Below are 72,089 nucleotides of genomic sequence, written 5' to 3'. Positions count from 1 at the left end.
ATTTGCAGTTAACAATTTTCTTTTTTCTTTATTACAATATTTATGGCAAGACTAGGTTCATTGTGTAATAAATGTTTGCAATAACAGCAATACGTCGTATCTCTAACATTTAACTGTATAACTATCACAGTTAATGAGAGGGAATGGTGACAGACTGACGGACATAGAGACCAGATAAACGACCAGCGAAGTTGTCTAAGAGGGTCCCATTTTACTCCTAGTGTTCAGAACTAAAAATATGAAGAGAGAAAAATGATCGAATAATGGCCAATAAATTTAAATAAAACAAATCACTGAATAACAATCTTATTAAATTGTTACTGAGACACACTGTCCTTAGAATGCACCTAAATCCTTTTCCAGTGTAATTTATTTTCTGTTTTCTGTGTGACAGCGAACAAGATACATCTTGTACAATATTGGGCCTTTGCCAAAGGCTTTCGGTTTCGTGTCATTGTTACACAACAGCTAATGAAATAAATAAAATTTAATACTTGTCCTCACGTATGTTGGAAGTGAATTAAACAAGATTGAAGTTTGGAGGATTATTTACTTATTATTATCAAACATTGTGTATCAAACACATCTTTTTCAATTGTTTTAATTACGTTCGATTAAAATAGAGTCGTCTCGTAAAACCAGCTCAAGGTTAGGGCATAATGGGTTGAGCACTCTCATCCCATTCATTTTGCATATAAACTTGCTTGGAGGAACAACAAATGAGGTCTTGGCCAGAGACTACTATGACATGACTACGTACTATCTTGGCGGAGTAGTTGTAATTACTGATACGTTATTTAGTTTTAGATTTAAGCTTATAAAGCTGCTTACTGAAACTGTATGGAGAAGTTAATAAAGACCGTAAATTCAATATTACAGTTCCGTTATACTTCTGTTCATTCACTCAGTTCTATGGTGTTAAATGTTCTAAACAAATTAGGTCGTTGGTCACCAGTGTGTACCGATTTTTAAAATGATAATCTGTTGGTATTATGACAGTCGCAGCTATTTTAGTTTATTTATTCATACTGTGAGGCGGTACTTTTGCGAATACTAACTAAGCAATTGTTTTGTCAAACTCGTAAAATATTATCTGATTCGAGGACTTATTTATATTCATTGAGATATATGGATAATAGAAACGAGGAAGTGAATAATAGTTTTGTATTACTTAAACAGCATTTCTATATAAGATGGCAATGGGTGTGCTAAAAACGAATTACTAATATGTAGACGCCATTTGTCTATATTTTTTTCCATTTTGTTTTAACAACATTATGTTATCTATGGATAAAGGTATTATAATACTTTATAACTATAAAGATATTATAAGGTTACGATCTATTCTTTAATGGCCATTAAGTTCTTAATTAGTGTTCATGTTCTAAAAATTGGTATAATTGTAGTGTTTTTGTAATTATTTTTTATGAATGAGAATTTCAGTAATAATAAAATTCGTTTTTACGTTATAGTCTTATGTTGTACTGATTATTATGTATAATTTTGCAGTTAAACAATTCTAACTACCGCAATAAGTAGTAGTAATAAGTTTTAACTCTACTAAAACAACGGGTACAAAATAATCTTAGCAAATAAAGTACCTTGATTTGCAATTACAAAGGAGTTTATCAAAGGAACTTGAATGGCACGTAAGCATTAAATCAGGTTTATCGCAGTACGGTAGGCGTATAAACCAGACCAATTCATTCAGTTTTTATAACCATCGCATTTATTATCTTAGTAAGTATTTATCGTAGGGTGTGGACTACACTATACAGAGATCTTCAATTATTCAGATCTAGACATGCATTTTTGCCTGATTCTTTTCATAATATATTTATTGTGGTGAAAATGATAGATCAGTTAGTGTACAGTAAGTGGAAAATGTCGAAACTATGTAATTAGATAAGCTTTTTTATGTAAAAGCGTACAACGAGATGGTGGTTCGCCTGATGGTAGGGCTCTGTAAATGCATTGCCCGATTACAAGGAATTATTATATAGGAAATGATTGTGGACGGGAACAAAGGAATGTAAAAGGAAACTGATATCGACTTCCCCACTTATCACACAAAACACAGTAACATTTGCATATATCACGCCAAAACAGCAATTCAAACAACCCTACGGGTAACTTTCTTCACTTTAAATCCCAAATCACATTTGAAATATTCCGGGTTATAGGATATTCGCAATCCGCTACAATTAAATTGTTTTATAGTGACGGAGGATTGTCTTTCGAATTATTGTGCGCCGATTTTTATTATTATCCCGTCTGAAAGGAACAGATCCGATTTATTTCTGCCTTCGCTGTTGACTGCTTAATGGTTCGATTTAACTTGTTCATTGCTTACGTTTTAGAGTATACTATTTGTCTAAACTTTAATTCTGCTCTTGGAGTTGATTTATTGTAAGGGACATTAAAATTATTTGTGTGTATTGAGGATTTTTTAGCAGATATCATTTCTTATATTTTTTATTCGATAAAACTGGAACGTAGTCGACTTTAAGTGTAGGTAGTTTACGTTAGTACATAGGTATAGTAAAAGTATAGGCTTTTATAAATACGAGTAAAAAGATCGCAAATACGAAAATCTTCCATAGTTAACATTTCGACACATTTCTATACCTTAAACATATTCCCTTATAAAAGCCAAAGGTTTAACAACATTAAAACAATACTGTATAGAGACTGTACTGTGTACAAAGACAGAACAGAAAATGAAGCGGCTTATCTCACGAAAACATTTACTCATCGTTATTTCACTGAAATAATACCATTTTCATTGTCATACATGAAACAGCCCCAGGTTTCTCAACAACACTTTGACACCCCGTGCAGGAATTTAATATTATTTTTAGCTCTCACAACGGCATAATTCATTATTTCAAACTTTTTTTGGAATTTTAAACATGTATGATAAACAAAGTTTTGCATTTATGAAAAAAAAAAATAATTACGTTCTTTATTTTATCTGTGATGACCGAATATGTTAACAATATATTTTAATCGTTAGGTTATTTACCGTATGACAGTTCTCAGATAACTACCAACGTTAAATTTAGTACGAAGTTGAAATGGAAATATCATTTTGCGACCAGAAATGTTATTATAATTCCCATTTTTTGTTAAACAATTTTGTTTACTAACGCACGTGCTTTAGATAACAATTAAACCATAAACAAGATTAAATGGTGACAGAATTTTCTGCACACTCACTCGGGTTAACTAAAACACGGAAAATTTAATGATGACATTAAGTTTTTGGTATATTTCGCGTTTGTCTTCCGTATTGTGTTTTATTATAAACAGCGGTGATTATGTGCAGATGTGGATTCTTAAGGAAATAAGCTCATATTTTTGCGTATAATATTGTGTTCTTAATACATATAAGAGAACATCGTAAGGGGCGAATGATTTATATCTGCTCGTATTTTTAGAACGTTCCATTGTACTCATAAGAGCATGGGAATGGATGTTACAATTCGTGTATCAATTCGTCAAAATGATTTTGTATGATTTTAAGGTAGGCATATTTGTACGTAACACTTTATAAGAAGATTGATGGGTTAAATGAAGGCTTGTACTCCTAGGGTAAATGAGTAAAATATCGATAATACTAAACACGAATTTCTGATATCAGTATTTTTCTTTGAGGCTCTCTTCATTTATTAATTGTGCCACATTATTTTGGTTGAATAATGGAAAGAATATAGGCATATTTTTCTTATTAAACGACGAACAGAAACTCGTTAAGCCGAACTTTAGGGAGAGCTAGTAGGTATTGTCCGAAAGTAATATTTAATTAAGAGCAAAAACAAATTAGAATAATATTATGGTATATTTAAATAGTGGATCAAACAAAATTTTCTCTTCTATTTGTGCACTCCCACACAGCTACACCCACACACATAATATTCCACTGGAATGTAATAAACATTCTAAATACAAAACCATGTCGTTATTACGAACCATATTTATGTATAATAAAATTTGATGGTATCCTGGGTACAATTTCTATTGTACTTCTATAAAATGTGTGTATATATATATAGTATTGTAATTTCTAAAATACTTCCATACATAAAACCATACCTGTTTTAAATTTAAAGTTATAGAGTATGCAAAAATTCTTTCATGCATCATTTTGATTATGCAGTGTGGGTTGGTAACCAATTTGTAGTTTGGCTAGCAGCCTGCATTTTAGGCGAACTTTTAATCTGCAATTATAAAACCTGTATCTAGGTTATTGGCTGCAAAAGTAGGGGTTAAAAAACTGCTAAAGAAAAGCGATATTTTAAGTAGGACTGTTATTTCATGATTTATTTATTTATTTATCTGAGATGTGATGCAATTGCGTCGGTCAGAATAGATTTCTTTGTAATAACATACCATAATATCCGAGCATTTATTTCCAACCAAACTTGTAGCTTTTCGTATTTCTATATACTATCTATATCGTATAAATTACGATGTTAATTAACGAAATGTTTGTTGCTACCTTGCCACTTATGGATTAAATGTAACCATTTCGTTCATACAAAGCTTTTGGAATGAAGATTTAAGAATCAAATATTGTTAAGTCTGTGCTTGTAATTAGATACGTAAATACTAATGAATGTATGAGTGTTTTAGTTTCAATAGTTTTAAAGAAAGGTATCTAGTTGGTAAGCCTTTTTTAAATAAATAAATCATACAGATAGTGTTATCAATTAATAGAGTAACGTTAGTTTCCATAACAATGTATTATTAGTTTGACATGTCTGTCTTTATATAGCTAATTGGATATATGGAATATGGGGTATTAAAGGTAATGAAATATAATATAAAATTTACTAGTTTCAAATGATTCTTGTACCAAATTTTATTCAAATCGCTTGCATGCTTTAGGCGTGAAGAAGAAAAAGATAGGCAAATAGAAGTACTTTTAGGCAATTAATTACTTACAGATAGTTTTGAATACTTGCATATATAATATGATATATAGCACAGTAATATGTGAAGTGTAGTACATTTAAGACAACAAAAATCATTAAAGTCAGTTCAGCCGTTCTTGACTTACAAGTGGGGATATATGGTCATTGTGATCACAAATACATCTATATACCCCATTTGCAAATAAAAAACGGGTAAACTGTTAATGATTTTTCGCTAGTTGGATTTGATAATAACTGATAAAAATTTAAGAAAACCGAAGACCATTCGGGCGTATACGAGGCGAGCAGTTAGCTCCTGGCTAAAGAGATAAAATATACCTACTGTAGGTAAAATATATTGTGGTATATTTTACCCAAGCATAGCAACATCCTATTGAACTTTTAACACTATTTATATAAACTATAGGCTGTATAAATTATCTAGATCGCTGAGTCGGCATTCTGAGCGGTGTCGGAGCGTTATCGTGAGCTAAATTAATCTACAACCAGTCCTTGGGTAAGCTTGACAATTAATGGTTTGCGGATAAACCCGCAAGACCCGTATTGTGTTTCATACTAATTTGTAATCTCATGAAAATCTTTTAGGAGAGAATCTACTATGGATGTTCCTAAGAAAAAGAAATTATTTTTCTGGAAAGTAAAAGGATACTACATGGTTACACTGGCACAATCCTGTATGCATACAAATTACCATATCTTACGTACCACAAAGAAATTCATTTAATGGTCAGAGATGAATATTATACAAGTACGTAGTTATACTAAGAATTTCATTACTTGTCAAAGGCCTTTTTTGTTATGTACCTTATTATTGAATAATAACGCAATAGCCGATTAAAGAGAATAGAGGGTAAAGTGAATCAATAAGATTTGCAAATTATTTTTCAATTGCACAGTTTTTATGGCGATAAGGTCGCCTAATGTCTATATTAAATAGTTTATAGTATATTTGCAACATTTTTATTTTAGTGTGGTACATTAAATTATAAATACATTAATATATGTTTTATAATCCTACAGAATAAGTATCGCTTTAGCTTATTATTGCCTTTGGGACGATTAAGACCGATCAGACCCACTCTCGAGGTTCGATGGTAATCCCCATGTTGTGTGTATTATGTTGTCAGATACGCTAGGCAGTAATGGAATTTGATGTGATCTGACCCTTGCGTCGGTTCAGGAACAATTTCATGTAAAATATTGTCACAAGGTTTTTTTTTTATATCTAGCTTTGCTTGCCCACGGCTTCGCCAGTGTAGACGAAAGAAATTCTTATTGGAATGAGATGTTCCACCGCTATAAATAGCTTTACGGCGTTTGTTCATTACAAAGTTAGTTTTTAGATCTAAATTGATTTTAAGTTTTGCCTTGTTTAGTAAAATAGACAAAATATCATTAAAAAAATTATTATGTAGAGTTAAAATTCACATTTCATTAAACAATAATTGTATGTAACTTGTTCTGCTTTCGCGGTTTGTTGGGTTCTAATAAAATAAGGAACAATATTCGAGTAAATTTATGTAAAATTTTTAATTCGACGACCGATGGCACTAAATTAACAACGCCGAAGTTTCTTTTAATATGTTTTCTAATTTTATTTGAATAGTATGTTCGGTAATAAATTTAAAAGCGTGTAGTAGCTGATTTATACTCCTACGCCAGTTTTTATAAATTTATCATTGAGAGTATTAACAGCTACCACTAACAACCTATATCTAATCTCCTTATTTCTGTAATTTTTAGATTTTTTACATTATTGTTAAACTTATTTAATTATAATTTATACTAAGTAGCAGCTCTGAAAGTAATGTTCCACTTTGATTATTAATTATTACGAAACGATTATAATACAATAAATATTTAACACGTTATTACATTAGCGCTTAATCCATCACAGGGCGAACCTGAGGTTATAGTTTTAATTAACGGACGGTATTTTTGATTAATTAATCTCTTCACGCTAGGCAGACATTTACCTCGCTACAAGCATAAATTACACGAGCATTATATAGTTTTATGTGACGTTTATTATGAAATTAGATTCAATTAAATTTCTACGCCGCTATCCTCACGGTTTCAATTATTTTACTAAGAATTAAAGATATAAATGTGACTCTGTTGGTTTAACACATTTGTTTTAAAGTTATTATGTGTTTACACGGAAGATAAATGGTTTAAAACTTCGCTGTAAGCACAAACGGTATTCTTTATGACCGTAGCGTCACGTTGAATCTAAAATATTTATTAAATTCTTCCAGAAATTCTACCCAAAAATTAATTGTATACAATATGCTTTATTTTTACAAAAGCGCTTTTGTATTCTTTTTTAGCCTAATTTCGAACTTTAAAGGGGTTGTTATTACTTGAATTAATCATTACTGCAATTGAATATCTTACCATTTCTTTGTTATCAGGATGTTTATATTAAAATCTAGTATCTAAGCTCAGTCTAGGGATTTTCTTATTCGCAAACAATAAATCACGAGTAAGGGTGCATTTGAAGTTATTTCAACGATCAACAACGGCTAAGACCCGAAGATTGAAGGCAATTGAAAATATTGACTTTATTTCCAAGAAATACGGGATCGTTCTAAAGCCTAATATACGATAAAAAAAGGTTGAATAATACTATGTGTATAATATATTTGAAACTAATTGCAAGAAAGGTACCAATAATTTATATCGGTATTCGGTTGCAAAGCGTGATCAAACTATTATGTTTATTATGTAAAAACTTTTTCAAGTACCAAGATTTGCCAATTCGTAAAGAGAATTAGTGAAAAAGTACACAATGGCTATCTCAAAAGTTTAATCTCACAAAGAAAAACTTGTGCAACGACTCTTTCTTAGAGTTTGCGAAGTTACCTTATCTGCTTGGATTGAATAAAGAAAATTATCTTCAATGTGATTGGAAATTCGAAAGTCTATTCAGTGACCGCATTATACTTTCAAAAGAAAAGATTTATGTAAATTTTGTATTTGTTCGCTTTATTAACACGTAGGTGCCATAAGTAGGTATTTTTATACAACTTAGCGCTGTGGAAATTTCAGTTTTATGTAATTTTAAGTGAATAATAAGATTGTATTCCTTGGATCTTGTAACCATTTTAGAAATGATAAGTTTTAAATTAAATGGCGGTTCCTGCAAATGCTTCATTCGTATTATGAAAAGAACTAAAACGATTTTAAATACCAAGTTGAATAATTGTTTACACGTAACATTTTTACAGTAAAATAATGTAAGATATAATGGAGTGGTTCTTTTTATGAAACAACACAACACATTTAATTCGTTGGAAAACGGCTACGTTTTTGAATGAATTCTAGCTAGCGAAGCGCTCCGGCCAATTTGTGGCGAACATTGAAAATAGCGCCCCACTGAGTCCAGCCAGGGATGAACTAAACAATATTGGAGGTACAAACATTTTAAGTTGATATAAAAATATCTTTAATTTATTGCTATACACGTTACACACTACAATTTACGCCTATACTTTATAACACACTCTATGCATCTATGTACACTGCTCAAAAACTGTTTTTATTTATATCTTGTTACACGAATAATAAATATTAATTTATTTCCATATCAACTTAGAAAAAACGCAAAATGATTAAAAATTACTTATCGTATTGATTATTGACAGAAGCCGATGATATAGAGGCGTTAAGGTATCCGCATTGTAACATATCATTCCTTTGACTACGTGGTCAAAGGTCGTGTTGGTGGATATGAAATTCACAAAAAAGTTCCCTCCCTTTTTGTCGATTTCATAATTTACAACGCTACTTAATACGAATGATTAAAAAAAACACGATTATATTCTTTAGATAATACTTTCACTATTCTAATTATCTAAAAAATATTATTGAAATAAATATACTTACTTTATGCAAATAATATAACTTTCGCAAATCAACAAAAACGGTTACAAAAGCGTTTTAAAATTTCTCAAACTGCCTGCTTGACTAATGACCTAAAAATTCACTGCTTTCCTATTAACTTTAACTTCTTTTAACACTTCCAGGCCCCTTATTCGAAATAATAAGTACATTTAACAATTGAGCGCCACTACGTGAGAGTTAAGAGAGAATGGGATAACTGGCAAATCCATTCGATTTGGCAATCGGTTCTTGCGATTATTGGTTTTAAATTTCACTGCTTTTTTAATTTCACTTCTATTAACCGCCTTTTATCCGTAATGCATTGCCTACAATGGCGAAGTTTTCAACCTATTAAGGCTTGCCTAATGGGTTTTTTTTTTCTATTATTATTTGGGCTATATAGGGATTGTTCTTCATCGAATGTAAATGTTTAAAGTTGTTATTGGTAAAACTAATTTTGAAAGTCATAGCGCTAAATGTACAATGTAATGTTCAACCGTTTTATGAAGAAATCGTAAAGTCATTTGACGTATAATAAATATATATACCTATCTATTAAAAAAGTTATTATAGTGTTAAATTTTCTTTACAAGATAAGGTGTAACCGGGTAGTTTACTTCCCGTTCTATATTCCACAAACAATTCTTCTTTGAAATATATAGTCGTAATCAAAAGATAAGATTATAAAATGTAAAATGTAATAAATGTAGCATATCGAGCTAGATATATAGCTTGTAGCGTGAATAGCTGCGTAACATATCTATTCATTTACCTGTCCGTAGCACTAAACGTTAGTTGTTTTAATGCCCATTGTTGTATGGCAAGTGGTAATAGAACATAAAACTAATAGCTAATGTTTTGTTTCTGTTGTAATGTACAACTGGTACATTACAACAGAAACATTGTATTGTTGTGAATAAAGCAGAGCCTATTCCAGTCAACTTTAGCCAGCTTCGCTGACCATGTATTGTCCAACTAAGTAATTGGTTACATATGAGTTCTCAAAGGTAGATGAATCGAGTGAAGAGCAGGCTACTGCATTTTTTATTAGTGGTGCTTGCAGATTCTGTAAATAATTACATGATGAAGATGTACGAGTAAATTATAATTCCTTTAAGATTATAACATAATAGAAAGCTATTACGGATGACGCATAATTTTAGGTACCAATTATATTTGGGTAATATAATATACGTCGTATATACGTCATATCATAGCTCGAAAGATATGAGTAAAATCTATCTCATGTGGTCATGTTACTTTTTTATAATTATGAAATAAATAAAACCCAAAAGTTCAGATTAATTAGTCATAATTATTATTACTACTGTGGTATGTTGTTCCGCTAATCAAAATATTACAACACGCTTCGGCACGAATCGGGCCAGCTCGCACCGGGGAAATACCACACCCCCACAGAAGACCGGCGTGAAATAATAGCATGCTATTGTATTTCGTACGGTGAGTGGGGGAGCCGGAGGCCCATATCCTTTTCCTTACCCTTCCCAGTCCTTTCAAATCAAATCAAATCAATCCTTTCCTAATCCCTTCCCAATTGAAGTCGGCAATTCATTTGTAGAGGCGAAAGGCGGTAGCGCTTACCATCAGGAGACCCACCAGTTCATTTGCCGACAATGACATAAAAAAATACTTAATAAATAAAGAGTGTGTTAAGGTGTGATTATACATACTTCATTGATCCCATTCATCAGACCTACATATTTCTTGTCCTATATGATTTCTAATTTCTGGGAATCAAGCCCAATGTTTAATTTATTCTCAATTTAATAATTCACAACTTAATAATCGTATTGTAAACTTGCTACAAGTTGATTGAACTATTTACAAATAGCTCACTTCCTTAATTGTCTAACTTTGACCACAAGTTTCGTCATTATCTTAACTTCTAAATCTTCTCACCTTCTAAAGTACAGTTTAGAGTGTATTACTCTTCTTAGCGACTGTTAAAATGTCCCCACTATCACCTATGAAATAATTAGTTGATTTTCAACTTTCCTTCCTGTTGGATGTAACTATCTAACGTCGGTTTATCTTTTGGGTAAAATATCGAATATCGATATCTTTATATTCTTTATAATACACTATGCCATCGACATTATATTAGATAAGCACAAAACTAAGACAATATTTTAACGACACCAGTCTAATTGGTTCTACAAGGCATAGATACACGTGTTAAAAAAGGTTAAAAGCAGGGAAGCCTCTCCAGTCTTATGTCCCAGCTGTTATTGTACCTTCTAAATTATAATTTTCTTTCAGCATCACGTATATTTAAAAGGAAGCTTAACAATATTGTTTTGTGGCTATAAAATGTTGAATATTACAATAATTTTGATAAGTACTTTAACTTATTCGCACGAATAAATATCAATTTGCGGAATCTTGATTTTTCAACGTTTTGCGTTAATGGAGTTAGAGTGATTGAAGATCTAGTAACAGGCGGAAACATAAATTTTCTGAGGCAGAAATCTGTATTATTTGCATGAAAAATAAATTTATAAATCTGTACCTAAATGCTCGTATTTGAAATGTAATTCAGTGTTCAATTTGAATCAATTTACATTCATTTTTAACCTTGATGGACAGATCGTTTCGTAAAATGGATACAAAACATTAAGGCTTGTCGTATTCTAAAGGAATTGGGAGAAAATCCTCTCGCGATTTATTTATATCTTACCATTTTCAGTTTATAAATAAGTGCCTTGTCTCGTTGTTAACGTTGATATAAACTATCCGTTGTTCTCTAACTAGAGTGCTCATTGTATAGAGATTTTTTAAGAGCTTCAAATACCTATTGTGACAAACTAAGGAAAAATATGTATAATTATATTATTATTTTAATAAACGAAAAGGTGACTGACTGATTTATCAACATACAGCCTAAACTACTGGGACGATCGGAGTACAGTTGAACATGTATCTGCTGATTAATCTGAATTTTAACTTATAGCATTTGTAATCAGTATACTGTGCTATTTATTGATGAAATATACAAATCGTAGGTCGTAGGAAAAGTGTACTTACTAAATATTATTTAACATTACATTTGTATTCTGCGTGTGTTCGATCATCTATTATATGCGGAAAGTAATAAATAAAAATACAATATAGGAAAAATACTTTATACAAACTTACAACCCATTTAGATACAATTAAGTAATTGGAAATAACTAAATCATTAACATTTTCAATATACCAATCTATATGTTTAGATTTCAGAGGAAAAATTTAAATTTGCCATACATTTATTAGAGACTGATAATTTGAATGAATTTTCAAACATAAAGTATGAAAACACGTAGGTATACATTTAAATCAATAAATAAACATATTGATCTATTGAAACATTCAAGTACTCTAATAGGACGTTTTATTTAGCTAATTTTAGAAAAATCTACACATATAATATGAAGTTACATACATTGAATTCTCTTGCAAATATTTCGATAAAGAACTCATCTAGGGAACTTGATACATATCCATTTTTTCTGAACATATATGCGCCAACATAGCAATAAGGCGAGACGGTATTAAGTCTGATAGGGATACATAAAAGAGATTAATAGCCCAAATACGAACCCATAGATGATAGTATGGGTGCTTTTATATTATTTTTAAATTTAAACTCAAGTTCTTGAAGATTTCGTAAAGAACGTTGAGTAAATTGCGTTAACGTACAAGCATAATATAAGAGTGTGGTAGAGATCACATTTGTTGGGGGATGCATTTTCATGCTTAGGTATTTTTTCCGAAAATATCCCGGACACAATATTTATACTTAATATCATTAATTCAGTCCCTAAAATAATCTAGGGGAACAGCCAATGGAGCAGAAAGTGTGAAAAATGTTTTAATTCTCTCAATCAAATAGTAGGATGAACAAAATTTCTGATCAATTTTAATATCTAATTAGTTTCGGTATAAGATTAGTCTTACCGAGAAATAAAAGTATGCTGTGTTTCCAAACGCTTAAGAAAATATTCTTGAGACAGAAAGAAAGCAAACAGTAAAGAAGCAATGTTATTTATTACCTACAAAGAAATCTCTCCAAAAACTATTGAAAAACAGTACTTTTTACGTTCCATTTTCATCTCCTGATTATACACATCAAGATACTGAGCGCACTTAATCTACATAGTATACATTTTTAAAATATTTATACAAAACACCGATAAAAAGGAAGCATTTATACTATGTAATTATATATACACGGCTAATTAGTAAATCACAGCTCCTGATTGAAAGTTGAAATGTACAACGTGAATTTGACTAGAAAAGTTATATAATATTACATCAATATTCTAAATACGTTATAATAATTCAAAAGCAATCGTACGCAAGAGCACATATCCCTTCCAACGATAGAAACAATCGTACTGCTGTTTCCTGGTTTTAATATAATTAATAACCTTACCATTATTTAGACTACTACATTTACTAAAAGATGTCGACTTAGATTCAATTTCCGTATCATACATTATTTGAAATTCCGAAACAACAATTATTTATGTTATATAATATCTTATGACTTTCTTTTCGTACGATCACTTGAAAATTGCACAATTACATCTAACATTTAACTCGAGATTTCAGCTTTTGCATACGTCACGTGCTTGCTCAGTTTCCTTTTAAGGGACTGGTTGCGGCTTTCACTATCAAGGCTCACTTCACTCACAGATTCGGAGTCCGGGTAGAGTTTGTCCACGTATTGTATTGGGTCGAAGTTGGCGTGGTCTGATCTATGGTAGTTAGGTCGATCGCCGTTCCGTCGGATGGAGCGGCGGTCCCTGCATCAGGAGCACCTGGTCCGTGGTCGACAGGTGCCCGTCCGGGCTTGCTGTCACAATCGACACATCTCGTGCTGCGATACAGACGAATACATCATTGTCGTCACTGGGTACTGTAACGAAAACTGATTGTTAGAATAAAACTTTGCCGTATTTGGTTTAAAAATTTTGAGCGTTCTTTCGGTTGTTACATTTTTCAAATTTCAGGATTTAGACTGGCAGTATAATAAATGAAAAGTCCACCATCCAAGAATATTCAATCGATCAAATAATATTTGAAGCAAGGTAAGTATAGAAGGATTAGAATGTAAATAATTGATTTAAAGATGATACAATGGTATACAACTGTAAGCAAGAGATGTTTTTTTTTACAAAAATTAAATGTATTAGTAAAACTCAAATATAAAATTTATACATTGGTTGGTTAAGTGAACACATGGTATACAGTAATACAATTTACCATACCTAGTGTAAAGTAATTGTTTTGCGTAATGTTTACCCTAAGTTTATACGTATGTCTACATAGATTTGTACCTGTGACACGTAATAATATTCATTATTTTTATTTGAAAATTAATAACGCTATAAATATCGTTCTAGCGGTCAGGCTGCGTCCAACCGCTTTATATTGGCCGTATTAAACCAATTAAATACACGTTAAATAATGTCAAATTTAATACACAATCTCATCAAGCGTAATCAATGCAATTATTTTATATATCGTTATTACACATTAAGAATTCTGATTATGAATGTGAAAGAATAAAAAATTATCACGTTCAAGACCACATCACACAATGCGAACACTGTATCGATCGCATAATAAAGCATTATACAGTAATTTGCACAACCTTCAGCTTCTATACAACTCTATTTTCAAGTCTTCGTTGAATCTGCAAACTTAATTTTAAAATCACGTACATCCATTCTAAATGACGTCGATGCCGAGGCTGGGGACACGTGAATGTCTCATGAAAATTCAGCGTAATAGAAAAATTGTTGGTGCACGCCCTAGAATATATTAAACTTGGAATAGTGCGATAAGTTCGGTATATTGCTGGAAAATTGTTGAAACTTTTCATATGGATAAAGTTTTAAAAACATCCTTATTTTATTGAGCAGGTACGTTTGCAATTGTAAATAAACAGTACAAACCATATTATCAACAAACAGTTTTGAGACGTTTTTAAGTACCATTTTTTTATTACATTTTAGTATATATTTTCATCCTGATTTATATGTTTAAGTATATGTTTTCGAATTTTTACGAACAAAATAAAGAGATCCGAAAAAATCGAATTTGGTTTACATATTTTGAATAGTTAAGCACAGATTCCGTGTTGACAATATCGCAAGAACAAAATGCAAGTGATGTTAGAACAGGTACAAGGGGGAACATATAGTGCACTTTATGAAACGAGGTTTTAGTATAACATTTACAATGCAATGTGGCCGGTCATGCAAATGGCAAATAGGATTTTACAAATGCTGTTCACACGACACACAAGTTACCAATCGGGAACCATGCAATTTGAAATTTTATAGTTTCATCGGAGCATAGATCGAGAAGACCACATAATAGATGGCAAAGCAAAGGGTACACACATACCTCGATCGAATTAATTATAGATTATATCCTTCGGGCTTTAAAAATGTACGGAAAAAACTGCGTTGAAAATTGTTTTCCAGAAAAGGCACTTGTAAGAGATAGCATCGTAGCGCTATATATAAGTTTGTTCGCAGGAATTTTGTCTGATCGCTTGGAGTTCGCCCGAGGAGTAATAACGTCTAGTCGTGCGCCACTGAAAGTAGAATACAACCTAAATAATGATGAAAAAATGTGGCTCCTTCAAAATATTTGATGCGGCGAACTTTACTGTTTCTTTATGTTGTAGACAAAGTTCTACGTTAATTAATTTACCCTATTTTATGTTGAAGGATGTATTCTGTGTAAGAAATGTAAATAAAATATTAATTATGACTTTGAGATGACATGCTTTTATTATCTCTTTTAACGCTTGCTTAGAATATTTTTCTTATCGTCCATAACTAGAACTCGATCCATTAAAATCGAGCATAAAAATAATAATAATTATATAAACGAGATAAAAAAAGATGTCTAACATTTCTAGAGGCATTTTTTAATTCACCTGAGATTGCTTGAAGCGTAATTGTGGCTGATATTTTCTCCTCAGCTTCCGTGGGCAGCACACGCAGAGTATTCTTAGGAACGCCCTGTAACGAAGTTAATTATGATTTATACGGTTTCTTTTGTGGTTGGTATAGTAGGGATTAATATTTGAAGAACATTGTGTACACAAAGTCGAATTGAAATAGCTTAATTAACGGATTAATTTACGAGTGCCATTCATCCACCTTTCGTAGTAATATAATTGTGTGCTTGGATATGGACATGATAAATTTCTAGTCACCTACATCTAGTTGTAATCGATTACAATTTACATATGTGCGGTAATTAATACACTTCAAAGATAGTAGCATAATAAATAGGATACAAATGCTATATTCAATAAATTGTGAAAATCTTAAAGAAATGTAATACGGAGATTATTAAAAATTCTGAATCTATATAGTATTCATATGTTTTTTCAACGTAGGCACTGCTTTCACGGGCACTTGTTCAACAACAATTTTCAGAAATTTGAATAATGATCTCAAAAGATTTATATAGTTTATTTTCCAAGTATTCGATAGGGATAATAATTAAAGGAGATCTAAACAATCGAGGCGTCTGTCTCCTGCGGGATTAATCAGAACTTCACTCTGGTAACTTTGCCGATTGACGGCGGGGATTTCACATGCGGCTTCTAATTTCCTCTAAGACTACTGTCTACTATTATGTCTTACTCATTATGTATCTCGTATTTTGTGTTCTTATTGCTTTTGTATTGTGAAAGTGAAGTTTTGCAGGGTACTATAATGGTCTTAGAATGTCATTGTTTAGAATCAAATGTTACAGATAAATTATGAGTGGGTAAATCAAAGGTTGTTTTTTTGTATTGTATATTAATCTGAATATGAAGGTATATTCACTGAAACTTCATTTGTAATTAAAAAGAATTTCATGAGCCACGCAAAAAATCGCGAACCTTTATAAAGAATCTTGATTGTCCATTTCAGCTACTAGGTGATGATATCAAAAATTCTTTTTTTAAATTACATCATGTAAAATTCATAATTTCGTCAGCGTTGTTTGAAGTTTCATGCATGTATATACACTATTTGCTACTTGACCTAGTATCGGTTGTAACATTGACACAAAAAAAGTGTGCGCTTACACGAGTACATTTTAGACTATACTATAGATATTCGATTTTAAGGTTAATATTACAATTATAATTATTTACGATACGGTGATAAATAGTACTGTAATAAAGAAAATATACATTCACTATATAACAGAAATTATGTATTTAACCGTAATACCATTGTACCTAATTTGCATTTTCAATGGACTCGAGAAAATTCGATTAAGGTTTAATTATGTGGATAAAAAGGACCAAGGGGCTGCTAGTTGTTTAGGAAAGAAATTCGTTTATTTCTTTCCAAGCTCGTTTCAATTTAAATGGGTGGGTGATAGTATCATTTTCTTAACAATATTATAGATCCGAAGATAGCGGAGACTATGTCTGGGTTTTAACTTTCTATTCTTCATTTCCTTGTACAAGTTCTCGTTAATGAAACCCAAATTTATTTAGATAATATCTCACTTACTTGAGAATATTATTATAAACGTGATTTAATATACACAATAGACCCAAATCTGGTACTAGAGAACCTTTTTAAGCGTTAGCGTCAATATAATTTATTTTGATTACGCCCTAGAATTCTAAGCGACGTGTTTTTAACCGCAAACGAAGAATAATAATGAATTTCATTGACCGAAGTTCTTTTTGGACAAACAATGGAAAGCCGTTTAACACGCACATTTAGAATTTCATTCAATTACTTCTTTAATAAAAATAAAAATATTCCGCGCCTTCGTCGGCTTTGGTATATTCATTGTTTTTATGATATGAATGTTATGGACGTGAAACATGATGACCCTTTTTACATATTATTTTTTTTTTAGATTTATATAGGTATACCAAATAACAAAAGATGCGAATGTACCAAAATAATTATTGTACAGTACGGATTAATAAAATTATCTCCCGAGTTTAATAGATCTATATTACCCATACATACGTATTTATTTTACATACAAAAAACATCAGTTTTTCCCGGAACATATTTTTTATAGAAACATTTTATTCGATGGGAGGTGCGACATGTTTACCGTAGCTTTAATTTTCTACTTACTTGCGTGTTTAAGTGGGTAATGCGGCTGAAGGGATTTTAACATAAATTACATTTAAAATTAAAGCATTAACATAGATTTTAAGCCTTGTTTATTTTTGAAAATCGTATACAAATTGACTGTCTATATCTGTAAGAGTATCGTAGTTGAGAGGATAAATTCATTCTTATGTCTGGTATAAGCTTCATACGAAAAGTTGTTATAGTATAACGGAGGTTTATCTTTAATTTTCATCGAATACTCTTCAATCATGCTTGTGGTTGTCGTAGGCGACAGGTTGACATTTTTATCGGTTGTTTAATAATAGTTTGGTATTTTTAATAAAATGTTTATCAAGCTATCAACTTTTATTTTGTGTTGTGTGACATATTGTGTATTTTACATCGAATATTTTAAGAGGATTTTAAGGGCATAGGTTACGTACGAGACACATTTATTGTAATTTCACATTATTCAAGAAGTAGTGGTTAATTTGATGCTTTATAGGAGACACTTCTATTGTAACTCTATCCTCAAATATTTTCAAACGACGTCGAAGGCGACGGTTCGTCTATTAAGGACAGACTATAAAAGACCATTTGTATTTGCCACAATAAAGGCGAAAGTACAATCTTGTTTAGTTCAATTCCAACATAAGAATGTCTAGAAGTTTATGAGGGTTCTGCTGATATTGTGGGTGAAAAAGACCAGATAATAAAATGTGGAGAAAGACGTGCTTATATAGAGTTTTTATTAACTTTTTTATTTAGCTTAGTAAACTCGAAGTCAATTTCAAGAGAAGAGCTGAAGAGCAGAGATTGTTTGTATAAAATTCTATGCGCTGGAAATCTGTCTCGAGACGGAGGCCGTGGTCCGTGGTACAAGTAATGTCTTAATTTGGTAAATACTTTTTCAGGCGAAGCGCCCGTTTTGTTGATAAAAAGAGGAGACATCTGTGCGCCTCGACAGGGATTTCTGTTGACATTCTCATTCATTACGCTTCTTAGTATGTAACTATAATGCCTTTATTTAGAAATTGTTTAACACTGCGTTAGAACATTGCTGCTATTGTTAGAACATTGCTAGTAAAAAGATATTTATGATACACTAGAAAACCCGGCGAACTCCGTTTCGCCACCAGATGGCTGTATGTGAAAAATTATTTTCCCGCTTTTTTGTTCAAATTTTTCCTGAATTTTCTTTGCTATAAACCTCACGGAGCCCAAGATCTTTCCAACGAATGAAAAACCGTGGAAATTGGTTCGTGCGTTCTGGAGTTATAGCGTCAGGAAGGAAAACCCGAATTATTTTTATATAGTAGATTAAATTGGGAAAGTAGTATTACTAATTCAAATGAATCTTGAAATTTGAATTTATAGTTGAACATACTTTTAAAACGGTAAAACTATATCTATTAATCACACACAGACAGTTTATAAATTGCTGTAAACTTTGCGTTTGACAACATCTATCGTATATCAAAGTTTAATTACTTCGGCCAATCAAATCTGTGCGATTTAATGATTCGAAGTAATGGCGCGAACGTGCCGCCGAGAAAATTCCAGAATTGATGCAATGATACTAATTTAATTTTAGGTTAGGTTAGTAGTACTTAACGTTACGTATATATTTATATAATTAGCTATTAAACATAGCATTAGCATTTAGTAATGCTACTTAAAGAATATGTTTACGTTAAATTGTAGTGGCGAAAGTATACAATAAATTAAAGGGGTAATAATTTAAACTCTCTTCAACCTGACAGTTTTTATGAGTTTCTTTTTAATATTAGACATAACATTTCGCATAATTAAATTGCATTTGACGTCTTGCAATACTAAAACAATATTTAATTTAAGTATATAATTTAACAATCCCACAAAATTCCCTAATTAATATATCAGAGTTAGCAACACGATATATAAATACGAGTATACCCACTCAGCTCTTAACGCAGGTTAAAAAGGAATGAGACTGCATGTTTCCTGATAAGAAAATGTGAACGCGTTGTAAAAGCACTTTGAGAATTTCAATTGTTACAGTCAGGTACTTGGAGTTTATACGATTTCTCTACTTCGCGAATAATAAAAATACTTGAGCAGGAATAAGCATGCGACTTAATCTGGAATCATGTTGAGGTCCACAAGAGCCTTAGTAAGATTTTTTTAACAATAAGAAAAGAGAAGTAATCAGTTCATTTACCTATACTACAAGTATAACATTATGTTATCTGTGCGCATATTGTAGTAATCTAAAAATCTCGTTCAAAAAAAAGTTTCATTATGTTTGTCGAATAAAATTAATTCTCGGTGCGACCGTTTCAAAATGAATGCATAAATGTAAGAGTGAATGAGAACAGAAATTTATTTGAATGCTTCACCGCAAATAATTGACGTTTAAAGTTTTATGACTGCGTTGTAAACCTACTTTATTTCATGAGATCTGATTTACAGTTGTAGAATTAATTAGTAATATGACAAATTACATGTAATATATCTAAGTACCTTTAGCTGCTACATTGGCTGTATTTTGGTATAATATACTAAGGTAGAGATTTTAGTCATAGTCTTGCCCAAAATTTGTTACCATTTATATAGTTAAATTTAAAGATATTATTTAATATTTATATTATCTAATCCAATTGTATTTTTTTGCTGTTAAACCTAATAATTAATTTCTTAATCTCCATAATAAAAAAAATGCGAAAGCGCCTGTCTTTCTGTCTGTCAGTCCGTCTGTCCATCTGTCTGTCCGTCTGTCTGTCCGTCCGTCTTTTTATCTGTCTGTTTGTTTGCCTAAATGTCTTTTTGAAGGCGTAGCCACGGGTGGACAGAAAGCTAGAAATGGATTATTATTATTTTATATTTATTTGTATAGAATTATGTAAAATAACTATTAATATAAAACGATATCATGTTGCCCTCTACGTATCTTTACCTAGCTATACGAAGCAATTTGATGTTTAACTAAAATCAGGGAACGCATTTTATATGTTGTGTAATTTCCGCTCGGGATTCAGGTTTCTCTTTTATATAGACGTTTAAGGAACACCTTTTTATCTCGGAAACTTATCGCTTTAGGCAGGAAAAATGTTGCGTTTCGTGTTCTTGATTGTCTCATTCAAACTAAATAGAGGTTCTTGACGCTCTCTAAAATACTTATTTATCTAGGATGTGTGCTCGCGCTAAAAATGTATATGTGAAAGTGATTTTAGGTCAAGTATGTCTTACATGCGTTTACAACAATTTTTTGGGGACCCGCGGCTCAAAGTAAACAGATTTAGTTCAAATATTTCATGCTCTTTCCCGAACAGCCATCCAGAATAAAGGATATAATGCCTGTTTCTTTTTGTCACCCTTCTGAGTCCATTCTTTCTGTACAGTCGTGAATCTTTTCCTTACCCTTACCCTTATCCCCAAGAACGCTTTCTTGGGAATAAGACATAGGCACTGCCTTCGCGAATGTTCATAGATGGTGACCGCTTACCATCAGGTGAATCACCAGCTTAGTTACTCTCTCTGATATAAATATAAAAAAAGAACTTAAGCATAATTCGTTTCATAATATCAATAAGTATATAGAGTTTTCGATTGTAATAAAATTTTGCAATTTTTGTCTTTTGAGTGACATACCTACTAACAGAAGAAAACTGTTTTAGAGATGCTAAATTTACCCTGTATCGTTTGTTTCAGATATTTGATATCATGGTGATCATAAGGCAAATTCAAAGCATTTATCAAAATCATAATATTTTTGTTCGCAACGGAAATAAAATCTGTCATAATATGCGGTCTTGAGTGACGTGGAGAGGCTGTGGGTTTGTATTATTATACTCTTCTCTTAAATATACACATAAAAATTCGCATTTGAGACCACGTTGTTTATTGTGTATTTTAATCATCAAAAAAGTGTTACACATTTAACACCTTTTGGTGTACGTGTGTTTGTGTTGGTATAATTGTAAATTACTTTAAGATATTGTCATATTGAGTATCATATATAACAAGGTAGCCATTGAAATGTTTTAAAATACCAATTTTCCGTCACGTTGTCTTATAAAACTCATTATCTTGTTGACATCATTGAAAAAATGACGATAAACTTAATATTTAACAAAATATTTACTAATTTGATTAGATTAATTTAATTTGATTACATTTATTTATTTTTCACTGCGGCTAAAAACAATGTGAAACAATTTTTTGGCAAGTTATTGTGTCAGAGAAACGCGGGTAAGTAGCCCCAACACATGCTATGAATATTCAATTATGCCTCGCAGGGTGGTCTTACCATGTCACAGTCTAATAAAGCCTTCAAAGTACAAAGATATATCAAAACTACAAGAGATATGCAACTACAACTCCGAGTTCCCACGTAAGTTTCCAACGTTTGAGTTATTTATGGAGTAAGGTATTGCATACTTAATATTTATGTTCCGCTATGAAATAATTTCACGCTTGAAACTATTTTATATTACTGTATTGTAAATACCCATTGTTAGCAACAAGCAACCGTTGGAATATCAAGCTCTTTATTTCAAATGTACAGAAAATTTGTTTGATAAGATCGTTCGGTGGTTCGCCATTTTACGGCAAAACAAAACTGTTAAACTGTGTGTGTAACTGTTATTGAACTTAATAATATAAAGATGAAGAATTTGTTTGTTTGAATTTGCTAATCTCAGGAATTGCATATTGGAATTTAAATATTATATTTGTATAGAGTAGTCCATTTATTCGACCAGGCGACGTAGATGAAATCGCGGGACACAGCTAGTAATTTTTATGGAATTGTGTGAATAAGCAAATAATTGATTCTAATTTATCATTGATTTATTAAAGTTTAGGTATTAGATTCAACTTTACTTCGTGCTATTATTCTGTAGGAAATTGTGTAAATTAAATTCAAGCGTAGTAATAAATAACTTCTTATACCCTGTATTATGGATACAGTTTTGAAAATGCTTCCGTAGAAACTCTGCCTGAATTTTAATGTGAAACATATTCTAATGCACTTAAAACTTTGTCGATACAGTGAACGTGCGCAGCGATCAAGGTTGGTACAAGTTAAATGATTGTTTTATCAAATTTACCCTCTGAAGGCTGGTTGTTGGTATTATATATTCAATATTCGGGTATTTAAATGAGTATTTCCTCGAGTAATATGACACGCGTAAGTATGAAACGCTATAAAGTTATAATGATCGAGAGGCAGGTAACTTTTAAATGAATAGTGATTATTTCAAATATGGCTAGCCAAGGAAAAACTGAGGGGGTTTAGTTATCAAATGCTCAATCAGTTATTTAACTATGAATTACAGTCTGAGTAAAGAAATTGTCTTTCCTTAGAACAATTACAAATATTTCTTGAATATATTGTTATGATTATAATTATATGTTTGTGATTCTAATATCGCTGTAATGAGATTTTTACTGCGTTTTTTTAATCTATAAGTTAACATATTGTTTCATAAGAGATATATTTTGTTTTCTTTTACTTTATAACGTAGCTGTTTTCATTATAATCGATACTTTGTAGCGACCATGATACTGATCTCTGTATCGGGTACTTGAAGATTATTCAACGCTTTATAATCTTAATATACGTAAATTACGAGTCACATTGTTCGTCCGCGATGGATTTCTAAACTACTCAACTTTTATTAATCAAACGTGCACACTGTGCAGTTCGATCCAACTTATAAGATATAGTAGATTATATTATTTCAAATACGAGAATTGACTACCCGACCGGAGCCGGGGTGTGCAGCTAGTTATATATAAGTTTTACAAGTTCATTGTGAATAAATAAAGTTATTTGAAAGGACTAGGATTCTCGTTGTACTAAAGGCAATCCGCAATAGAGCCTTCCTACACAAAGTTATTAAATGAATTCAAAACTCGGACGGAAGCACCCCTGGCTGTATAACTTGTTGGTTTCCTGTCACCTTGCGGAAACGGATATTTAGAGAAGTAGATGTTGTGTTCATAAAGGTAACGTACGTGGTTCATTTGTACATTTTATTTATTACGCATTACGCTATAAGCAAACATAAATTATGCAATTTTAACTAAAAACAGTTATTGCTCTTTAAATCGTCCAAAACCTCTAAATTAAGCTTTTTAATGCTCAAAGATAACTTCGTAAATATATAATATATATGTATGAAATTCAATTAAATGTAGAGTACATTTCACGGTAAGACACTTTGGCCAAAAGTTGAAATTGGAAGTTGTTTTAAAATATATTTTGTAGAAATAAGCTTACAGAATAAGTCCGAAGGGGAAGCGTAAAAGACATTACACGGAAAACTAACGACTTTTTCTGTGTTGCAAGAAATATTTGCGACGTAGACCTTCGGTATGTAGGCTAATGGATTTTAAATAACAATGGTCTACGCCTCCAACGCGTTTCGTCAACGACACATGGCATATGTCTCATAAATAAAACACTACGACTCTGTGAAAATCATAGGCAAATATCACTGGAAAAATCACGAAATTTGCTAGCGAGTGTATTTTTTTCAATATAGACGTTCCTTTTATATATTTAACGACGTCTTTTATATTTATTTGCAGAAAATTAATCAAGTTACCTTATATAAAGCTGCTTTAATAGAATTGCCCTTATAAGCACTATTTTGAGATGAAGCCGTGTTGTACAGACCAATTTGGGATTTAATAACCAGAGAAATAGATTGGACTGAAATATACTGAAGAGGTTTAATAAAGTGATTCTTCCACTTAATGGTTTTATGTGATATACAAACCTTTGTATAACCGAGATATAAACCTTTTCTTTCTTGCATTTATAGGATTTACAATAAACATAAATAAAATTGACGCAATCTTTATGATATCTCCAGAGAGTAGCCGCGATAATTTTGAGATTTTGTTTTTTATATAAATTATTGTGATAACATATAGTCTACACTCAATTTCTTTCTTTCTTGATTGGATTCCCATGGAAAACGGTCACACCATTATCGGTATCAGACATGAAGACTACGATGGCCTTCTCTCTTCTACCTCGAATATAAATATGTAAAAAATACAATCCATTTATAAATCAAATACGAAATTTAAAAAGACATAGAATATTGCACCTTGTTTAATTATGTATTAATTAATTTTGATGATACATATAGAGCAGTTTTAAGTTTTTTAAATTTAAGAATTGATTCAATAATTCAAGGAACATATTTGAAATTGATACCAAGATCGGGAACATTGAAAACTTTAGAAAATGATAAGCTATTTCTAACCGTGACAAAACTATGAATGGATAATAAATACGCAAAGACTAGTGAGCTTAAAAAATCTAAAGATACATTAATTGAATTAATAGAACGAATGAATATTAACGTCTATTTAATTGTATTGATGGATAGATGTACGTAGGCGAAGATATCGTTTTCCGATTGGGACTATTAATGAAATCTATTAGTTAATGATATAGAACTTAGTTTCCCATTAAAGTATTGGGTTTCAGGCAATCGTATTGTATATGTATGTATCAAATATATTTTTGCTAAAATAGATAATAAATTTCAAACATTTTCTATGGCGTACAGGCCGTAATATTGATTTATGTACGATGTGCTAAACTTAGGTAAAGTGACTACAATGCACTATGCTCCTCACCGATAACAAATTAACTGTATATTATGATATACCTACTTACCATCTGACAGGCCTATATCATGATACGCATATAAGTAGATCACGTCATTTTACATGTGCATAATATAAGAATAAACTGAGTGTAAAATACTTACACAATATACATGTATATAAATATAATTTTTACTAGAAAACTTTTCTTAAAACAAACTTTGAGACATAAAATGCTAATAGGATTTACAACGACTAAATTGTGCGTTATTAAATTCATATGCACCAATGATAGTATAGCCACAGAATAATAAGAAGTAGCATTACCACAGCCTCACTGAACTATAATATGTACGACATAAGTACTTGCGTTGCATAATCAACTCATTGTTGATTATGCAGGTTTTGAGCGATCGTTTTCAAGAAATAGCGATCGAAAGCATCTTAACACCATGAACGCTTTGGACAAATGCCAAGTGGACGGATGCTTATGTGAAGTTTCAAGCTCGTTCTGGCTTTAGCGCTATTAAGAAATGTGTAAATTAAATTACAAAAAAATCATAATGAACCCCCGACCGTATTATAAATTATCATAAATTGATAATATTAGCACGTATGAAGCACTTAATAGAGTAAATAATCTTTATCTTTATGTAATCTTTTGCATAACATCTTCTATCTGTAAAGTGTTTGATACACTTAAAGTGCTGACCCGATATCAACCAATCATAGCTAACTAAGAACCACTGCAAGTAAACTAGTTTTCAAATGAAAAACCCGCACCCAACCTTTTAAGAGCTTATGATTTGTATTCTTGAGATAAATGTTTAAACATTTATCATCATTTGATTAGAGCTGTCTACGCCAGATAGAAGAGAGAGAAATGGGGAAGAGTTTTGATATGCAGTAATAATAATAAAAAAGCTAAAAAAAATTATACCGTTTACATTATGGACATTTATCTCATATCGTAGTCACTATGAGTCTGTCTTTTCTCTAAAGATTAAACAAGTGAAGAATATACCAGGTTAGTTTAAAAAAGCAGATCTTCTTAATGTACTTAGAGTTAATCGTTAGGAATTAGCCAGACTCGCCGTTGTATAAAGTTTAGGTGGGGAAGTTCTCTGCAGTGAATTTGCGAATATATTCAGAGACAAATCTAAAACTTACGAAGTCAAACTTATCTCGGAAAATTCTATTTTAAAGCAACCAGCAAGATGTTTTAGATATTTAATTTTATGATAGAAAATGTTTTACTTCAAATTATTATACAAAATTCGTTAAAATATGAATTCACGTCAGCGCATAGAAAACTGCCACTTATTTTATGTAATACTTCTTTTAATTGATAGAAATTATCTTTTTTTAAAAGGGAAAATATAAGATATTAATAATATACGTTTTTTCCATACAAACATGAATGCATTTTACTTAATTATTACACTCAAAGCGTCGAAGTGTATTAAGTAGTACAAAGTCAATACCAAGTGTATGTGAAAGCCTGGGGCAGAAGGCACACTAACGTCGCAAAGAGTAAACGTTTAAACTAAACTCTCTTTGTGTACTTAACTGCCTTTGATTTATGGTAAGAAGTCTTTAGAACTTTTGTCTTTTAATTTATAAAAATTACATATTTTCAATAAAATAATAAAAATTGTCAATTGCTACAAATATAGAAAAATAGATTCCAGAATGTCAAGATGAGAAATTAAATAAAAAATAAACATCAATATTTTGTCTGGCTTTTATGATGTAACTCTGTATTTGTATTTTAATAATGTATTAATTAAACAGGTATCTAAATTTATTCGAGGCTCCTGGCTTCTCGAAGGCACTATGCAATTTTCTTAATTATACGTACGCAAGTTAATATCCGTAATTTGTTAGGTTTGAATAAATTATCGATGTATTAGTATCCTTCTGTTATAAAATATATTATATCTATAAATGAACAACAAGTCAAACGCCTACGGTTATGTACCACGTGCATGCGATAATTTGATCTGTTTGTTTTAAAGTATTGAAACTCGAACTTTCCTTCCCCTCAGGATACGTTAATACCAAAATTTTTTGATATTAATTATAGTGTATATTATACAGAAAATACGTCTTTCCAGTAGTGTAAAAAACTTTTAAACCAAAAAAGTATTAAGAATAAACAAAGTTAAAATTAAAATCAATTACCTTCAATATATTTTTCGATGTTTGTCCAAGATTCGAACAAGCACATGTATGCTTAATATCCGAAGTGCTTGAAAAATGTAATTATCGTACTTCCTAGAAGGATCGTTTCATTTTGGGGACCAACCTAAATACGGAAAATCGAATCTTTGATTCCATCCGACGGCGAGCCGGAGGCCTGATTATTTGTGGTGTGTTACCCGGCCCAAAACCTTTGCATATAAATAAATCAGTCTCGGCTTATAAATAAAATTTACATAATCCGTGCGAGATTTTCTCAATGTTGATGAAATCACCATTTTAATTACGGAATATCTTTATTAGAAATTTAATTGGATCTTCGTGTAAATAAAACACGGGTTAAACGTATTTGTATCTAAATATTTGCGCACATTAACAGACACAGACAGATATTATAGATCTACGTAAATATATAATATTGTACCTACACCGAAAGGAATTAATATATACTCCTGTCACTCACATTATCATACAGATGAAAGGGACAACCTGATAGCTAAAGCTTTAACAAATAACATAGTTAATAGTATACGTAATGCCTTGTTTATTTTGATCCGTATGTCAAAGCGATATAAAATACTTGGAGCTAAGTCTCGTCGTTGTTATTCAAAAGAATATGTATATGAAATGTAAATTAAATACTGAAAAAATATACATTGTGTTATGGTCTAGACTTTTTTGTTTTTTTAATTATATTATCTACGTTTATATATTAGTATTTGTATTAGGAAAGAATTTATATAATACCTAAATTACTATTTGTTAAAAGATCAAAATCTTACAGTAACTTGGTAATTATGTGTCAAGTCACGTTAATACGCAAGTCATAATATGAACAGTATCTAACAAAATTTCTGGTAACAATGGAAGCTTATTTATTCGGGCTTCATCAATATCCTATTAAGGTATTCTATGAGGGTTTAGAACGTGTTTTAGCTATGAACTTCTATGTGTGCCTATTGAATTATATATAAAAATAACATAATACAAAGAAAATTTTAGATTATTATAAATTTAAGATAAGAAAATGGTAAAAAATCTTATACAATTCGATTATAAAATTCTATTTGCCATGTAACATAGGCTCAATTATTAATTCAGGTCAACCCATGAAACACCGAACCAAGCGGCTACTTTGTAATATATTATAATATCAATCAGTTTTTGCAGGCGGAAAGAAAAAAATTCTTGGGTTTTCTTCCTTAAGAATGCTCATAATCTTCATTTTACATGAGTACAGTTTATAGTGACTTGTATAATTTGTAGATATACTGTAATATACTAATGAATTGCAATATTTTTTTATTCACAATTCTAGTCAGTATTTTTGGCTAGACCTTTCATATACACAGTAAAAAATCTGTTGTTTTTAACATTGCAGTATTAGTTATTTACGTAAGACTCGAGTATACAAAATGTTATAATTCATAGTGGTTAGTATCGAAATATTAGCACTAAACTATGCGAATACAGAAGTAGAGATTTTTAACAAATTCGTTATAGCACAGAAGAGACATATCGATTTAAATTTGTACCATCTCCCCGTAGTAGTCATAAAGCCTGGAGTTAACAACGTAAAATATAAGTTTATAAGGTTATATAGGAGAGCGAGCAAACCCCCACAATTTGTGGCATTGTCGGTTGACAAAAAGGCGCCGTTTCGTCCCAGAGCTCTCCATTAGCCGACCCTGGGACGTAAGACGTGTTCTAACGGATTACCATATAAAATGTAAAGTGATTTTCCCGGTTTTTGCTTGTAAGTAAAATGAGACAACCTACTGAACGATATATTGATGGTTTTAAGCCAGATAGCGTCTCAAGCGTTGTGTAGGAAACATGACAAATCTGAATTGATATATTTACGCAATGGCATTGATTTTATCGTATATATTTTATGATTACTTATAATTATGTTCATTCTATTTTTTAATAGTTTAAAAGCTTAAAATGAGGTAGATTCATACATTTTTGTATTAGTATAGTTGTGAGTCATATTAAATATATCTACACAGCTTAATACTTCTCTCAAAGAACTATATATCATCACTCTTTAAAAAAAGATAACACTTACACATCTTAATTACTTTTCAGCGAAAATTTTGTTGCGAGAGTGTACAAAAATCGCGTTACCCTCGGTTTGTCGTAGCTTTTTTAATTTAGTGGAAGCTGCCACGGGGTTACAGATAATTTTCCATTCCACTTGCCGCTGTAATTGCGTCGTTCGTTTTACTAATCGTGCCCAGATGTAAGTGATATTCGTTCTTTTTCGTCCACTTCTGTTGCTGGCCAATGACTGTTTAGTTTTATGTTGATACTTACATCGTAAACGTAAATGTTGATAAGCAGATGTGGAAAAATATGAGAGTATGTTTGTATTGCTCTTTCAACCGATGATCCCAATAAACGAAGGGGGTGTAGCGACACGTACCTCTAAATCGCGCTAGCGAAATGTTTTCACTACAGAGCTTAAATACAACATTCCAACATTATTTTGTTGAGGGCCTTACCGGCCGGCCAGTCCCAGTCGTGTAAATTTTATTACTTACTAGCTGCGCCCCGCGGTTTCACCCGCGTAAGTCAGTATCCCCTAGGAACATCGGGATAAAAAGTAGCCTATATGTTATGCCAGTTGTCCAGCTGTCTACGTACCAAATTTCATTGCAATCGGTTGAGCAGTCTTTGAGTGAAAGAGCAACAAACACACACACATCCTTACAAACTTTCGCATTTATAATATTAGTAGGAAGAAGGATGAATTCTTTTCGTGCTTGATAGAAAATTGTTGTCATTTGAACCCATTTTAAAAACTGGCAACGTTGGTAACTATTTTTTGATAGGAAAAAAATATCATATTAATGAAGCTAACAAAAGACTTTGTGATACAAATACAAATGCATTTAGTTATATAGTCGAGTGTTATCAATTTGTTACACAACTCCATGATAAAATTTATCATCAAATAAAAGAAAGATTGTACGAGAAAAATGTATTAGCTAAATCAAACTTGCGAGATATAAATCAAACGTAAACTTTAGCAAATGTAGCAGCTCCAGAAAATGGCCTTTGCTAAAATTAATTATATATACGGAGAGAAAGAATAATTTTCCAAAATATTATATTGAAACCTACTAGTCTAGAAATGTTATGGAAGCAAAAAAAAAGTAAAACAAAATTTTGATGATACAAATGATAGCCTACTGAAAATACATTTCATAATATTTACTCGTATATTTTGACAGAATATTCGTAAATAGGTGCATATTTTTATTGCAGTAGTATACGGCTACTACACAACTTGCGAAGCATGTTATACAAACACAACTCCAAACAAACAAAACGTAACGGGAAGTTTGAAGTTTGCATATGTCTATATTTGAATTTATATATGCTGCATTCAGTTGTTTACACCAGGGGATCTCAAAGTTATTTCATTTATCACGCTCTTTCAAAATCTATTATTTTAACACATTTTTTGTTATCGTACCGCATTTTTTGTATTTATCTCACATCGTTAGTTCTTGTTTGTTACAATTAAATGAATTGCAATTGTTACTAGTTACTCTTTCAATGTTTATCTTTTTCATCATCATCATCATCATCAGCCCATATATGTTCCCACTGCTGGGACACAGGCCTCCTATGAGGGTTCAGGCCATAATCCACCACGCTGGCCAAGTGCGGGTTGGCAGATGTCACATGTCGTCGAACTTTTAATTCTATGACATGCCGGTTTCCTCACGATGTTTTACTTCACCGTTTAAGCAGTGGTGATGTTATCCACATGCGCAGATAAATTGAAAAATCAATTTATTTCCTGCACGCTCGCCCGGTCTCGAACCCCGACTTATCGATTTTGAAGTCCGAGGTTCTCACCACTGAGCCACCACTGCTTTTCTTTTTAATCTAATTAAAACATTTGTTTATCTTTTTAATGTAATTAAAATATTGCTTCCAAAATAGTTTCAATTATTTATACAAAGTAGTGAGTTTTAACGTCCTACTTTATCTCTAATGTAGGCATCAACAACCGCATTAGGAAATACTGATATAATAAACTGAATACGACACGATCTAAACTTTAAGATTCATAAATGCATAACAATTGAATTCGTCCCACAAATACCTAGCTTTAAGCTAGGGAGCCATTAATGCGTAATGAAAATTATATCGATTTAGATGCAATTCAATTAGTAATAGTTTTATTAGTAAGAATACGAAAATTTAGGATAGCTCAATATTTTCGTCATGTACCAATTTCAGGAATTTTGGTTATCCATAGTTACAATAACTATATAAATATTTTACATAACTATTTTATTTTACTAGCCTTTCTGTATTTTTATTTTCGTCACAAATAAAGGCATGTCTATGTCTAAAATGTGTAAAATATAGGATTTAATCGCTACTTATATTACCGTATTACCGTAAATAAATTATCTTAATATGTTAATAAGTTGATTAAATTACCATAGACTTCAAAAGATTTACAATTGGTTGGAATGAAAGTTCTGAAAGTCTTAATATATTCCTAATAAGCAACAAAACTCCAGTCAATCCTTTCTAATACCATTAACCCGTAAGCACTGCGGGGTATTTAATATTTACTCGATTCGTTCTTTGCGAAGTAAATCTAATAACTTCAGATGCGAACTAAGATGAGCGCGTCCGACCAACTTTAAATGGATTATTGGAGACGTTGAAAATCGCTTGAGGCCTTCGTTTCGACAAGATTATGATTAATAGAATTTGCCTGTTTAATTAATCAAGAAAACATTGTCACCTCGGCACGGAGTTTGTGCGTCTTGTGCTCTGACAGCGAAGCATTGAACTTTATTGTTAACGTCAAATATTGTCTTTAGCGCTCGTTATCTGTACCGACTATTGTTTAAGTCATACCGTTTCTGTTTAAGATGAGTTTTCTTGGTAATACTAAAACGATTATGCTAATGTCGATGTAAAATTTGTAGGTCATTTAAGATTAAAATTATTTATGTGGATATAAATTGATTTTTGGATGAATTTAAGTTAATCGAGTTATTAAATTATGCAATTGAATTCTAGAAAAGTAAAATAGATTTCTCAAATTATCCTATTTGTTGTCGTATGCTATTATATCCTTTAATTATATCTTTTTTTATATATTTTAAAGAATGTCAAAAATCGATAATAGGCTGACACAAATTAATAATTCTCGTATATTTATAAACATTAGCTTCGCTGCTCACACCTACCTATAGCAATAATAAATGTAGGATGTTATACGTAAATGTTAAATTGAGGCATAATATTAACTATTACAAAAGAACCGCTATTCTTTATTTTTGCGTTCCGCCGAAATGTGTTGGACTGTACGTTTTGATAAGACACCATCCACAGCAGCGGCTACGTCCCTTCGTTCAGTCCATCAGATGACCCGTAATAGCCACATAAAAACCCTCATTTCTACTAAATGCAGCTCCATTAATGTCGGTGTTGAGATGTAGACATGTGTTTTTGAAAAGGAATTATGTCACTTCTAGCGTATCAAGTAGTATTTAGTTTTCTGTGGTATTATAAATGAGCAACTTATCACAGCACATAAATCTTACTACGTTGTAACGATATTGTAGATGCAAATGTGTAAGTAGAGATGGGGAATGGACGGTTGTAGACGACTGATCTAAAATAAAAAGGTTAAATTTTGTCAGTCTAGTTAAATACATCTTTGATGTGTGCGTTTCGAGTAAACAGACTCTTACTTCTATAGAAAAGCAGTCGGTACCTACTTGTAACTGTTCTCTATAGGCTGATTAATTTATTGAATAGGCTGATTGCACTAGAATGCAAAACCGTAGGCTACGTTAACAATGATGTTTTCATGACTTACACGATATTTTTTAATCACAAGGGTGGTTAATATTTATTAAAACCTAAAGTTGGGAACCTTTTAAAATTCTCCATTATTGTAATGTTATGGTTAAAATATAATGAATTATTTTAATTCTTTGTTTTTATATATAAATTATTTTAACTGTCGAGATATTATTGAACCAATTATAATAGCGCACATTATGGTGGTGATTTAAAAAGTTTCTCATATCTTATAATGTAATTAATTCTAAAATCAACAGCTATATTATAGTATTACTTACAATACACGTGGGCTCATAATAATTTTTATGATCATTGTAAATACCATGTTTTCTTAAATTGAATATATTATTATTATTAAAAACATTCATGCAATTTAAAGTTAGTTATGAAGTCGTGTATTGGATATCCATATCGCTTAATCAAATGTATTGCAGACATTAAGGCTTTAATTACTATATTAAAGCTATACGAGTGTATGAGCGATAAATTTTATCGCGTCAAGTCGCGGCGTGTATTTTATTTAGGGTTACCGCACTTTGCCGTAAATTAATTTGAATGTACGCAAAGTACAATTTAGGTGCCTACTGAACGCAAGCGCTTCATGGTAATTTCGTTTTCGCCTTCTAATACAATAAACTTTGAAGGAGGTACGTCTCCGCGCCCTGTGAAAATCTAAACAATCTCATTATTGCTTTGCGTTGGATATTTCTGTTTTATGTGACGATTTCAAGTGTGTAATAAAACCGAGTAAATTATACAAAAATGTAGTTTATTCGCTTTTTTCATAAGCTAACTAGCTGTCTTTAGCTTGCATCTTATGTAGTAATGTTTCTTCATGTAATTCCTGAAATTTGCATCCTGGTTAGTGTTGATGAGATGTCACTATGCAGTATATTTAAACATAACTCACTAGAACACTCGTAAACACGATTTTATGTCGCTTATTTATTCTCAACTTATAAAATATGTTCATATTGACAGAGAAAACTAAATTTCACACTTGGATATTGCCACACATTTTAGAAACTTAGTAGTTTGAAAATAGAACACACATGATAAAACTCGAAATTGTATTACATGTTTGATATATTGACATGAATCCTGCTTCGTATCAATTACAAGTTACAGGCGAAAATAAACGATCTGTGAAGAAAATTTGACATCTCCACTGACACGCCTAAGCCTGTGATTCGTTGCCTGTGACATTATTGAGTAATGCTTCATAGAAAGTTAACGAAGGTTAAAAAATTGCCCCTTTTATATTAATGGTACATTTATTCGATGTTTGAAATTGTCAAGTCTTAAATCTCAAGAGGTGAACAAATGGTCCAACAACAGTTTGCCAGCACGAAACCAGTTGCAACGCTTCGAAGTTATCAGCTTGAAACTTTAGAAAATCTATCTAACCTACTTTTGAATGCTCCGTTAAGGAAATATGAAAACATTTTTGGCACATATCCTAGACCTTTCAATGTGTACAAATAATTAGTATATTATTCTGATAAATTTTGTAGGGTTCAGCCTGCGTTTGCAATGTAAGCGAAAAAAAATTTAATTAACGACGTGATGTCGTTAATTAAATTTTTTAGAAACCTCAAAAAACAACAGCATTTCTCCACTATCTAATGGATGTTATCATACATACATAAACCTTCCTCTTAAATCACTCTATTAAAAAAAAACCGCATCAAAATTCGTAGCGTAGTTTTAAAGATTTAAGCATATAAAGGGACATAGAGAAAGAGAAAGCGACTTTGTTTTATACTATGTAGTGATTTTAATGTCTCGAAATAGTCATATTAGAATTGGCTGAAAATGTTTAAATACCATTTCATTTCAAATCGTGAATCTTTCTAACTGACATCCGGCATTGACCATAAATCGCGGACAATTTGTCATTTATAATGGACTTTATTGATTATTAATCACTTTTTGCCACAACACGTAAATAACCTAATGTTGAAATTGCAAGTTCATCGAACGAACAACTTGTAAAGGTATTTTATTATTCTCGTAATGTAGGAAGGGAAGTGTTTGACAAATATCCTTATTTATCCGACGCTCTGTTGAGATGTTTAAGGAAAATAAGCGAACCTCACAATGGGCCATAACATTGTTACAGTTGCTATTTCTTACTGCGATAAATCGGTTGGGAAAACTTTGTTGGTATAATGTCATCGGAAGCCTAGATAATCATCAGGTCGACATGTGTTTTCCGTTATCTTGCCTTCTGTGACTTCAGTGAAGTTTTTATTAATTTAATATATAGAATTTGTTAAATTTAATAAAGGCACATACTTATGAACATCAAGATGGTGTTGAACACTTTTAATAAAAAATAATTATAAGTATTATAATACCAATTGTAAACAAAAGACACGTGAATTAGATTTCGATTAACAGACACTTGCTCAGATAGTCCGTATTATTATATTTTGTATTTTGTAACAATTGGAAATATTATACATAATAATAATAGAAAAAGGTATAGGCAATATTAATAAGATAACACAAGATTTGATATTTCTAAGAATCAAAATAACCTACCTCCTACGTTATAGAAATATCTTCGACCAAGTATTTTCTTTTTGTATTCTCTGAGAATATTTAGCATTGTCAGTGTTATTTGATTGGACAACATATAACTTTAATTTACTAGGGTCACTTTATTATTTTGGATAAAAAATATATAACAAATGCCTAGCATCGAAATTGCAGATCGAATTCAGTATGAGGTCCGTTCCAGCTAAATTATATCTAGACTTAATTAAAATTCTTCGATTGAAAGACAATATAATCCATATTAAAAGGCTCTTTCGGTTTTTTCTAGGGAATGCTTATTGGTCTAATATCTTATTTTATCGCAATGATTTGTTTTATGTGTTTTTATTATGATAATATAAGTATATCGTATTAAAAACATTTTATTTCATTTATTTATCATGATATTATCAGTTTGGGTATGGATAGAAATTTATATTTTATCATTTTCTTTGGAAGTATGTTTATATAACAATAGTTCTATAAATTTAAGATTGAAGACAAATAAATCATATTCAAATCAGAACAGTCATGGCTACTGAACCATGACTAAACTACTGGGTTGAAGTCCCATCTTTCGTCAAAATCTAGAGAGTTGAAGACCTGAGACGTAAATTAATATAAGCATTCAAAGCATGCTTTTTATCTAAGCTAGTTTCAATGAAACATCAACCAAACATCAAAGCTATTAGGTTGGCAATAGCTTTATAGTTGATTTTATAAAGTATTTCCTTCTCTTTCCCTAATCCTCTTAATATCGCAAACCCAAAACACAATATAACAAAATAAAATACAAAAGAAAAACGAAGTACACATTCGAAACAAACTATTTTGTCTACGCAGCCGTCTGTGTACACAACATTTTGTATCATGAAACGAAATTGAAGAATACACATAAAAGAAATAAGAAAATAAAATAAAACTACAATTAAAATCGCAGAATGGTACAATCCAAACTTTTCAAATCAATTGAAGTAATATCGTCCAGTAAAGTTTTTATAGCTCAAAATTTCGAATTTGCATAAAAATTGCAATCGTTGTAATCTGTAGCTGGTAACGGTCGAAGTGACTAAGTTTCAGTTAACTGGGTCGCCGGAACAATATATAACGCTAATGTCTCTCCATAGTTGGATCCATCAATCAATCAATCAGTTCGTTGAAATGTTGATAATTGAACGTATATTATTAATTCAGTTAGACTTTCGTGGGAGGTTAACATTGTTGTAGAGTTTGTTGAGATGAAGATAAGAATTTCTTTATATTTAGTCGTTAATATAGTTATTCTCTGTGCAAAGGAAAATTCAATCAATGTAGAAATAATCTAGTCTGTTACATTCATTTATATTGTAATTTACTTGAGAAAGGTGATAAGTGAAAAGTGGTAAGAAGCTGACGTTTACTATTGTACATTTATTACTACTATACTATACTATTATGTTATCTGTGCTATTAATACCTACTGGAGTTATAATATTATAATTATATATTTTAATATGGATTGTTATTGAACTCGAAATGATGTTGAACTCTTTATTAATATGTCAAAACATAAATATATTCTTACGAAACACACTGAATATTATGAACTGAAACTATCTATGTAGAAAATTCATCATCATCAGCCCATATATGTTCCCACTGCTGGGACACAGGCCTCGTATGAAGGTTTAGGCCATAATCCACCACGCTGGCTAAGTGCGGGTTGGCAGATGTCACATGTCGTCGAACTTTTGATTCTTGGACATGCCGCTTTCCTCACGATGTTTTCCTTCACCGTCGCTCGCCTGGTTTTGAACCCCGACTTATCGATTATCGAAGTCCAAGGTTCTCACTACTTAACCACCGCTGCTCTTTGTAGTAAATTATTTGTATTTTACTGTCTGGAGTCTGAGTTAATTATAGGAATAACATAAAATACAAATTGTGTTGAACAGCGCGTTACGGAATTATACACAAGATATTATCACGCATTTTAGAATCCTGAATAAACATCTTGTGTTTTAAGAGCTATGAAATTCCTTTATTAAAATGCAAATGTGACTTTGCCATGCCACAGATTATGCATAATGTAGACTTGTTGTTAAAATATTATATGGTTAATACAGCAATATATTGTAGTAGAAAACTTGGTAACACCGTACTTTAACATCGTTATAAACTGTTAATATTCCTTAACCTGGTTTTCATGTGGTACTTTCACGTGTAATTCAATGACACTAATTAGTTTTATAGGCTCGTAATGTAGGTAACAGTAAAGCTAATTCTAAATGCTAAATCAGAAACACAGTAAGGCAACTTGACTTATTTATTTCTTTACATATTTGAGTGCATTTGTGTGTTACAAACTAATTTATTGAATACTAGCTGTGCTCCGCGGTTTCACCCACGACGGACATGTTATGTAGGCTACATAGTGTTACTCAATGAATTGACTATTTAACACAAAATTATTGGTTTCGTAGATTAGCGCATTCAAACAAAGTGTTCAGCTTTATATTATAAGTATAGAAGTAAATATTTTATAAATTTTTCTGCATAATTATTATCATTGATGTGACGATGTGACAACTCAAACATTCAAAAAGTTGAAGACAGGAAATTATAAAAAAAATTACATTATTATTTATATTAAGTATGAATAAAATTCTGTGTTCGTTCAGGAAGGTAGCCGTATTATGTCAAAGTAAAATATAAATCCATAGAAATCAACTCATATTGTCATCTTTACTGACATGTTTTAGGATCTGCTTCATATCTGGATTTCGTGAGCTGGTTCACGGAATTATGAATCGACTTAAGCGCGATTAAGGGACGTGACTCCACACTTTTTTTCAGCAGTGATAGAGCTTTCATTTCTTCTTTATTAAAATGTACATATGTTTTCAAAATTTGCTTATTATTATTTATCATATTTGCATGCTGATTGTCGTAAGTTTTAATGAGTCGTATTGTAAACATATAATCCATATTTTATTGAATTATAATAGATGGAGACAAATTGTCTTGTCCTTAATGTAAATGTTATAGTATGTTAACTACCGATTTGAGAACAATTGTTTTCATTTTATATTTAATACTACCATATAGATTTAACTGGATAGCCTAGTTTATACAATTCATTTGGGAAAGACAATATTGTGGCTATTTTAATTTTTTATCCAACAGTGGGTGTAATTTTGATGGTTGATTATAGGTATTATTAGACTTAACGTTGTAAGCTGTAGTTTTCCAATCTACTTTATTTGTTAGCTCGTAGCAGTTTCTTATTTATTCATACGGTATTTCAATATTGAATAAAGTAAAAACAAACTTATCATATTCTTTATCCGTATCTCATATATATCGTATGTTGCACTTCGCGTGTGCAAAGTAAACAGCAATCAGTCAGCTGAAAGTTACAAAGTTTAGACAGGGGACCGAGATCGGGCCATTTTTTATTCTCTGACGAGTGAACAGTTATGAAATGGTTTCATGAATTTTGAGGTTTGAAAATTGTTACCTCTGTGAAGTTAGGGACTATTATGGCATGAACTTTGATTTGATAAATTGACTTGGTTGCTGATTTTCTTGCTTCCTTCTTGTTTATGAAACGTGTTTATGGCCAAAACATAGAGAAAACGTTTGATGAAAGCATCCGTAGCATCATAAATAAACCAACAGTAACTAATACTTATATTCCCAAGTGAAACGTTCTCTAGAACGATTTATGCTAATAAGCATTTGTTAATTTTTATGTTAGCTATACTGATTTGTTTAGGGTAATTAATTTAAATAACCACGAACAACCCAAACTCACATTAGCTTTCGTCGGTCAATGGCCTCTATTTATTCAGTAGGTAATATTAAATCACATCGCATCACGTCCGATATAAACGGATTAAAAATGTCCCAAATATTTTTCCGTTAAATGATTCAGTGGGAGCTTTTACGTAGAATAATAAAGATAATATGATTTACGAGGCTTTGGTCACGAATCCATACGATAAATCGTGTAAGTCTTAGTAATTGACGGATTTCAGTCGCAGCGACTTTCTATCATGGAGATTTGGGGATTGCAGCGATTGGAAAGAGTTATTCATTTGAAAATTATACGCGGACTATTGAAAATACCGTAGATATAATATGGAATACCGTATTGTTTTTGGAGTTTGTTCAACATTTATCCGTATTAATTGAAGATTACTGTCATATATTAGTATATGTAGATATTACATATCTATACTTTTACTTAAATTTAACTTTAGAATTTAGTATACCTTATATTTAGCGATATACAGTTTATTTAGTTAGATTTTTTATGAAATATAATTATAAAAACATATATTTTTAAGAAGCACGGTGTATCTGTATTGTATATTTATAAACATACTGCTTATTGTAAAAATGTATGAATGACAAAAAAAACCTTGTTATCAGCACACCAATTCCAACGCTTGACTTTTATTCAATAAAGTCGAGTGACGATGCATTTTATTCGGCGTTGTTTGTTTTTGTAAACCTCGTGCTAAAATAGTAGTTTGAAATTAAATTTTTGTCATGCAAATGGGATTTTGCGTGTGTTTTGTTATTATCTCGAATCCATTGTTAAAGCGAAGATTATAGAATGAAACGATGAATAGGATGGCGAGTTTAGAGGACCATTATGCAAGCTTGGAATTTATTTGATAGTAAATATCAAGCCTTGTAAATGTATTCTATAGATAACATTATTAAAGGTGACAACTATATAAATTAATACCATTTTATGTATTTTACCACTTAATATTAAATAAGTCATATGTATCCTGTTATTACCTAAAGATTGAATATATTTTATTTATGTTTATTGTCATATCATAATAATATTAACTAAATCATATCTTAAAGTTATGATTTAGTTTTTATTGATGTTTAGTCTTGAATTACATAAATTAAATATTTGACTCACCTCCTGAAGTCTCGACTCCAACAGGCATAAATAACAGGATTCATGGAGGAGTTGACCCACCCCAGCCACGTGACCACCACGTTCACAATTTCTTCATGTGCTATACACGACGAGCAAAAACCCGATAGTAAGTTCACTACAAAAAAAGGCAACCAACACACTATAAACACTCCCATTACAATACCTAAAGTCTTTGCCGCCTTCTTCTCTTTCGCAAATTTCGCGAGTTTACGTGACAGCGAAAAGTTTTTCGGCAAATGTTTATTATGTGTAACATTCGTTAGGCGAGTCGATGATCGCGACAAGCCATTATTTTGTAACGCGGTGAGAGGTTCCTGGTCGGGCTCTTCGGGAGTACACGCACCGTGACACACATCACTTCTCTGTCTCATAGTTCCACCTCTGTGGATCCGTAAAGTCAGCTCCAGCTCACCACTGGGCCTCATCACTTGTTTTGTACCAATTTTTAACGAACGCGTCTGTATAGTCGCTGCACGATATATACGGTAATAAGTAAACACCATCACAAATAGTGGCAAGTAAAACGATATTGTCGATGAAAATATAATGTATTCTAAGTTTTCCGTAAAAGGGCATTTATAGTCCGGAACTTCTTCTAAGCGGACGGCCCGCCACCACGCAATTGCAGGAAAGGATATAGCGCCGGAACAAACCCAAACGGCTGCTATAAGGAATGCAGCCTTCCTTCCGCTCATTCGCATAGGATATGTAATAGGGTCTGTTATAGCCCAATAACGGTCTAAAGATATAACACAGAGATTGAGTATAGATGCAGTACTAAATAAAACGTCCAAAGATCGCCACACGTCACACCAATCCATTCCAAAGAACCACGTGTGTTCTAAAACTTCATAAAGCGCAGAAAAAGGCATTACAACTAGACCGACGAGGCAGTCTGCTACCGCCAATGACGTCACAAAATAGTTCGTGGACGTATGTAGGTACCGTTCTCTAATAACTGCTAAGATTACTAGCATATTTCCGAAAACTGTAGTCAGGGAAAACAAGAGCAGGAAAGACACGAGGAGCGCTCGATCTTGAAGCAAAGTTATGTATTCATCCCAAGGCTGCTTAGATTCATCGCTAATGTTGTATCCAGAAATGTTTTCATAAGATGCGTTCAGTTCAAGGACAGCATTGTATGCTGCTCCCGAGGGATCTAGCGTGTATTCGGGTCCTCTGTGCAAATTGTAAAGTTGGCCCTTTGCCACCAGTATTTCCGGATCGGTCGCATTCATATTTCCCCAATGGTTATTCGCATGCTAGCGCCATGGTGAGTGTTTATGTTTTCCTTGTTTCGCTCGAAGCCATTTAGATATTACATTTTTGGCAGGCATTTTGTTCTCTGATTCCACTTTGGAGGACATACTGGTTTGGCATAGTTTTATATGGTTTGCTGATATATTGTCTTATCTGAAACAAAATTGAAATATGTATAAGATAAAGCCAGCGTTGACAAATCTTATTTATACGAGTATATAAATGACCAATATAAATAACTAGTAAATAGAAAGAGTATCAAGAACCACAGAACTTTGATCAACCAGATATCATTGCGTATATAAGATTTTTAAAATATGACACATCTACCTTATAGATTTAATGAGGACAACGTGTGTATGACATTTATTATATAATTTCTGCCCTCCGAAACTTTGCTGTCTATTCTGATATTTGACATAGTCGTTTAATTTAATTATTTTGAGGCAGTAATGAAAAAACCGAGTTATCTTATTATGTTAATTAAGTCACAGGCGTGAAATCTAGTGAATAATTTAAAATAGCGCAAAACAAACTTAACCTACATACTACTCGTATTGTAAAGAGAAGAGCGAAAACTTTTTGAATTTTTGTATGTTTGTAACATTTTCACGCAAGAATCTCGGAACGAAATAGCTTTTTTTCACTATTAGAAAGCTGCAATTTCACTTAATGACATAGGCTATATATGTATGTATGACGGGCGAAGCTGTGGCGAACAGCTACTAATCCTACTAATATTATAAATGCGAAAGTTTGTAAGGATGTGTGTGTGTGTGTTTGTTGCTCTTTCACGGTAGAACAGTAGTTCTCTTTTCAGTAGAAAAGATTGCAATTAAATTTGGTACGTACATAGCTGGACAACTGGAATAACATATTATAGCCAAATTTTTGTCCCGATATTCCTACGGGATACGGACTTACGCGGGTGAAACCGCGGGGCGAAAACTTGCAACTTTAGCCGGTTAAAATATAAACTAAGTAGAGTTTATATTTTAACCGCCTAAAGTAAAGCCAGCTAAGATATAAACTTCTAGCTGTAATTCTAAGTAAGTTACGCGTTACTCACACACGACTAGAATGACAATTGATGCAATGCCCATTCAAACTACATATCCAGACCGCATTCTTTGCATTCATTCATAAGCCTTCCATAAAATGTGATGATTCAGCAACACCGCAGTTGCCCTTCGGTCGGGACATAAATAGTGATTAGCGAACAGAGAGATCAAACGAATTGTGTTCTATGGGCCGTGATCAGCCCATCCACATGAGGGGATTAAACTTTACCCCTGCCTTGCTCGCAGCGTCACATGAAAATGTTTGCTTATCAAGCATCTCGGATGTTTCATCTCATAGTTTAGATATCGTCTAGATTACACAGCGAAGGTTGTTTACGCTTCGAATTGAAATGCGATGGAAGATAAGAGTAAATCGAAAAATGGATTTGTAATAAATTGAGTTTTTGTTTGCCAGCTCGATGGGAAAATGGGACACTTTGGTAAACAATGATGTATTTGTGTTTAAAATTAAATGACAATGCGTAATAACATTTTTGTTCATTTTTTGTGTGGTTTTATTTCAGGAGTTTTCGTCCTTCATGAAATCAAAATAAAATAGAAAATAAAGATGAGATGTCAATATGATGTGGTACATTTTTGTAAATTATAAAAATAAACAGGCATTTTTTTTATCAACTGGTAACTTTCACAACCGTCGAGAACGTATATTAAATAGGTGAGAGCATGTAATGTTTGTAATTTCTATTGTTATCAAAAAATACAATAAAACTACAGCCCTAATAAAACACTTGATTATTTATTTGAGTAATTATTTATTTCAGGTTATACTTTTTATCAACTATGTGAGTTTATAAATAATGGTTTCTTGGCTTGAATTACTGTCGGTGATCTTACCTTACCAGATTTCAATTTTTTCAAGCTAAATAATAGCTATTTCAATATAATAAATCAAGCAAAAGCAGTTATCTTCTCAAGATTAATTTAAAATCTACTATTACCCATGTTCATTGCCGACATCGGATATGTTCTTAATCACGTTTTTCATGAATCAGTGTTATACTTTCCTATACACGTATAAAAAAGTATTTTCACAGTACAGTAGTCATTAATTCTTTCACTACGCCACAAAATATTATTGTAAAACCTTGAGTTGTTGCCAAAAATCTTTATGAACTGGCAGAACTCGGTTTTAAGTTGCCAAATCCGAAAGTTAGAAGGCTTTTAGAGTAGGGAAAATTCAATTGATACGCATATGCAAGTTTTGTGTGTCTAAATGTTGATACGAAATCCGTCAATTACTTATCACAATTCTCACTAATATTATAAATGTGAAAGATTGTTTGTTTGGATGTTCGTTTGTCAATCACGCTGAAACTACTGAACGGATTTTTATGAAATTTAGTATACAGACGAGTATGAGCTTACTTGGGTGATAGGTACATTTTATCCCGATTAAATGCTCACTTGGGATTAAACAGGAATCTCGATATCCGAGCAAAGCAAAATTTAATTAATTACCTCATAGTTAACAGTAATACAGCAATAGGCAGAGCATCATTGTGAATGTAATATTTTTCCTTGCTAATAAACAAATAAATAATATTTGATGATTTTCAGCGTTTCCAGATTAATGCTATTGTATAATAACGAAAAGAAAAATAAAATTAAACTTGTTGCAGTACTTGCAAAACGAATTATCTTTAAATGTTGTCGGTAATTAAGCAGTATCATTAAATTTAGCTCCCTTAACATTGATTATCGACACATCGCAGTATAAGATGTATTTCGTTTGTACTCATTATATAATCTTTGATATTGTTATTGACTTTCTAACATAAAACCGTCATTGCCTCCATTCATTAAGGATATCATTTTGTCGCAGACGTTATAAGCTATACTAACAATTACTTCTGACAAGGGATGTTATCACGTCTCTCCATTTTCTTCTGTTGACACTAACTAATCTCTCTACAGGAGCCCGAGATTTATATAGTTTGGACGGTTGGAACTAACGATTGCATTAGTATTGATTATATTTCTAACTACCCGCGCGCACTGGCTCCGTCTGACTGGATAATTTCTGTTAAAAAATTTATATTATCGACCGATTCACCCAAAAACAATGTTCTCAATTCGACTGACTCTTTGAGTTTGGTTCAATTTTATAATTTGGAGTATCTCCTCCCGAATGAATGCCGATGACGTTTAAACCTTCTTTTTATCATATATTCCACAGATAAGGATTGTCAATATAATATAATACAATATAATAATTGTAACAGCTGTTTGAAAGTTATGGTCAGCTATATCGATGATACAAAATTGTATACTATTAAAACTGTGACAATGTCTTTCTAATCTTCTAATGTAAATAATCACTTCTTCCAGCCCAAATTTCGGAGCTGCAATAATCGAGATTGTTTTTATACAAGACCATAATATTAAAGTAAGAGTTACTCTCAAATTACAAATAGAAATAACGATTAAATTATTTAAAAGTACCAGGCAGCTGCTATTATTTAAAAGTGTGAACAAACATTATGTAAAGTAGAAAGTCCCATTTGCAGCGCCTCAGGTTAAAACAAAATAATCAACTTGATCATAACGGAGCGAGGTTGGCTGGATATTATGTATTTTGATAGCCTGGATATCTAGGTTTCGATCATAGCAATGTTAATAAAAAATTCAATATAGCCGTTGCTTTTATTTCAAATAGAACTATAGAAGGTAACGAGGTTTTATAAATAGATAAACCAATTTTATTTCTCTATGTTAGTTGATTTATATTTAAGAAGTCTCTTTATTCAATAATCATTAATTTATGTCATGGATACTACTTATCTTTCCTCATATTTGGTGGGAATATTTTTACAGCCGTGAATAATTAAATACAACAAAGCTTAAACTAAAAAGGTCTAACTGTGTGTGCATTCAACGTACGAACTAAATACAGCTGATTATTCGGTGTTTTCAGTTGATAATTGGAGATATATAATTTTCAGGTTGGTGGCAATTTCATTTCTTCACACGTCTGCGTTCAGGCACATAATCCTGTTTTACACAGTTCATTTAATCCTAATACAAAACTTATTACCAGCCCCGAGCATTTTTCGACTCATATATTCCACGTCACTTCGCTTCGCCTTCGCACATACCCAACGAAGACTATATCATAATAATAATACTAATTTTAATAATAAGTTAATACTTAGTTGGTTTTACCGTGACTTCATGTACGTAACTTTTATAATAAGATTGTAATTAGCAGATGTTTTTTAACAACAATGAGGTTTTTTTCTATAATCCATACGTGTTATTAACATTATCAGATCCATTTTGATCAATATATTTTCCAATTAGCTATTAACACAATTAAAAAATACATACATTTTATACAATTTTAGGCAATAAATAAAAAAAAGAGTATAATTTGCGTAATAAAGTACAGTTATTATGCAATTTGTACTCCAAATTTTCTAATATTTTATCAACGCAAAACTCCAATCCAATCGGCTTCTGACTTCATTTTGAAGGCGGAAAATAAGCAGGAAAATGAGAATAGCGGACTCCTGGACTAATTGAAGCGTGGAAATGAAATGCGATTACAGCCATTATTTTTCTTGTACTATCATTTTTACGCGCGAATAACGACGTCTTCGCAGAATTGTCACCCACGCGAATGTTAAAAACCTCCAACTTTATAAACCGTCCCAAATAAAATCCAAAGAAGGCCCGAGAGTCCCAAACAAACTTTCGCAACTTATTTTTCTGTTAAAAATAACATTATTTTAAATGTTATGGTTTTGTTAATGGTTTCCCAAATTCACGAGTTAAAGGTTAAGCGTTCATTTTGACTGTATTTTCTTGTGTACAAATTATGGTAATTTGCGGTTATTTTGAATAAGTGAAAGGGTAAAGGTGAAATTTTTGGGTGATTACTAATTTTCATATTGTATAATGTTTAATGAATTAACTATGTAGTATTTTGTAATATTAAAATAATATTCACATTTACAACTTGATTTGAATTTTGAACTATGGCAACCCAAAACTTTAATAGACTAGATATTATCAACATTATAAAGTGTAGGACAACATTATCATGTTTGTTATGACACTTATTAATTCCAGCTTAGCATTACACGTAATAAGAGCTCATATAGCTACTGTGAAGATTAAATTATTTTAACGATAGACAATTAAGGGTTGAATAATAAAGCGATGTTAATTATCACGTTCGTGCTTACGGCTTACCGATAAATTACATTAGGTTAAGCTTACGTCAAATTGTTGTCTCGCTCGGTACATGACGCGCCGAATTTACATCATTATATCGCGCTGGGGGAATTAAGACGATCGCAATTATGTTACGTAGGTGCAGAACTAATGATAGGACTCCATCAGTTCCTACAAGCTTCATATTGCTAAAAATAGCGCTAATATTTGTGTCGGTAAACCAATAAGTGCGTATGTTACAGTTGCGTTACATACGGCTGCGTTTGTAGTGTTTTATGTTTTTAGTCTCCTCGGCTTCATGTATGTCATAATGTATTGTATTTTTTATGTGCGTGATATCATTAAGAGTCCATAATATATCATGTTTTAGAGGATCTAATATTCCTTTACGCGTAGTTGTCGTTTTTTCTTTTTTAATTTGTTGTTATATTCTAAATGTAACTATAATATAATCATAAATATATAAATATTATCAGAGAGATTTTAAATTCCTGCTATTTACAAACTAATATAGAAGATAAATCTAGAGTAAATTTCATACATGTCAAAATCAAGCTTCAGTCAAACTCTTAATACCTGTGACTGTTACCTTACCTTCAAGAATAGACTTTTATTCCTTGCTTTGTTCAAAACAGTTTCAAAATATGAATCACAAAGAGTTATTGTACACACCGAAAACAAGCCATTGTATTTATGTGGGTAAAGTCATTCATATTAATTATCTGTACTAGCGAAACTTATCGAGAATGCTTCTAATAGTTATTTTCTGATTGATAGCCGGCAGTGGATTTGCAACTGAAAGAATTCTAAATAAACAACAGTTGTTCGGGTGTTTGATAGATTATGCCGAAAAGGGTCGTGAATTGCGATAAGGAAAAATAAAACCAACAAGGAAAAGTTTTTATGTTGACAATCTAACTTTGCATGTCAGCGAAAATGTTTGAAATGATTGGAAAATGGAAAATGGAGAACGAAGTCCTTTTAGTTACACCACGCATAACTTAAGAACGGATGAACGGATTTTAATAATTTTTGCATTCTTCTCTTGGGTGAGAGAAATAAATCTACCCAGCTGGAGGACTAGCGAGCAGCTTGTAATAAATAAAAAGGTCTCTTTAGAAATGTTGTCATTGTTGTTTCTCATAATCACTTCGAAATCTTGCCTTATAATCCATTTTCATCCCTAAAAGCAACTCGTATGCTAGTCACCAATCCCCTGACTACCTATCTCTATGCAAATATTAATGCCATCTCCTGTCACCGATGCTGGGTGAAGAATAAACAGAGAATTAGTATAAACTAGCGATTTAATGCTCAGAAATTGTCCAATTCCAGTTATTTGGACAATGTTAAAGGTTCAGTGATGCCTTGAAAATCAATTCGAAAGCATTCGTGTGTAAAATAATGTTTAATAAACGAAAAGTTAAAGTCAATTTTGGCGTCCTATCGAACGAACCGGCAGTATTACAGAAATTTCTTTTGTTGAAATTGTTACATTAAAAAAATTGTTTTCCAGTTTCTCATAAAAGATAACGAGTGAAAACTTGAACAATTCTTTTACCATTTATGGATGAGTTGAGATGTTTTGACATCATTTTCCTCATAATGCTTTTTTTAAGAATATGAAGTAACCAAAAAGATCAATCACAATTTTTATGGATATTTACGGTTAGCATTATGCATAAGGATGTTTTTTCAATGTTTTGGTGGTAAAAAATTGAGTAATTTAAATAAAAGAAAGATATATAGATAAGATAAAAAAGGACGAAAAAAGTAGGGATAATTTAGAGAGAATAAAAGATCTTGTAATTATATAAGGGTGTAATGTGTAAAGGCGCTTTATCTGTGATATGTATGACACGTTTATTTTTTAGTTTTATAGCATTCAAATGCTTTGTAAATGTATATTTTTTAAAGAACAGAAAAAAATGATCATCCCACCAAATGATAATCTTTTTTCATTTCTTTAAAAAATTCTTATATGTTTTCGTGACGTTGTAGTTTAGGTACTTTTATAAATCTATGTGTATAATCTTAGCTCTATTGCGAAAAATGAGGTTCAACCATGAAACCGAATCGTAATTGAGATATAAAATAATTTCGTTAGCTGTAATATTTGGATAAACATTTTGACGTAAGGAACATAGAGTACTGTTACCAGTTTTTGTGGAAAACCTAACCTAATCCTTGACGGATTAAGATCCATATATTGTCATGGATGTTATTGTCAAAAGTACATGTAATTATTTAATACTCGACGCTCGTCCCGGCTCCGCCCGGCTACCAAGATTCTTGTTTTATCCCAAGGTAGCATTTAATCGATGGTAACGCCAATATTATTAAATTAGTGAATTAAAATTAAAAATTTATTATTTTGTGGTGTAATCCAACTACCCTCCTTACACGCGAGCACAATCAATCACCGCACGCTTTTAAAGCACCCGCAACGTCCCTATTGGACGTAGTGACGCATATACGTCATACAGTCTGCATCGATCTTCCGTGACGAATGGATCTCAATAACCGCGGGAGTGCCTTCACGAGGCCTCTAGACATTTCGTGTGTAATTCGCATACCGCCGGAGAGCCTTCATAAGGCTTTCTTGTCACCGCATCAATCGAAGAGATCTTTCATAAAGATCGTAACCCGCAACCGCCGGAGAACCTCCACGAGGTTCTCTAGATATCTCAGGCATTGTGCTAGTGTAACCCGCCTTCCCATTTGGTCGCGCTGAACCGCCGCGTGTGGAGTAAAGGACTGGATCTGGTCTGCCTGCTGGTGGAGGACCCTTGCCCGCGTGGTGCAGTGCCGCGTGCTTGTTTGGACGCTACTCCCTCAGACGAGGTATGTGCCGTGTGTTCCTGTCTTTCCCTTTTTCGCTACACCACGTAGATTAAGTTTTACAGTCCGATTAATATCGAAATTAATATATATTGGTGTGACCAATCGGGATAGAAAGTATCCTATCACCCATTTTAGCTTAATAATATTAAGGAATACAATTGTATGGACTCACAATGGACATGGGTGTTGGTACTTATAATTTCTTTGTTTTGTGTAACGACTATTAAATTCTCTTCGAAGTTACTAATATACTGTATTACATAAGGTGGTTTGGAAAATCTGTAAATATCTTACTAGCATGTCACGTATGACGCTTTTGGCCGAACTTATGCATTTTACCGCCTTTACACCTTTCGCATTCTAAGTAAATTCTTTTTAGTTTTAACAAAAAAAGCAGACGGCGAGATTAAATATATTAAGGTAAATCTACATACAAAGCATAGAAGTTATTTTAAAGTTAAATGCAGAGATAGTCAATATGAAATGAAAAATATTTTCCATATAAAAGCAATGTAAATAAATTCATTTCATTTTTTTCTGTAAACTCATCTTTCAATGAAACGTCTTCAATTTATGTAAAAAGTTTCTAATTGAAACTTTTAATAATTATTTTACTTGAAAACAAGATGTGATGAGAATGATTTTTTCCTTAATAAAGTTAAATGAAAAGTTTTAGTAGAAATCATAAGATACGGGGATATAAATCTACCTCCACTTTAAATTCAGCTGAGAATCGCAGTAAATTCTCCAATAAAAGTTATAAGAAAACGGAGCATTTACACATTCTTTGTCGTTTCTGAACTCTCTGAGCTTGGTTTAAACTATTCTTCCTTTTCACATCTTTTCCTTGAATTTTTACTTTAAGACAATATTAACGCGAGCTGTATTATTTTGCCCAATAAAACATAACTAATATCTTTTAACAGATTGTGTTTCTTACAGTAATGAGAGACGTTTATGTCAATTACCAAATTCTTTATCAAAATACCTGAATCATGATGGTAGCGGAAAAACCTAAAGTTCTAAAATTTATATGCTTATTTAAGTATTCTACAAAAATTGCGTAGTAATTATATCGCAAATAAACTCGATGTTAATAAACGACCTCAAATAAAAAAAAATAAATAAAAAAAATACATTAATAATTAACTTGTGTTTACTTTTTGAGTATATGAACGAATTAAGGATTATGCAATCAATTAATAAATCGTCGTATTACAAATAATGAAACGAAGTTCAATGCGAAAGCGACGACAAAGAAACCATTACATAAACTTTAATTTCTTAAACGTACAAATACAGCCAACTGTCTTAAAGTTTTAAACTTTCAAATTCAGTATTTGACTGCAGCCATTACTTATGAAAGCGACATTTCATTTGAGCGAAATCGAGTGTGGCAGACAGAACGCCAGCAGCAATAAAAGGATTTTGTGTAAGCGAGATCGCGGTTGCATTACGCTTCTACACATATAAGCTACGATAGTAATGTGTATACCATTTGCCAAGAGACAAGGTACTTATTATAAATGTTTTTATAATACTGAATACCGAGCGTACATTTTTTCTTTATATCAAATAAAGGTTGTAATGGGCTATGTCTGGGAATCGGTAGATGTTTTCTGTTATATTTATTAGAAACTGGGTCCCGCGGCTTAATTCCCTTGGCATTATAATGAGTTTTTCATTAATTTATCAAATCTTTCCTTATATGTCAATTAAGTAATGTAGAATATTTAATATAAATATTCTTGCAATACTAAGAATGAAAATACCTATACAGAGTGAAAATAGAGGCCAAGTTTAATATAAACTCCTTGGGGTGTTGTTTTCAAACTTTCATGGACCGAGTGAAATATGCTCAATGATCTTTGACAAGCAAATATCATCGATATTGATAGAAAACAAATGTTTTAAAACTTAATTAATTAATGTTATAGCTTGTTTTGATCGGGTATCTGTAATTGAAAACAGAAAACATTCAGTAATTGTATGAGCTTTGGTTTAGTATATTTAGGTATTACTTTGCAATTTATAATATTACATTATATACATTAAAATGATATAAGAAGGCTTAAGGCCTAGGTTTAAGGCTAGCTTTTATTTCATTATTGTAGAAAGACAGCGATTAAACGGGAGCTGACGAATATACACACGATTGACTGTATTTATCATAATAAGGCCCTAGGTTCAATTAATTGAATATTTTTGTAACTACTCGTATATCGTTGAGGGTCTTTTCCGTTAGGGGAAGTAATAATCTCCGAACTCGCAATAGGTCACGTTTTATTTACTGTAAACGATAAATTTACTTTTATGACAGTCTTATTTTCGCAAGGAAGGAGAGTATGTGACATTGGAAATTTTCCTTTTTTTATTAGAGCATTCGTCAACGTCGATAAACAGTTTTATTGATGTGTTATATTGCGGATTTTGTTTGCATCGTGGAATTATTTTCTTTAACCATTGTCAGATAATGAGTGCGTTATGATTCATCTTGAAACTAAGAACAGTATACAAGAAAATAATCGTATATTCGAATGAGAACCTGAAAAAAATATAATATTACGTATTATTATTACATGTTGACCACCTCCTTGGTACAGGGGTTAACGAGCGAGCGTAGCACCGAGAGGCCCTGGATTCAATTCCCGGTGGGAATTCACAAAGAAAATATTATATGGTCTGGCAAGACATACAACTGTGATGACCTGCTTGTCTGTAAAGAAAACCACGTTCATCCACAACATCAACCACAGTTTATCTGCCCCATACCCGACAAGGGAACACGGGACCTCACACGCATGCATTATTACATACTAGCTGCTCCTCCCGGCTCCCGCTTGGATTGACCCGGTTTAAAAACAAAATATGAATATGAAAAATGGAGTCTTAATTTAATTATTAGCCTTATAAACAACCAAACTTTTTCTTGTTCATAATAATCTAACTGTAGTACTTACGTTAAATTCTACTTTAATATTATAAATGCGAAAAGATATCAGGCTGCCTGTCTCCGTGTGTCTTCTGCACGCTTAAACCACTGGACTCATTTGGATGAAACTCGATATAGAGATAGTTTGAGGTCCGAGGACGTGACATTCGGGAACTCTCACGGGAACGAGATCTATGTGGGAACACCCCAGAATACTATTTATTCCTTTTGCTACATGGGAGAAGCTACTGGCGGAAAAGTAGTTACTATTCAGTACTATGAATTACTCAGTAAACGTAAATTTCCAAATTTGAGCACTCAGTGGATGAAGTGTAGCGAAACGCATGATGTAATTATCTGTCCAAACACGATAATTTTAATAAAAACATATATTCAACGTTTGCAGATAATTTTGTTTATTGGTGCCAGGTAATCATAGAAACCATAACAAAGCAAAACTATGAGATCGGTGAAAAAAGATAGTTCGCGTAAAATGCTTTACAAAAATTCCCGAGTAAAGTTTGCAAATGAAAATAAGTAAACAAAAATCTTTAACAAATAAGAGTAAAAATGGAATGAGCATTTCGTTTTAAAAATGTTTGCAATATATGATAAATGAAGTTACCATTTGTGAGTGGGCGACAGAGACGAGCGGCGCCCAAGTATGTTTCACTCGTATTTTTTACTATTATGAAATTCATATGTTATGAAAAACACACCAGTATTGTCGCATTGAATTCATTACGTTTGCGGAGCATTTGTATTTTGCAGAGTATGAATAAAATTGGTTCTATAGTATCTACCTATTGAACCTTTCAAAATGGCAAGAACAATATAGTGTGCTATATTATAAAATGTTTGACACCTTTAAAACAATGTAATTTAATTTTAATTTTAGAAAGGTTTAATCATTCTTCACAATAACAAGCACTGACGTATATATAACTACGGGGAATCTGGCTCCAAAATAAAAATTGTATTTCTTTTTTCTTAAAAAATCTAAATAATTGGATTTGTGATAAATATGTTTACTGTATTAATTTGATCGGTATATTTGATTATGATAAAAAATCTTTTAAATTATTTAATGACCGGAGACGTAAACTCGAAGGTCTAAACAATCGTGTATCGTGTATAATGATATTTCTAGGTGTGATAAAGTCACTAATTTCGAAATATAAATGAAGTCTTTATTTTATGCTGTATTCAAATAACAAACGTGAAACACAGCTTTCCGCAAAATAATCAAATAATCCGTAATTTTATAACATCATCTTCAACTTTGTATCTATTCGTTTATCTGTAACTATCAACTACATATTCGGGTTACTGGAGAATTTCTACCAACATTACTACACACATACTGCATATAGACTATATCAATTCGTTGGTAGTTCAAAAATATCGAGCGAAATTTGCGTTTTATTAAGACCAAATCTCCATAACAAAAGATTCCATTATTGTTTACCACAAACGCAAGATTGTAAAAATTTCATTTGTTAAAATCGTTTCGGATTGTTTTCGCTGGATTCCAATCCACTTTTTATGGCTGCATTATGCGACCCATATTATTTTAAATAGGTTTTTACTCACTCCAATATTGATGGCGGATAAATTTCATATCTAAATTCGATTTGGAGATTGGCTTTGCATATTTCATTGCTAAGTTAAAAATGATGTTTTATTTTATAAGCTCTGAAATCATTTTATTTCTTTACTGTTACGTCGTATATTGTTAGTATGTTCTTGTTGAAAATAATATAAACGCTACGTATGTATTTACTGAACTTATTTGTGTAGAGACTTTTACAGGGCATATTTATAGGGCAAGTTGACTTCAGTTGTGTCTATTCTAAGTGATATTTGATACCTGAAAGCTTAACGTTAAACAAATGCTTTCGTCGCCAAGATTCATGAGCAAACAAGGATTCAATTTCACCTGGAAGCGAGAGTTGTTGGTAAGTTAATCAAAGGTCCATACTATGGTGTTTTGATGCCACGCTGCCATTTAGTTTTAGATACTATGCTCTGTATATGTGCATCTATTGTCATGAATAAGTTATTCAACTGGATGTCTATGTACGAAAGGTAAGTAACTAAAAATAGGTAGATAGATTTCGCTTATTTTTCGTTCCACTAATGGTTAGTTAACCGTATAGGACCTCCTGTAAGTTGTTAAGAAGATGTCTCGTACGAATTAAATTTCACTTACTAAGGAAAGAGTCCTTTTCCGAAACGATATATTAATTACGTTACGTCTTTTCAAACTTATAATTGTTATAAAAACATCTCAAATAAATCCAATAAGCTTAACAAGATCACATCGAACACTTGTCACTATTGAATGGTGCTTGATATTTTAAAAGCATGTCAAAATTAGGTCAGGAACAGTTCTGGCGCGTTTTTATTATGAATAGACATTATAAATATGGTTAATGTGAATGATTTTCATGATAACATCGTTCATCAATCACGATGTGAAAGCGTCGAGTGCAAGAAAGATGCGTCATCGTGAGGAGCATAAATTGCTAAGGTTATATCTTATGAATGCGCAAGAATTAGTATAATATTAATCAATTTCTGAGTAAATTGGGTCACGCTCGCTTCGGAGAAGCTTTCTAAGAAAGTGGAAAAGCGTTATTTTAAACTCATAGTTATATAATTAAAATACTTCGATGCTAGCGAAAATCAGACAATTTAGTAAATGTCAAAAATAATGGAAATTTTTCAAATTATTTTAATTAATCGGCGTTGATTTATTGGATGAATCGTGTAACCTCTTTACCATAAGTCCTGATACACGTGGTAAGTTTAAACATATTGGATAGTGATAGATGGCAATGTCTGTAATATTCCCAGTTACGAAGTTCACTTTGCTTTTTTTATAAAAACTTTTTTGCACTATTTTCTCGTATATTTATCGTCGATTGGGAAAAAATATTCGAAACATCCGGTAGGCTTTGGGTAAATAATTTATCGTGACACGCTCTGAAGTATTCGATACGTTGAGTTGAATAAAATTATAGTGAATATTATAAAGTCTCTTAAATCTGTCAGTTACAAGTTAAAATATATATCGAATTTAGTAATTCGAGATCGCTTTAATCTGTATTAATATTATATAGATGAAAAGTTTGTTTGTTTGAACGCGCTAATCTCAGGAACTGCTGGTCCGATTTGAAAAATTATTTCAGTGATAGATGGCCCATATACTGAGGAAGGCTATATATGTACCACGGGTGAAATGAAGCCGGGGCGGACCGCTGAAGCCGGGGCGGACCGCTAGTCTATGATAAAACAGTCGCTCTCCACCGTCTTTCTATGTGAAGACCTTTGAAATAACGCAACAGATTTTGATGTATTTTGATGTGATACAAGAGGAAGGCTTATATGTACATATCATGTATTTTTGCACCCGTGCGAAGCCGGGGCGGATCGCTAGTGATTAATACAGACATCATTTTATTATTATGCGAAGCCTGATATTAGTATTCAACCAAGTGTTTCGCGATATTAAATAAGAATATGTAATATTAAACTGCGGCATTAATACATATTACCTACTAGCTCAAAGGGCGTAGTTGAAGACAATAATAAATATTTGTTTATATGATATTTATACTCTGCTTGTACTCGAATTCATATGACAAAACAAATAAACGTTAAATCTTATATAGAACTATAATATATTAAAACTATTTATTTCTTCTTTCCTGCTATTCGTAGGTTTATTTTAGACCTTTGTAATTTTAAAATATATAAACATCTTTTAAATAAATAAATGTTATCCGATATTAATTCTTATTCCCCCGACAATAAGTCTTAACGTAAAGATAAGGCTTCAAAACACAACTTTTGCATTTATCAGCCGAGAAAATTTCGCTTACTTTGTTATTTTGTTGTTACAGCCTGCGATAAACATACCAACGGACCCTTGTCCTTGCGAGGGATAACCAGAAAGGCCGAAATGTATGCTAATCACTTCGATACAACTAGGATACTAGGTTTATCTAGTCTCTAGAGTGTAGACTTATTTATATTATACACTACAGCTTTTCGCTCGTGATTTCGCAGCGTAGTCTTAATAAATAGTGCAGTGTATTTTGTATAAAATTGTCACCAACATTCTCACACAGGGAGATGCCATACCAGATTCGAAAATGATACCAAATGACAATAATTTCCTATTAAACACAAAAAGAATCACGTCAATCTGTTGAAAAGCCACTGAGTTATCATGTAGCAAAACAAATCAGTTGAATTGAGAACCGTCTTCGTTTTTAGGTACGTTGATTAAACAGAGACAGTTCTATGTTTCCCCCGGCTTGTATTTTTCAAATAGACAGTCTTTTAGTTCCCCTGTTCCTATGTTAATTCTTGAGTCGCAAACTGCATCACATTTTATCAAAGCCGGTTCAGTCGTTTAGACGCGAAGAAGAGACGGAGAGGCAAAATATCTTCTATATTTATAACGTAGAAAAGCAAACAAGATTTTCGTAGATAATTTGTAAAGGAAAAGGATATCTTTAAGGGTTACTACAAAATACCCTTTCACAATCGAAATTGGTCCATAATTATGTTTGTAATGAGGTCGCATGTGTGCTAGGGGTATATATATATATACGTGGCGTGAGGAATTATCGCGGAATAAAGCAGTGAAACAGACAGGCGTCTAGTCTAATAAATGTACTTCAACAAAACGATGATATTTTGATCCAGGCAAATAATTGGTCACTTGAGAACATTCCGCGTTCAGCGCAGTTCAGGAATTGTAAGTTGTTTTATATTTTTGAATTTCTATTTTCCCTTGTTTACGTTTCTTTGTTAGTTGGCGTCACGGGAGCAGTGAAGTGCCTGTGTTGCTTTACATTGCAAATTATGTTAATTTTGATCGAGGTTAGGATTTAGATGACATTGAGTTGTTGTTAAGTCTTTATTAAGTTAATTCATATAAAAGTAATGCTACTAAATTGTGATCTTATTCACATCACAACTGTCCCACATGGTGCTGGTAAACCTTAAGGAAAGCGGCATGTCAGGAATCAAACGTTCAACGACATGTGACATCTGTCAACCTGCTGTAAGCCAGCGTTGTTCATTATGGCCTGAACCCACATAGCAAGCCCGTGTTTCTACTCTGGGAATATATATGGATGATGATGAAGGTGATGCTAAAATGAAATACGTTATAATTGTAGAATATTTATGTTTTAGTTCTTTCATAAAAAAGTAGTTTGTTTCAACAGAATCAACGACTCGACCGTTCAAATCTATTAAATCTCATACGCTGCTCACATTTATTTGAACTAAGGAAAAGTTCACCTGATATTTTTAAATTGTAACAAATGTAGCTTTGAGTTACGATTTATTGTGGGAGTCGAGCACGCTTCGGCACGAATTGGGCCAGCTCGCACCGGGGAAGTACCACACCCCCACAGAAAACCGGCGTGAAATAGTGGCATGCCACTGTGTTTCGTACGGTGAGTGGGGGAGCCGGAGGCCCATTTCCTTTTCCTCACCCGTCCCAGTCCATTCCTTCTTTCCAGTCGTTAATCCTTTCCTTTTCCTTTACCCCTTAAAAGCGGGCAACACATTCGCAGAGGCACTACCTCTGCGAATGTTCATGGGCGGTGGTGATCGCTTACCATCAGGCGAACCACCAGCCCAGTTGCCCGCTATTACATAAAAAAAAAAAAAAAAAAAAAATAATATTTGTTATACACGGTAATTACTTACGCACATGTGTCTTACAATATATAACCGATACTGTGAAACTATATACTTACTATATACTCATTTGACATTTAGTCCTCGTCCTTATTAAGTTCTCACTATTATATGAAACGAAATAGAGAATAACCATTGTTCACCTAAACAATATGAAATACCTACCTTTTAAATAAAAAAGCAATATGTAAAAATGCTCAATCAACAACAGAAATAACATACGATTTTTACATGTAGTAATTTTTCTATTCATATTCACGATTGTTGATTTAATTATAAGCTATAAAATACACAAAGAGTCGGTTAAAATTATTAGCAAGTATTAACCCAGTTTCGCGTTATGAGGCTTATAATAATTCAATTTTTAAGGTGAATGTTCGCATAATGTGCGCTAAAGCAAACTTCGTTAGACATAATGTGGCTTATAATTAAAGCATCTAATAAACATAATGCCCTTTAAGATAACAGAGCCGTAATTAAATAAAGATAAGGTACACATATCAACTGGTATTTCATTGTTTTTTACTATTTAACGGACACATATATATACAATATATATTTAATGTGTACAAGTCTAGTCGAGTCTACTACAGTCCTAATTAATCGTAATACAATAGTTAATTCATTCATTTGATTCTTAAAGTTGCATTTCATAATAAAGATGAGTTTTAAAAGAGGGCAACGTATTGACAGAGGCCCTAACTCTGCAAATGTTCATGGACAGGGTGGTATCGCTTACCATCAGGCTGCTCAGTAACAATTATAATAGTTTTTAAATATAACATATGAAAATTTCAAAGCCGTTTTTCGTAAAATATTAATAAGGCTGCTTTACCTTATTAATATTATGATTCTGTCACGTACAAATATAACTTTAAGTTTAGTAAATTACTAGCTGCGCCCCGCGGTTTCACCCGCGTAAGTTCGTATCCCGTAGGAGTATCGGGATAAAAAGTTGCCTATATGTTATTCCTGTTGTCCAACTATCTACGTACCAAAATTCATTGCAATCGGCTCAGCAGTTTTTGCGTGAAAGAGCACCAAATACACACACATCCTTACAAACTTTCGCATTTAAAATATAAGTAGGATAAACGAAATAATGAAATTGTCTCGGCAATAACGAGACTAACCACAAATCAGTGGTATGTCGTAAAATACATTCTACACTAAAAGCACTCACTCCACTCGTGTTATATTTACTCCACTTATCGTCTACTTGACTTCCGATCGAATGTTATCGCTGTAAAGAGTTCTGTAGATTACTCTAACAAATTGGAACTCCTTAAGGTGATATCGTTTTCTTTTTTATGATATTTGCGCGGGGTAAATTAATTCAATTGTTTACTGTGTAAGATATTATTAAACGTCTTAAAAAGCGAAGAGTTTAAGGAGGAGGGTAAGATTTAAAACATTACATATTTGAAATTGATCTTGAGGTTTTGTTTATAAGGTTAGGTTGAGTTAGTTTCCGATATATCAAACCGGTGAAAGTCAGAACAAGCAGTTAGTTAATTATAAAATAATTAACCTATCTAAACTAATATAACTCAAAGGTGACTGACATAGCAATCTACTCGTATCAACGCACAGCCCAAACTGAAATTAGGCATGCAGATAAATATTATGACATAGGAAAGAAAGGACAAGAAAGTATTTTGATAAATTCTATCCCCAAGTGGATAAAATACGAAATGAAGTTTGTACCATGAAAATTTACTAAGACCGCGCGGCCGAAGCTGCGTGCAACAGCAAGATGTAAATATAATTGTTGTTTACTATGAAGTAAACTTCATTTTACATCGATATATATATCATTAAGCATATATATCACTAAGCAGCTTTTACTGTCATGACGCAAAAAATTCAAATGCATGCCTATTTACGTATTTATTAAAGGGCATCATTAGGGACTAGATTTTTTTGAATATGCCAAATCGTGTAAGGCTCTTATCTTTTCTTCCCTAATGACTGACATTTATTCAGCGTAAGTAACGTGAATAATAAGAAAGGGGAAATACGACTTCCTGCATTGATATTTACAGACCCTTTATAGACTTTTAAAATCAGAGTCTTTGAGAATTTAATGAAATATTTTATAAGATGAATATTGGAGGCTTCAATTGAGATATTTTTAACCATTACTTCAAGTAAAGATTAATTAAATTCGTTATTCTTAATAGTTAAATAATAATTCACGTTTTCAATAATCCCGAGGACATTTTCTTTAAAAAAAATACATATTCGATAAATTAATGTAAATTACGTGTACTATACATATGAGCTAGGGTAAATATTTGTCTGAAATAATTTACTGCTTTTCAATACAATTAAACGTTTAAATCTGTTAAGAACGGGCACGTAAAAGCTCGCTTATCAACAGAGACTAACATAAGACATTACATGGTAAATAGCCTGAGATTTAGATACAGGTGAACGTACATTTCCTCACCCAGTCGCGCCCAGATATTAAGCGACAAAATTGCAAATGTGGTCCCAAAATGGATTTTACTATATATAAACATTTGTCTCGCAGATGCAACGCTAATGCATTATGCAGCTTCTGGCTTAAATGGGTTCAACCTTTTACTGCCGGAATTAAAATATTTTAATTTAGGTGGGATTTTCGACTTCACTTTTTAGTGCACATTTTGAATAAAGTACGTAAATGTACGTAACATGTTTGATAAACTCTGTACATCTTTGTATAGCATTCGATTAAAACATTTCACAAATCGAATCATTAATTATTTTAAAAGCAAAGCATTGTTGCGCAATAACAAAATGTTATTTTTTGACTGAATATAGTCGAAAAATAACACACATTTCGTGTGGTAATTCAAAACGAATCGCACTTGAACGAGGCTGAAACAATTAATAAGGGACCCAAATAAATCATACAAATATTTCGCGTGTTTCAACGGAATGAATGTCAAAAATTTTGACCAGTTTATCTTGTCGCTGGTATAAAATATTTATTGCGTCGCGCAAAGGTTTAATTAAAAGCTTTTATACAGAATCACATCCTTATTTTGTAAGCCTCTTCATAATATGCTTTTCGATCCCTTTGTAATTTGAACTCGTACGCAATTAAACACAAATGAATATAAGAGCTAACATGTTTATATTTTTATATAAACGTATATTTTTCGAATTTGGGGGTTTTTAGCTGGGTTTTTAGAAATTTTTTCATACAAGAACGTGTTTATTCTGTGTAGGAAAATGAGTTGATAATATTATTAAACTTGGGCAGAGCATGGGCGGACGGCTGGTTGACTTTGAATATTTCATCGATTTCTATATTTCTTAAGCACTGATTTTTTTAGGAGACGTAAGATTTCTACGAAGTACCCTTAAACTTTTGTCTGATAAATATGCATATATCATGACATTAACATACCTGACCTACTAATTTCTAAGAGCGAGGTGCGAAAAGATATTTGTAGGTATATCTTTTCATTCCGAAGACTTTAGACTGTAATAATATACAAACAACAATATATGTGTAAACGTTATCAACTTAGCTAAAACTTGCCTAAGATACAAAACTATAATCGAATTTGTAACACTGGCTCGAATGTATTCATATTATTTTCTTGCAACAGAATTTTCAATTCAAACGCCGTCTTACCGACAACTATTTCATATTTCACATCGCAACTGCTACCTTGCATTCATATTACAGGCTTATAGTATGAAAAACCAGTTTCACTGAAACTTTAACAGACCAAAGAGGTCTGTAAAAGGATCTTAGAAAACGAGTGTCGACACCAAATCCAACTTATAACGTAAAAGGAACTTCGAAGGTGGATGTGTCAAGGCTAAATATCCTATCTTACTATCCTACTAAATAATATTATGAATGCGAAAGTTTGTGACGATGTGTGTGTGTTTGTTGCTCTTTCACGCAAATACTACCAAACCGATTGCAATTAAATTTGGTACGTAGACCACGGGGCGCAGCCAGTAGTACATATACATAGTAGTTGTAGTTATAGTTGGTTATAGTTTAAGGAGGTTCAACACACACTTAATTAACAAGTAATTCACACTGTTGTTTCTTCAAGCAATTGTGGAAATATGTTATGTATAGATTGATTTCTTCCTTACTGTTAATATTATAAATAACGATCTGGCAGTTGAATTGTTGTTACCATGTTATTCTAAAGAAAAATCTATGTAGGTATACCTATAGTTACTTACTAGATCAACATAGAAATCGCAATACAATCCTTTAATACCACAAAGCTATCTACAAGTATATCACAAATAAAGGGTGAATGTATTGTTTAGTTTCATTAAAATATTTAAACAAGGTTTCATTTCCAAACAATAGAGAGTTGCCGTGATCAGCCGTCAACGGGAATGTCAAAATTATAATAACAGTCGATTTCCATTATTATTTAGGTGTGTTTAAAATATTTATAATTAAGATAGGTACCTATGCTTTGTTCATAAATTACTAGTGTATTAACGTTAAAACTAAAGCGGTGTTCTATAAAGAAATATTAATTTATCATCATTAAATCTGTGATTAAAATATATCTTGTAAAACTACAAAGTTGACGTCTGTACGTCTAAATTATAAAAACTTGATTGAAATCTCTCATTTCTAAAGTTGTTCAAAGTTGATTGACCGAAACCACTATTTACTGAATGTATAAAATCATATATAGTGAATCATATATAGAATTAATGAATGAATGAGTCTTGAGATGAAATGATTTTTGAGATAAAAAGGAAACACTTTTCTGCTGTTTTAAAAAATCAAATATGTAATACAAATGAATCGCCAAATGTGTTGCTAAGCGTAAAACTCAAGAACGGCTCAACCAACCGGGTTAATTTAACATTGTTTTTGCCAATGTTGTATAATTGGCTTGCATCTAGGTGTCGTAAAGTTATGCACTATTTGAGTACAAACGTATCATCCTTGGAGACAATTTCTTCCTGTAAAACACCCCATTCTTGCGATCCAATGCTTTCGATTAAGATAAGTATCTACAATCTAATTCTAATGGTGATCAACCGACTAGGTTAAATTTACGAATAGTTCTAAGACTGCACAATATCCATATATAGCTTTTGGCTTGTCGGTGTCCTATTTTTACTGTAATGAAGTACTTATCTACATATTTTATCTTATATTGTTTTATGTAGTTCTAATCTATTAAAAGTGTAATTAAAATACACATAAAACCAATCGGCGCTAACATTTTACTCTATATTTGTTTACTGTAGATTTAGTAAAAGTATATTCACTGGTATGAATAAATCATATTGTTCAGAAATTAAAGACTTTTAAACGGATTTTAAACGCGATTTATTCATTATATTATTATCCCGACGTTTCGAACACTTTACAATTTAATTTCTAAATGTATAATACTCGCGTAAAATCAAACACAAGAAAATAATAAATCATATTGTGTTAATGAACATGGGCGTTGTTGTAAGACGATTAAAATGCACGGAATATATGAAGGTAACTATGCTAAATAATGTGTAGGTACGTATAGCTAATACATAAATAATGTAAAAGCATTTAATCTTTGTAATAGATATCGTTACCAACAGGTGTTACAGATTTATGGTACCATTTACGGCCCTTAAATCAATTGTATTCTCGTTACGAAATGTTCTCAGTGGTTTTTAATTTTAATTCAACAAACAATTACCCATCCAATAAAATTGTTGTTTAACATTTTACGCAGGTAAGATAAATATCATTTATTGTTTTTTATGGATTCTGAACCCCAAAAATTTTTTTTTAGAATAGGAACTCTAAATTTTAATATCTTTCAAACGTTGTTTTATTATCAAATAAATTTATACATTATATCAAATATTGCAATATTTTTTATTATTTTATAACATATAAACTTGACTAAATATAACCTTAATACTCATAATAAATTGTTCATTAATATTAACTCATCGTTAAGCCCATAAGGTCACTGTGATAGGTTAAGCAGAAAATATTTTTGTTATAACTAGCTGTATAAAATGTAAATGCCGTCGTTAAAAGTATATTAAGTACTATTTTAACCCTCTAATTTCTTTTCATGAGGAAATATAACCAAATAATTTATGATACATAATATCTGTTGAATTTATACCAAGGAAAGCCGAACGAAGTACGAATTAACTGTTGTTTTATCATTTAACGATACAAAATTGATTATACTTCGCAGAATCTATTGGATACCACTCTCTCAAATTTCATTTCGCTTCCTTTAAGAGGCGATTAATCATCTAATATCCCGTTTGATTCTTTATTGCGTCGTTGTCTGTGACTGACTCGTAAATTTATTTAAATTGCCTTTATAATATCTTTAAACCTTCAAGCGCATTGATTTTCTATTTGTTTGGGGCTTGACTTGTTAGTCGATGAAAATGCCTAATGATTGCAAAAATTTATGAATATGTACATGGCAGAGGAGACAATACAAGAATCAGTTAAACTAGGTATATATACTATGTTTATATATTTCTTTACCTGCTACTTTAAGGGGTGCCTGGTGGAGATCGCTACCTAGCGATAAGGCCGCCTTTGGCTTACTTTTAATGTTATGTTTTGTTTTTCTTTTTACAAGCAATAAAGAATTTCATTTCATTTCATAGTGACGTTTCTACCAAAAATAAATTGAATATGTCACATAGTTTAGCTCCAAAATATTGTTTTTAATCTTCATGATATTACACAAAATATCTTGTACATTTTCTCATTTGGATGATCCTTTTTTATTTTCAAAATACTATTATGAATATAGTATTGGCGGCGTTTTCATTCATTGGTGTATTGTCGTCTCCTAATACTGGGTGTATTATGTTTTCCGAAATGCTTTTCTCTAATCAAAAGAGTAGACTATATTTTCATAGTTTCCTTGCCCTCAATGATTTGTACTATGCCATGTAAATATATCAATGGATATGAAAAATAGCTGGTTAAAATTGTACATATCGAAATCTTAAAAATTAATGTCACAAGAACAATTAAGGCACGAGATAGAATAGCAATTCGTTGCAACAAATGGCCCATCCAGGCATAGATGTATTTTCAATTTGAAAAGTAAAAAAAACATCGTGGCTTCATTCAGTAGAGGGTAATCAAAACGAGAGAGCTCTGCATAAAGCTTTTTGTGGTCAAAAGCCTAGCAAAGTGAATGTGCCCATCCTAAAAATAGAACTAAAATCCTTTAGCTGTTTAAATGTCACAATGAACATAGCTCTTTATTTACTTTAATGAATTTATGGGGGTTGCCATCGATAGTGCGTGAAAACCGGCCCCATTTTTGGGTTTCCGGTTTATTATAATGATAAAGAAATATGTTTTCAATTGTTTTTCGAAATCTGTAAACAGAAAAGTTGATGATAATAATGATGAAATGAGATGATGGAATTTATGTATTGCATATATGTATATATGTCAATAAGAAAAAAATTATGATACGAAATAAATATTTGCTTTGGTTATTTAATATTAATAAAATTGAAACAAAATAATCTACATCCATTACTCACAATTATTCAATGTTTTCATTAAAATCACGTTAACGACGATGTAAATAAACTTGAACGGTGATTAAACTACACCTAGAACTGAAAGTACTACAAACTATTTCATAATAAAAGAAGCTACAAGCAGTGTTCTTTTTACGGTTGCTTTATTTTAGATTACGACAAAGACACTCTTCTTCGCAGACATTCCTAATTAAAAATGTTTCGCACTAAATATTACCCAGTTCATTTTTCGTTTATAAACTTTTCTAGATAAATAATTGCTTTCGTTTCTACGGAGGCGGTAAGATAAACTTAACCGCCCCCAGTATTTAGATTTTTTGTATGCGTATCTTTATCTTTTAATAGGCCAAGTTTAGGATTTATTCACATGTGTAATTTTACATGAGCATTGAAAACTTACTCTCGATTAATCTATAGTGGCTTTAGTTTTTGCTTATATAGCAAGGTACATAATTCTTGTAATAAAAATGTATTTGTAATTATTTTGAATGGATTCGTGATTTTGCGATGTTACGACTCTATGAAATTCGGGTAAAATACGCGTTATTCATAATACACACCTTGAATAATAATTAATTATAATTGTTGAAGTAAAGAAATAAAAGTAAAGCCTGTATCCGCCATGTTAAGTTCTTTACATTGTCATAAAATGTATAGAATAGAATATATAACTTTTAGTACATTGCCATAAAGATAAATTAATATAAAAGTTTTCACCTAAACTAAGTTTGCGTTTCGCAAATATAGTAAAGTATAATTTATTAATAGTGATCTTACGATACAGTCAATGAAACTTTATTAATTTATTAGCGAAGATATTGGAAAGTGATCAATTATGATATTTTTTTTTACTGTCTATTTATTAAGCAAGTTTGTGTTAAGTCTGTAGAATTTCAAGAGTAATTTTTATCATTATTGATTAATTCTACAATTTTTAGGGTCCTGTAACCAAAGAGTAAAAAGGAACCGTATGGCTAACCCATCGCTGCCTGTCTGTCTGTCCATCTATTTGTCAGTCCTTCTGACACCATTTATGAATGAACCGTGATAATGAATCGGTTGAAATTTTTAAGAGATGCACTGATAACTGCATATAAATGAAAAAAAAACAAGGTTAAGCAACAATTGGCACGGTCATAAATTGGATGGATGACCATTTTTGTTTGCGGTGGATGTATAGCTTAATTGTAACTCATTGTTCTGATTCCTTTACTCGACTGTTTATGTATTTTATTTAACACAATGGTAATCTTATTTGTCATATTTCATCAAACCTGCAGACAATTGTGGGATCAAATGTGGACAGATGATGAATTCTTGTTTATTTTGAACTCTATTTACAATATTTTATTAAAATATGAACCAAATCACGAAATAAATATTTTGTGCTTTAGTTTATAACTTAAATTTTCGCAACTGTAGGAACCACCCTACAAACTGGTTTATCTATCGCATACACGCCTTAATGAAAAGTAAATGTATTTTAGAAATGTGGCGCACATCGAAATTAAAACTATCCAACGTGGAAATTTTCAATTCTCATGAATAATATTTAAACTAAACTAGATTAATGTCTCAAACTTTTAATAACGTCGGGGTAAGAGTAGGCTGCTGCTAAAACAAACACAGTATATGTAGCAATGTACCTACCCATAGTTGGTTTAAAATATGAATGCAAAATTAAAGGTGTGTTATTTTTCAACAACTTTAGAACAATATTGCTTTAGGACACGCGACTTATAATCTGGTTAATAAAGCCATAAATTACGAGGAAAAGCATGTTTGTAAATGGTATATGGTACAAAAACACGCAAATTAAATGTATTATAATTTGTGTGACATTATAACTATATTCGTTACGCTCAAACACCTTAAATTGATAAGATATAGGAAGATAACTAATAGAAATATCGTATTTTAATCCAAGAAAGAATTCGAAGCCATCATATATATATATATATATATATATATATATCTGTTATGCATCCTCATGTCTACTCTTTATTCATAGTGACCAATCTTATGCGAATATGTGCTGGTATATGGTAATCGAGCACGCTTTGGTACGAATTGAGCCAGATTACCGGGGAAGTTCCACACCTCCACAGAAAACCGGCGTGAAATAGTGAGTTTCGTTCGGGGAATGGGAGGTCAATGGGAGTAACTGTGTTGTAAAAATAGTACATGAGATTGCAAATCGTCATTTCGTATGATCAAGGATCTGCGTTTTCATCAATACTTAATTATTGACTATTATTGTGCTGTGACAACCGCACATTGCCCAGATTGTATGCCGCTCTTACAGAAGCATTTGTACTACTGTATGCTTTTTCTACAGATGCATATATGCATACACTTAATTGACCAAATATACGATGCATCTAACAATAAAAGGAACAATCCGAGGGGATGAAATATTAAACACAACGCAGTTGAACGTTAAAAAAAAGGTTTCAAAGACAGCAACTAAACAAATGATCCCTAGTATAGGACTTTCTATATTTGCTGAGAAAAATTAATGTATCCTACAAGTAATCCGTGCACGTATTTGAAACTATCGCTGAACCAATTTTCACAACATTCTAGTAGATTTTGCTTATATGCATCTACATATACGCATATGTGCGGTGCGTACATACGATTAAGTCGACGCGTCTTCTCCACATTATCCGTTAAGTGAACGGAAAAATATTATGCATAGGCATTCTGTGTTATCGGCATTTCATAATTGCCACATGTGGCCTATTTTGCTTATCCTTCCCTTTATAATAAACCACTATTTGATAAGCTCTTAGTAATATACAATATTGCACAATTTACAACCGAAATATGTGCAGATTTATCGATTTATAGCGTCTTATTTAGGTCAATATGTAATTTGTTTACACAATAGATAGCGCATAGTTTTATCTAATAAATGAACGAGAATATGAAATATAAGGGAGTGAATTAAAGTACGAATAGGTACATCGTTCAGTTTATTTGCGGTTTTAAATACTTTATCGTTAAATTAGGATATACTTAATTGTTGTGGTAGAAGGAACACTAGGATTTATGCAAATACAGCATTTTATTCACATACTACTTAAAATAATTGTTTTAATTGAATATGAAATACACAATACGCACTGACAATTTTAGTTTTTAAAAATATAGACAAAAAAAACCTAATAGGCTATATACCTAAAAGGAATGAAGGAACTTCTTGATGGCGAAATAATGTAAAATCAATCCATTTTTTGGCGTGTACCTGTTATAGACATACACTAAAAATCTATTCCCTTACAACATAATTAGTTTGCGACATAAAGTGCTTTCAATAACAAACATAAGAAGTTATATCTATACTAATATTATAAAGCTGAAGAGTTTGTTTGTTTGCTTGAACGCACTATTCTCAGGAACTACTGGTGCGATTTATTTATTTATTTATTTATACTTTCACTAATATTAAGATATATATTTTCCCATGCGGATCCCAGACGATACAATTATATTCGAAAATACTTCGGACATATGCCTCGTAAAGAGAAATAGTGCATTTTATATCAGAAAATTTTTTACTGACTCTAATATAAAACCGAAAGTTTTTAAAGAGTTATTTTGAAAAATTCTTTCAGTGTTAGATAGCCCAATTATTGAGGAAGGCTATATATGTACCACGGGCAAAGCCGGGGCGGACCGCTAGTTAATGATATAATGATAAGGAGTATCATTATATCATTAATATAATTTAATCAATACCTCGTACTAATTTCCTACCGACTTTATTGACACAAATGTCAAACCCGATTGCGCCATTGGTAAGCCATTAAAACTTTGTTGTACTCAAGAGTTTCCAAATGCTTATTTTCAAGTTTTTCTTCCTCAGGGCCCCGGCGAAAACTTTTTTAATATCGAACCCTTTTTACAAACGATGATTCAATAACAGCGAATAGTTATACGATTCAATACGACGGTGGTTTTATAAGCGGGTTGTTAAAATTTATATTTCCAAGGAGGCACCGACCTGCGTGTAGATATGAGCCTTTTAGATTTTAGTGCTCAAGGGAATACGCTTGTAATTGTGCCGTTATCTCATAAATAGTAATCATGAAAATCTCAGATCCTTACTATTCCTAACTAAAACTATAATTACAAAAGTGTGTTCTGTTTGTATGTCTTTCTTTCACGTTTCGTAGTGGAGTGATATTTTGATTTCACTGTTATGTCTATAGTTAGGAGGCTTGTTACCGATCTAAAAAGGTGAATTTAAACAATATACACATGTGTTTTACAAGTGTGTGTGTATGAACAAGCCAGCCCGATTGGAATAAGGAGAAAAATCTATAATTCACCTATAGCAAAGCAATACATCCGTGTGATAATGTTTTAATATTGCAAACTGAATTCGAAATCTCATTTAATCTTGATGAAGGGAAATGCAATCGTAATACACAATTTGCGAAATGACCGCGCTGCGGAGAATTTGGCGACACGTCACTTAATTGCCAATTCAGGCTGGTCTGAAAAACTGCAAGCCGATTACTATTCATCTGTCAGTTCATCTGTCATTAATAAAAACATGCTTTGTATTTTTTAACATTTTTAATATTTTATACACTCATGATGTTCCTTATGTATATATCTATGTATATAAAAGTGAATCCCTATTTTCCTTAGTCACGCCATCACGCGTGAACGGCTGTACCGATTTCAATAATTCTTTCACTACTATAAAATTTCAACATCACTGATTGACATAGGCTATGTAGTACTACGGGTAAAGCCGCGGGCGAACACCTAGATCCGATTATAGACATATAGACAACTTATGAAAATATTATATTATACATCGACACTTATTTTTAAAAGCATAGTTTTCTTTGTTTATTTGTAGCAATTAAAATCTAATTTCTAGACGCAATAATACCTACGTCAAGAATAAATTATTTTCCATTTAAGTTCCCAGTAATTGTATGAAACTGGGTTAAGTTGCATGTAAGTAAATGCTTAAACTTGACCTGTTCTTAAATGAAAAATCTCAATGTTCCTTATCAAAAGGGGATAAGGAACATTGAGATTTTTCATTGCCAATGAATTCTTACCTTCATAATTGGGTCGGGCTTTAAATTGGCGTATCGTTTAAAACGATAATTGGATAGCAGTATCAAGTGGTTTGGCATCATTTACAAAGATCTTTAAATTTTCTCAAAAAACCCTTAACATTGATTTTGTGGTGCTGAAGTATCCCAAGTATACGATTCAAATAATTTACCTTAATTCAGCATTCATACTTTCGTCTTACGTTGCTTCCATTTATATATATATAGTACGTACGTAACTGGTATTTCTTATTCATTATGTATATATCAAATCATTATTTATTGGACTTCTCCATGTTATGATGATTTCACATTTATATGACATACGACATCATGTTTGATTAATAGCAACTTAAATTTCCCCCCATGTGAC

At 31.9% G+C, this 72,089-nt stretch overlaps 1 protein-coding gene across 1 annotated transcript; it reads right to left on the bottom strand.

Annotated features, from left to right (window-relative positions):
• Positions 1-13,201: 13,201 nt before the first annotated feature.
• LOC119828998 (dopamine receptor 2-like) lies at positions 13,202-42,456 on the bottom strand. Its single transcript, XM_038351345.1, has 3 exons — positions 41,067-42,456; positions 15,781-15,865; positions 13,202-13,743 (listed from the first exon to the last, which is right to left on the bottom strand). Exons 1-3 carry the CDS (start codon positions 42,323-42,325, stop codon positions 13,684-13,686), a joined length of 1,404 nt encoding a protein of 467 aa, XP_038207273.1. The 5' UTR covers positions 42,326-42,456; the 3' UTR covers positions 13,202-13,683.
• Positions 42,457-72,089: the final 29,633 nt, after the last annotated feature.

This window comes from Zerene cesonia, chromosome 9 (genome assembly GCF_012273895.1).
Source record: "Zerene cesonia ecotype Mississippi chromosome 9, Zerene_cesonia_1.1, whole genome shotgun sequence".
Classification (NCBI taxonomy): Eukaryota; Metazoa; Arthropoda; class Insecta; order Lepidoptera; family Pieridae; genus Zerene; species Zerene cesonia.
Note: the sequence above shows the minus strand (reverse complement) of the source record. Positions and strands in the feature narration are given on the sequence as shown.

What these genes read in the sequence shown, in the direction of transcription:
- LOC119828998 (XM_038351345.1), bottom strand. Translation starts at nt 42,325, where the DNA reads ATGAATGCGACCGATCCGGAAATACTGGTGGCAAAGGGCCAACTTTAC. An exon ending in TGGAGTCGAGACTTCAGGAG is followed by an intron (nt 15,866 to 41,066) that starts GTGAGTCAAATA and finishes ACTTCGTTACAG; the next exon opens with GGCGTTCCTAAGAATACTCT. An exon ending in TACGCTTCAAGCAATCTCAG is followed by an intron (nt 13,744 to 15,780) that starts GTGAATTAAAAA and finishes TTTTCGTTACAG; the next exon opens with TACCCAGTGACGACAATGAT.